General features: G+C 41.1%; 1 protein-coding gene across 1 annotated transcript; it reads left to right on the top strand.

The window, feature by feature from the left end:
* The first annotated feature begins 34103 nt into the window (after positions 1 to 34103).
* Positions 34104 to 61574, top strand: LOC125162406 (sulfotransferase 1C1-like). The gene is made up of 7 exons (XM_047853387.1): positions 34104 to 34275; positions 36481 to 36609; positions 55726 to 55823; positions 58680 to 58806; positions 59753 to 59847; positions 61048 to 61228; positions 61462 to 61574. Exons 1-7 carry the CDS (start codon positions 34104 to 34106, stop codon positions 61572 to 61574), a joined length of 915 nt encoding a protein of 304 aa, XP_047709343.1.
* Positions 61575 to 72089: the final 10515 nt, after the last annotated feature.

The following is a 72089-nucleotide window of genomic DNA, read 5'->3' as shown; positions in this document are numbered from 1 at the left end:
AATTGATTTAGATATTTAAAGGCTATAACTCATCATTTAACAAAACTTTAAGGTTTTAAGTTAACAAAAAGACTTGAGAAAGCTATTTTAAAATTTTACCCAAAACTTTTTATTTAATCTACTTGTTCTTGGGGTGCCTGGGTGGCTTAGTCAGTTAAGTGTGTAACTTTGGTTCAGGTCATGATCTTGCAGTTTGTCAGTTCCAGCCCTGCATCAGGCTCTGTGCTGACAGCTCAGAGCCTGGAGCTTGCTGCAGATTCTGTGTCTCCCCCTCTGCTCTCTGCCCCCCTCATGCCCTTGCTCCGTCTCTCTCTGAATTTCAATAATAAATAAAAGTTAAAAAAAAATTAATCTACTTGCTCTTAACACTTATGTTCTGATTACCTATAAAAACTTTATTAAACATTAGACAAAGTCAGTTATTATCCTAAGCCATTATTTTTTTGTTGACAGATCTAATAAGAGATAACATGAATTTAGTTGGCTAGTAAACTTAGGTAGAATAAAAGTTTTATATTTAGAGTTGCTAACTCTAAAGACATGTCTGTATTAATTAAACCATTAACCTTCAACTAGCTTTTATGACAAATATTTTTCCAGATCACATGAACTTGAAAAACATTTGGGTTAGTTTCTATCTGTCTCAATTTTAGAATACCCAGTCCTTACAAGCATTGGATGGAGCTTTTTTACAAATTAATTTTAGTAATATCATCCAGAGGTAGAAACACATTTACAACACACACACACACACACACACACATATGTATATTATATATATATATAACATATGTGTATATATATATATATTTACAACATATGTGTGTGTGTGTGTATATATATAGAGAGAGAGAGAGAAAGAGAGAGAGAGAGAGGGAGAGAGAGAGAGAGATGTGAACATACAGAGACATGCAGAGACCCTGTAGCTTCTGTTTTAAAATTACCACCATGCCTTAAAAAGAAAAAAGTACCACCATGTAATAAGTACAGAATTGACTAGTTATAAAAGTTGGATGTGAGTTTGTTTTCCTGGTAGATGGAATAAGTTAAGGTTATTTATCTGGATGGCTAAAACTTTCTTTTAATATTTGTGAGGAAGACACTTAACAATTTTATTTGTCCTTGACAAGTCAACTCCTAAATGAACTTCTGCCTAAAGTTTTTTTCTTGGTAAGATTATCTCCCTGGAATTTGCATTTTATTTTTTTAAGTTTTATTTATTTATTTCGAGGGGAGGGGGAGAAGGAGAGAGGACCAGAGTGGTAGAGAGAGAGGGAGAGAGAAAGAGAATAGCAAGCAGGTTTTGCACCATCAGTGCAGAGACAGGTGGGGTTCAAACTCACCAACGATGAGATCATAACCTGAGCCAAAACCAAGAATCAGACACTTAATCAACTCAGCCACCCAGGTGCCCCTGGAATTTGTGTTTTTGTTGGAGAAATGAATAAAGTACTTCACCAAAGATGGCCAAGGGGACTAAAACAAACTCTGGTCTCTAGCTTAGAGACTCCTCTTTTGGGTTCTTCTTGCCCTGTTTGCCATGCGCCCAAAAACCTGCCACAGATATGGAAGCGACAACTATAAATTACCCTTCCCACTTGCATTCAGGGCTCAGATCTTTAGAGAAAACGGTCTCCTCTAAGCCCACCGGTGTTAAATAAATCTCTAATCCACCAAGATCTCCGAGTGCTGCTTGGTTTTTCCGCCAGCATTCCAGCCTGGTTCCATAACATTTTAAAGAGATGGACTAGATAAGAAGTTTCTGGAGAAGACCAGGTAGAACACAATAAATTTATATTTCAAAGGCACAGGGGGAAAAAATGTAGGCACCTTCTAGAAAGACCTTTGTTCCCTTAAGACCAGATTTTTTTACAATACATATAAGCCTTTTGAGATAAATGGGGGAGTTTGGGAGGTTGGTAAAAATGATTGGTGGTCTGTGAATTGTTTCTGAACCTGTTTCTGAATTGTTTCTCTGGCCTGGTAAAAACTGGATTTGTTAAACAAGGATAGCTGTTTTTCATTTCTCAGAGAATTGGTTTGCAACCTAAATCATACCAAAGGATTGACACACCCATTCATCTATGGGAATGTCTTGTTTTCCTCTGGGTACATTTAGCTTAAGGGAGAAGGCCAAGAAAAATTCCTATCAGGCTCTGAATATCACCCTTCAATTTGGCCAAGTTTCTGATCGTAAATAAAGTTAGATACCCCCAATATGGAAACCTACTTTTCACTGAGGTTTTTTTTTGGTTTTTTTTGTTTTGTTTTGTTTTGTCCAAAATGGGGGTTTAAAGCAGACAGCATGGTTCTGGTATCAACTATAATTTGCCAAGGTTTTTTATTTTTTTTTTATTTTTTAAATATTTATTTATTTATTTATTTATTTACTTTTGGTTTTCCCCTGAGCTCTAAGGGAATTATTGATAGCGGTTTCCTGGAGAATCCTATAGAGTCCCATCAACTCTGGGAGGGACCTGTGTGTGAGCCCTCCCTTGAGGGGCACTCAAACTGAAGAATTTGCCTAAGGTCTTTGAGGACAAACTTTTTGCTAATGCTTCATTTTACTACAAATGAAACATCCATCTTAAGACCATGATTTTGATGGTGGACAGCTAGAAAGGTGAAATGTGGGAAGACCAGGTGTTACTTTAGGTCTCTGGCCTTGGAGCCATTGTAACTAGAAAGCCAACCATGTGGCAGGCTTTTGTTTACAATCTTTCCCCTAGGTCCTTTCAAAATACTCAGCTATATCAGTGAATTCGGTTAGGCCTGTGGCCTCTCATCATATTTTGTGCCTTTTTATTAACCCACTTACAAACAGGGCATCTGAGCAGATTTCCTCACCTCTTTTATTATATGGAATCTGGAACTCCGCAGGAAGAGCACCTCCAAGTGAGAACTAAAGTCTGACAACCACTCATCTTTCTTTTGTTTGCATATTTGAGTAATAGACCAATAGGTATGGGAAGGGAAGACCCTAGGAATGTCTTTTAAAAGATCAGCTGCTATTTTTCGAGCCTTCTCTGGTCCAATGTATGGGCATCTTGGAAGCCAAAAAGTCACAAAATATGGTGGGCATGGGTCAAGCATTTAAAAGTGAATGCTCACCTCAAGAAGACTCCCATGATAGGGTAAGTTGGTCATAGAATGGGTTAGATGGATACTAGGTCACCTGCCAGGCTCAAGAAAATGAGATATGCTGTATAACATACACAACCCCCAAACCCACAGCACATCCCCTTACAGTATTGGTTCAGCTCCAAGAAATCCAAAGACTTAGCTAATGAGATCCTTAAATTCTAGAGTCATGCATGACACTTCAGGCACACCTGTTTATTTTATGTCTAAGAACTACAGGCCTGGAAGTTGCAGATATCCTGCAAGATGGAAAAAAATTTACTAAAAATAACCTAGAATTACAGTGGCCATCATGGGGAACATTCCAGTTAGATAAGATTATTCATTTAAAAAGTGGACTTGTGGGGCGCCTGGGTGGCTTGGTCAGTTAAGCGTCCAACTTCGGCTCAGGTCATGATCTCATGGTCCGTGAGTTCGAGCCCCACGTTGGGCTCTGTGCTGACCACTCAGAGCCTGGAGCCTGTTTCAGATTCTGTGTCTCCCTCTCTCTCTGCCACTCCCCTGTTCATGCTCTGTCTCTCTCTGTCTCAAAAATAAATAAATGTAAAAAAATTTAAAAAAAAAGAAAAAGAAAAAAAAAGTGGACTTGAAAATAAGGGTTCCCAAATTAAACAAATAGAATGGGATGCATACTTTAATTGGTATGTAGAAGACTCCAAAAGTCAAGATTCTAAAATAGCCTCATTGAAAAACTCATTACAGGGGCGCCTGGGTGGCGCAGTCGGTTAAGCCTCCGACTTCAGCCAGGTCACGATCTCGCGGTCCGGGAGTTTGAGCCCCGCGTCAGGCTCTGGGCTGATGGCTCAGAGCCTGGAGCCTGTTTCTGATTCTGTGTCTCCCTCTCTCTCTGCCCCTCCCCCGTTCATGCTCTGTCTCTCTCTGTCCCAAAAATAAATAAACATTGAAAAAAAAATTAAAAAAAAAAAAGAAAAACTCATTACAGAAGGCCGGTGAAAAATTAAAAACCCAAGAGGTACTGTCACCAAACCAATGTGAGTTTACTCCTTGGTGCTTCACAGATACACCAGGTGCAGTCATTACACAAAGTAAACTTTATTTGCAGAAATTAGGACATCACAGGGAATAACTTCCAAACCTGTGACTCCATGAGCAAGGGTGAATGACTTTCTTTTATTTAGGGTTAGAGTTAGGATGAATATTTAGATAAGGAAGGCTTATGACTGTGTGTAGAGGCAACCAGAAGGCCATACATGTGCTTTAAAACATGGATATACATACACTGTATATTATGTAAATGAGGCTTGTGCTCCCCCTTGGGTGGAGAGTTTAGTATTATAATGAGGGGAAGGTAGTTGCCGGTCATTCTAGAAGACACTTCATGGTCCATTTGTACAGATGTGAATTGAGGGTTAGTCTTAAACTGATATGGGTGGTCTAGGCCACCAGTGCTTTTCTTCCAGACAATCACTATTACCTGATGGGTAGCTTTGGTTTCCGTCCTGGGATGTTATGCCTGTAGAGACCTTTGTCTGAATTAATAGATAAGCTGGATAGAGGAACTTAAGGGAAAAAATGTGGGACAAAAGTTGGCGGGTACAAGAAGCTTGTCAGGAAAGGTCAGGTCTTGGGGTCTAGTTGCTGACAGTACTTAAGACAAAAGATTACAGGACTGATGTGCCTCCTTCTCTTCTTTTTTACCTGAGTACTCATGGTCTACAATTTTTCGCTCTGAAGAGAAAATGAAGCAGTTACTTTTCAAACTAAAACTTCCTGAGGTTGTAGGGAGTCCTCCTCGGATATCTTGTACTCCTTGGTCAAAGACTGAACTAAGGGCCATAGTTAAAGAATTTCTTAAACCAGGGGAGGTTCCCCAATGGTTTTTTAAAGAGTTTAAATTCTTTATCAGGATCTATGACCCCAGACTAAACGATAACTTATCAGCTTGTGCACCTATTAGTAGGAGAGGAAGAATGGATGTTGGAAAAAGAATGATATAATCTCTAGGATGATATCTGAGATCCTCAGTCTCCAACATGGTCTTCTTTGGACCGGAGAAAGCTTGCAAAATAGCAGCTAATCTTTTAAAAACCATTCCTAGAGTCTTCCCTGCCCATACTGATTGGTCTAGTACTCAAACATGCAAACAAAAGAAAGATGAGTGGTTGGCGGACCTTAATGCTCACTTGGAGGTGCTCTTCCTGCAGTGTTCCAGATGGAAAAATTCCCACAAAAGCATCCAACACAACATAGGCCAGGGATTAGGGAAAAATGCCCTGTCTTCTTGGGCTTCTTGGGGCTTAACTCAGGAACTTAAACCAGGCCCTAAACTTTTGGCCCTCTAGGAAGAGATGAAGAGCAGTGTTTTTATCCTTCTGAGTCAGATTAACTAACTAGACCAACGACTAGAGATCTAATTCTTACTAATGTTCAGAATTCTCAGGATATTAGGGATTTTTATAGGAGAACTGAGAAATTCAGGGAAGTTTTATTTCCCCAACATCCACATCATAGGATGTTATTCAGCCACTGAAAAGAATGAGTTTGGGCTGTTTTTAATCAACAAGGTTAGCAGTATTCACATGGCAATTAAACATAGAGTAATGCATAAAATGGGATCTCATTTAAAAAAGTAAACAATAAGCATGCAAAGGTACACATTATATAAAAGTGTTTAAGCATGAAGAAAAGACACATATCAGGTTTTAAATTCATTAAGAGGTATGGTATATAATAGAAGAATAAAGCACACACACACACACACACACACACACACACAACTGCATTTTTAAGGGGCACCTGGGTGGCTCATTCGGTTAAGCATCCGATTTCAGCTCAGGTCATGATCTCAAGGTTCATGGGTTAAAGCCTTGCATCAGGCTCTGTGCTGACAGCCCAGAGCCTGGAGCCTGCTTCACAGTCTGTGTCTCCCTCTCTCTCTCTGCCTCTCCCCACTCACACTCTGTCTCTCCCTCTCAGAAAATAAACATTTAAAAAAATTTTTAACTGCATTTTTAAAAGGATGCCTATATAAAACTTTATATCATGTATATGTAAAGAAATATATATGCATATGTAAATATAAATGTGGATAGATACATTATATATATGTAATTATAGATACAGAATACTTACATTTGATTGTACATAAAGATATGGAAATGTATGAAGGTGGTGTTATTTTGAGTGATTACCATTTCTTCCTTATGTCATAATATACTACAAATTTTTGAGACAACTACAAACATATATTATTTACTTGCTCAGAAAAACAATCTATTTTTCTCCTTAAAAAAAAAGTATTTTTTACTTTGAATGCCTTGAGATTGTATACAGACTCTGCACTTCACAACAGGCCCTACTATATCCATTCCCCTCCCCAAATAAATTTACCACCCTGTGCTTGAAGAACCCAAGTTTATTCTTGCTATATACTTTTGTTTATTTTTATCTATGTGATTTCCCAAATTCAGAGAAAGATGTGATCAATTCTACCATGAGACAGAAAATTTCTTAATTTTCACTTTGTAGAATTTAATGCAATGATTTTTAATATTATAAATATTCATGACTGGTGTAATTTGTATTAAATATCTCTAGACATTAAATAAGATTGAAATAATGTTTAAAGCACACCATGCTCTTGGATAGAAAGACTCAATTTTGAAATCTGTCTGTCAATTCTCCATAAATTAACCAAAAGTTTGATGCAGTTTTACAATTTTAAATATTATCGCAATTTCTTTTGGGGAGGATTCCTTTTCCTTTACATTTCCCTTTTTTTCTGAGAATTTGACCAAAAAAAATATTAATAAACCTTTAAGAATATCTTGGGAAATGCTAAAACATAAAAGTGATAAGAAAGAGCTAGGTCTAATGAAATAAAATATATCATGATAATATTTAAAAAAGTTTCTTCTACAATAAAGAAGAAATATACCTTTTAGAATAAAATAGAAAATTCCAAATTCATGTTGAAATTTAGATAATGATAAAGGTAGCATTTTAAACCAGTGGAGAAAAGATACATTTTTCAATAACTATATTCAAATCAGGGGCTCACCCTTGAACCAAATAAAGCTAACATCCTACCACAGTCTTCTTATTAAAGTGAACCAATTCCTAATGATTCCTAATGAGTAAATGACTTAAACATTTAAAAAAAATCAAGGAATTGAAGACTTAATCTATTTAGAATCTCAGAATAAAGAAGATCTTGCAAAGCATGGCACACAAAACCCAGAAGCCATAAAGGAAAATATTGACAAATTTAAATATATAAATATTTATATATTTTACTTTCAGTAGAGAAATGTCACAGCTAAAAGACAAATGACAAACTGGGGAAACAATATTGAAATTTATGTGCAGGATATTTGCTCTTTCTTGGATATAAAAGGCTTCTATTCAAATGAGGTATGTTTCTCCTCACGGATTGATAAATATCACAAAGTTAGAGAATACCAAGTGCCAGAAGGGATATGGGGAAGGAGACACATGCTCATCCTAGTCCTGTTTTGGGAGGAAATTTGTGTCTATCAAAAATTTAAATGTACATTCCCCTGCCCTACAATTTGCAGTGCAGATCTGATCATGAAAATTTTCAAAACATATATCCAAAAAAGTCCTCTATAGCCTAGGGAACTGCTTAAATAAACTACGCATCTGTGCAATGGAATAAAGAGTATTTGTGCAAAATAATGGATGGGAATAAATATTCGTAAGCACTCATATCAAAAGATATATGAACTGTATTAAGTTTTTAAAAGGCAAGGTACTAAGCAGTGTTTTTAAGATGATCTTTTCTGGATAAACCAAATAAAACAGAGAAATGATAGATCATATAGAGATGATAGATGATAGAGAGATAGATGTAGACAGACTTACAGACATACATGCATAACTTTTTAATGGACAGATGCACTAGAAACCATTGACAATTGTTTACCTTCTGAGAAAAGAGCTGAGAGTAGAAACAAAAGGGAGAAAGGCTACTTTCCATCCTATATTGCCTTTGTGCTTTTAAATTTTTTCTTCCTTTTTTTTTTTGAACTGCAGGGAAAAGTTTATTAGAGTATGAAATTAAAAAAGAAGTAGGACACCTGGGTGGCTCAGTGGGTCCAGTGTCCCACTTAGGCTCAGGTCATGATCTCACAATTCGCGAGTTTGATCCCCACATCCGACTCACTGCTGTCAGCCTGTCAGTGCAGAGCCTGCTTCAGATCCTCTGTCCCCATTCTCTGCCATTCCCCCCTGCTTGCACTCTCCCAAAAATAAATATTAAAAAACAAAAAGTAAGAATGGTAGGAAATCTCTCTTTACAGAGAGGGAACATTCAAAAGTGAATGCCCATTTTTTTTTTCTTGCTTTCAATTTTCAATTAATGTTAACAAATTTACCAATGTGCCAGCCACTGTTCCAGTGACTGACACAGAGTCAGCAAGTCACAATCCAGCTCTTGAGAAGCTTATTGTCCTATTGGTGAGGGAGAGATAGATGTTCATTAGGAGACTTACTGACAGCATGCTTCATAGATGAAATCACAAAGTGTCATGGGGGCATGGAGGAGGGAGAGATGACCCCATATCTTCCATTTGCCCAGTAAATAACAAGTTTAAATCTACTTGTCCTGTGAGAGTTGCTAAAAGTAGCTCCTTTCACTCCTTTAGGTGATAAATTATACAGTCACCTGAGGAGAGAGGCACAAAACAGACTAAATCAGGAAACACAGGTCAAGGAAGACTACCAAAGAAAGGGAAGCTTCAGCTGGGTCTTAAAGAATGTCTATAGCTTTCTAGGGCTGGCATACAAAATACCATAGACTGAGTGGCTCAAACAACAGAAATTTATTGTCCCACAGTTCTAGAGCTTAGAAATTCAAGATCAAGGTGTCACCAGGTTTGGTTTCTACTGAGGCCTCTCTCCTTGGCTTGCAGATGGCCTCCATCTTGCTGTGTCCTCACATGGTTTTTCCTCTGTGTGTGCCTCCACCCTAATCTCCTCTTCTTTAAGGACACAAGTCAGATTGGAGTAGAGTCTACCCTAATGACTTCATTTTAACTAAAGGCCCCATTTCCAAATACAGTCACATTCTGAAGTACTGAAAGTTAGGACTTCAACATGTGAATTTAGGGGGGCACAATTCAACCCATATCAAGATCCTGGCCAGAAACTAAGTTGGGGGTGGTCCGGACAGATGCAACAGTATCTTGCTAAAGATTGCAATAGAAGCATTGTTTTCTCTTCACCTTTAACAAATGTGTCTGAATTTATTTCTATACTCTCTTTTGAGCTGAGTGGTTCTCAGATGCGCACACCAAGAGCTGAAGGCCAGGCACTTCTAAGCCACCCAGGAGAGACATTGAGCTCATTTGCCTGCCTGGTTAGGAGAGAGTCCTAACTATAGCATTCCTGGGAAATGTCTCCATGTCGAGACTATGAGTGTCTAACCAGCCAAGGCCGTTTTGGTTCCAGTTCAACTCTGGAGCCATATCCAGGTGCTTTTGCCCAACCCAGCCTCTGAACTTGGCAATCATGAGTCCCCCCTTGAAGGGAAATGAACCTTTTCTAAAATCCCAAGTTTTCTTTAGAACACCTCTAGGATCCACCTCTGCTAACTCCCTCTCTTATACACTGTCCTATAACCTCCTCTCCAAACTAGAACAAATAATAGGTACTGGGGAAGTGCAGATGGGACATAGCCCTGATCTCAGAAGTTCAGTAATTACAGAAGAATCTATTTAGGAAATCCAAGTTGGGGTAACAAGTTTCCTGGGAATGCAACTCCATCTCTCAGAAAAGTTTACTTTTCTCCTCTAGAAAGTTTTTTGGTTTGTTTTGTTTTGTTTTCAAATACAAACTTACTAAAATTACTGTCCTCTCCCTTTCTGAGAGATGAGTTTTACTCAACTATGTTTTTCCTCTTTACCACTAAGGAAAAATAAAGTCAGCAGGCAGCCCCTGCAGCCCACTCCCTATAGCCTGTGTATCTGTTCACAGGCTCACTTCCACATGCCCTCTACTTCTTCATGATCAGGTAAACAATTTTTTAATCCTTTTGTGGTCACACACAATTGAGCTTATTTTCACCAATGATGAAATCGTGTGAAGTCCCGCACGTGTAACCGAGTAGTGAGTCTGGCTTTCCTTGAAAATACTTCTATTGTGGAGAGAAAGAAATGATCCCTGCAGGTATCCAAATGGTAAGTCAATACTCCCAACAGGTGTATCCACTGAAAAGGGGCCAACAGGTAAGGCAGCTGGGATCTGTGACTGGTTCACTCCCCCATGGACACCACAGGTCTGTAACAGCATTAGCCAGAGTACATTGTTGAACCTTGGACTCTAGAACAAGCCTATAAAACTAATGCCTTTGTAGCATTACTCCAAGGCTGAACAAATTCCAGTAAGTAATTATTTGACTGCAGAACAGTTTCTGAGATGCTCTTGCTGTTGGCGTGCCTGTCCCCTACCAACTATTTTCCAACAGCAGCCAGGGTAAATCAAAGCCTGTCTGGTGTAAATCAGAGCCCTGATTTTAAGCAAGGGAGTCAAGCCCTTCAAAAGGCCATCTTAATTTAGAATAAAACCCATACTCACTTTAGGTCTCAAAGCCTACTTAAGCTGATCCCACCTACCTTTCTGATCTTGCTCCCGGTCAGCACACTTGGAGGCTCAGGCCTTCTATTGGCTCCAAGGACAGATAAAGCCCTGAGTCTTAGAACCCACAGTTCTGTCTGTCTGGCATTCTCCTGTCAAGGTTTTTCACTGACTTGACCCCTTCAGGCCTGAATTCCAACTCAGAGAGCATCTGTTATAACTCTTGGCTTCTTGGCCATGACCTTTTTGCTTTCCATCACTAACTCTCCTTATTTCTTCATAGCATACCACCTGCTACAATTTTACTCATCATGTTGCTGTTATGTGTCTCCCTGCACCAGATGAGAAACTTCATCCCACCACACCAACACTCAGGAAGTGCCTGGCACACGGAAGGTGCTCCGTAACTATCTGCTGGACGATGGATGGATGCATGCATGGACAGATAAAGATCATCTATCTACCTATAGAGTTCAGACAAAAAACTCCATAGTACCCCCCTCTCTCTCTGCCCCTCCCCTACTCACACTCTCTCTCTCAAAAATAAACATTAAAAAAAGTTATGTTTACTACTCTAATTTCATAATCTAAAGTCATTCTTTCAAAATGTGGAGAATTGGGGTTGCCTGGGTGCATCATTCGGTTAAGCATTTGACTCTTAATTTTGGCTCAGTCATGATCGTAGGGTCATGAGATAGAGCCCCAAGTTGGGCTCTGAGCTGGGTGTGGAGCCTGCTTGAGATTCTCTTTCCCTCTCCTTCTGCCCCACCCCCACTTGCTTGCTCACTCGTGTGCAGGTGTGTGCATGTGCACATTCTCTCTCTCTCTCTCTCTCTCTCTCTCTCTCTCTCTCTCTCTCTTTTTCTCTCTCTCTCTCCCTCAAAATAAAAATAAAAATAAAAACAAAAGTATGGGGAATCCAATAGATCTAATATATCTGTTTCTGTCTATTCAAAGTGAGTATTCTGGCACTGAACTACACTAATCTCCTTTAGAGCTGCAACCTCTCTTTCCTCTGTGGAAAGAACGGTATTGTGGTTAAGAGGCTTCCAACCTTGGCTGACAGGAAATCCCTGACCAACAATGTGACTTTGGGAGGTTATTTAAGCTCTCTAGGACTTAGATTCCTTGTGGGTTCAGCTTTTGTCTTTGACCAGCAAAGCTGAGGATGGCAGAAAGGATTACTCAAGACTCCATTCAAGACAAGAGAGGTGAGAGGGAGGCTAAGGGAAGTTTCCCCAAGCTTCTCTCAAGCTCCCATATTCATTAAGTATACATTTAGGGAAACAATAAGTCAGTGGTCTATGTGCAAATAAGAACATATTGAAAGCGTGCAGAAAAAAGTTAAAACAAGATAAAATATTCCATGCGATAACATGGTCTAAGGAATTTATGAGCATAGGCAGGACCTAAATCCTCAATACACATTAACTAGAGAAGTGAAGCATGGCCACTGTTTTCAGCAAGGCCAGAAAGCAGTGTTCTGCTTTGCAATGTGTTCCCTATAATCTCCTAACCCAGGACATAACTCTTTGATTTCCCACATATCCCCCTTTTTTTGGTTGAAGAATATTCTTGTTCATGGGAGCTGAGGAGGGCAATAAGTTGTTGTTGATGACATCTTAAGGAGGCCACTACAGTGTAGATCATTCAAAGGGCTATGAGAAATTTAAAAAAAGATTAACAAGCAGAGAGCTCCAAAAATCCAAATACATAAATTGAGGCCATGGAACCAGTTGGTTGGATTCAACCATTCCACATTTTCAGATAACTCCTGTTCAACTTGTATCTGTGCTTTCTGTTGAATATCTAATAGTTGTTGGTGCAGCTGGGAAGACAGAGCATTCATCTCAGACTGTAAATTGGTGGAAAAAGATCCTTGTAGGTGTTTTTTTTTACTAAATCCCAGGAGTATAAGACGTATTATATTATAAGGAAGTGACACAAATTTTGTCGTGTTGCTGGTCACATTGTATATTTTGTTCAACAAGTGTCTGTTGGTGGTCCCCCATCCGCTCGAGTGCTGTTCTTGCAGCTTGCAGTTTCTGCATGATACTGTTATCAATCTGTGTTTGAGTAATCATTGCTTTGGTGATATTAGTCATTAGTGATTGACTACTTTAGCAGTATGGATAGACTGTCAGGGAGACCACTGCAACAGAGGCTGTGGCTAAGATGACAACCAATGAGATAAGGAAGGCAATGAGCCATCCAACAAATCTTTTAGGTCTCCACTTAGAAATGGCTTGGGCTAATTCAGTGAAGCCATTGGAAACTTCCCGGGGCCTTGTTAAATTTACTGGCAGCCAAATTTGAGGATGTCTTATTAAGATACACATATGTGAGACAGGAAGTTTGGTATTATAATGGCTGATACAGGCTGTGTACCAAGCCAGAGGAGGTATTTCAAAAACATAATATGGGTTGGCAAATGTTATATTAACAAGCTTAGTGGAAATTATGAAAACATAGGGATGAGATATACAGATCATGATGCTGAGACATTCTGTGTGAAATTCATATAGTAGGTACTGTTATTATTAGCATAATGCCTATGGGAGAGATTGTATTAAAAAAGCGGGGGGGGGAGGCTAAGACACCATAAGTTGTCTTATGCATTGGGCTATGTGAAACTTTGTTTTCAATTCTTAATATTGGCCTTAAAGTCTGCCATCAGTCCAAAGGATGGAAGATTTGCTAGGTTCTGAAAACCTAATAGGTTTGCCTGCTGAGGTTAAGTGTCCTTTAGGACCCCAGTTAATGAGAGTAAGATTTTGAAAAAATTCCTTTTTATTGGCAAGGGAGGTCTGGCAGGGGCTGCCAGATAACTGAAGAACTACTAAGGGACCATATCTTGTTTATCTGGCAATGATCAATGGGGGGTGGGCAGGTGGATAAGAATAATTGGTGGAGGTGTATGTAGCAAAAGAAGCTACTGAAATGAATGTCAAATTTGTTTTATAGTTTTTGTTTAGGCATGTAATGAAGATATATCTGTGCTGTGATTTTTAAACATTCAGAATTGTTCATAGTGGTTACACAAATAGGAGGGAAAGGTGACACAAAAGGAACAGAAGTATTCAGCTTTAAGCAATCTCTCCATTCAGTAAGAGGGCCTTTTGGTGGAAGCCAGATGTCTCCAGTCCAAAAAGAATCATTAATGGTTAGTGGTGGGATGCAGAGCCACAACTAACCAGTAATGTAACCAACTTAAAGAAAGGGGGGGGGGGGTCTATGATATTAGCCCAATGAAATGATGAAAAAGCAATAGAGGTCTGGATAAAGAGAAACATTAAGAAAAACATTACCTTAGCCAAGTTTTGAGAAACCACAGCTAAATATGCTAAAAACCTGTTTTCTGGGGTTGGTGGTGCTCCAACATGGTGCATGACTTCAGTGGCATTTTGATCAAGCTTCTTAAGTTGTCCCCAGGTGACATCATTTGCCTTGGTCGTTCGAAGGCATGGTCTCCTCTATTGTCCTTGTAAGGATAAATTAGCCATTGGAGAAAGAGAGGTGAAGGGCTGATCCTTCCAACTCATGATATGGTTATAATCAGATGGGCAGGCACCCTGTGTGGTCCTGACGGGAGAAGAACATGTGCATATTGCCTTCCCCGTGTTATCAGTTCATAAGGTTCTTTCCAAGAATTATTGCCTTGTATGTCTTTGAGTAAAACCTTGGTTCATGGAGTCGAGCCAGGAGATGGTTTAAAATGCTGTTTGGCAGCTGTGAGTCCTTGGAAAACACAATTCTAAAAAATTAGAGTGTATAAGGCTTTACGTAGTGAATTCCAAGGGGAGGAATTATGTGGGTTTCCCCTTTTTTGTTTATGAAGCATTTCTTTTAAACTGGCATGTGTACATTCTATAATAGCTTGTCCAGTAAGGTCATTTAGTTGTTAGCAAAATTTAGCTCCTTCAACACTGAGAAGTTTTAAATAAGTCATCAAAGACCTGAAAAACTACAAAACATAAGCTTTGGTTTTCCTGGCAGACAAAAAAAGGAAAAAAGAAAACACCTTGTTTACATTTTCTTATTAAGAGCAGATCACAGTCCAAGAAAACTTTGTAATTTGAATAGAGGGGAAAGCAGAATTCCAATTTTATACCAGTGTACTTTTAAAATTCATTCATTCCAACCTTGGTCCATCCTGACCACACATAAAATTTATTTTCAAAGATTTCCTTTCATGAACCTTCAATAACTTTCTTTGCATTCAGATTTTGCCCCACGTCATTTCTCTCCAAACAACCAGTCTCATTTAGGACAAAATTACATTCTTTTACCTTTAGTAAAAAATGTATTTCATTCCTTATATCTTTCTTACATACCTCCTACTTTCCTACATACAGAGTTGCTTTCCTTATTTCCATCAGTCTTAAGTACACTTAGCAGAATTTTAACTCTTAGAAACCTTAGCCTCCAATGAAAACTTAGTAACCAATTGAGAACCGTTACAACAGTTTTTAGATGGTAAATTTATCAAGTAAGCACAAAGAAGGTTTTCCATAGTAAAATCTTAAAAAAGCATGAAACATGTTTACCAGACCCAAATAGACTTGGTTGTTCTGCAATAAGCACAAACCTACATCTACTAATCAGTGCCTTAGCTTTTTATCTTATTAGATATCCAAAGAATTCAATCCCATTTATGGTGCAAATAAAACTTTAAAGTTTCAGGTTACCAAAGACTTTGAAAGCTATCTCAATTACCCATGAAAAATTTGAGACAGAATTAACTATTATTCTAAGTCATCCTTTTGCTAACAAATTACAACAGAGATAACATGAGATTATTTGACCTTTAGCAAACCAAGATAGAATAAAAAGTTTTTTATTTAATGCTGGTAAACAGGTCTATATCAAACCAACAAACTTAGATTAGCTTAAACATCCAATACATTCTGTATCCACTAAAAAGTTAATTTGTTAGGGGCACCTGGGTGGCTCAGTTGGTTAAGCATCAGACTTCGGCCTAGGTCATGATCTCATCAGTCCCAAGTTTGAGCCCTGTGTTGGGCTATGTGCTGACAGCTCAGAGCCTGAAGCCTGCTTCAGATTATGTGCCTCTCTCTCTTTGCTCTTCCCCCACTCACACTCTGTCTCTTTCTCTCAAAAATAAAATAACACATTAAAAGATAATTTCTTGTTCCCATTGTAAGTTTTTACCTGGGACACCAGTGGGGGAATCTGAAGTAGGTGGTCCAAGGGGGTGCTCTTTGCTTCATGACATTGAGGATAGGAGGAGGAACATATGGTGTCTGAGGCACTGAGGAGCCAGTATGCAGGGAGCACCCCAGGTGGTACAGAAACAGGAGGAGGGGGAGGGGAAGGCAGAAGATGTGGGGTGCTAATAGAAGGCAGAGAAAGAGGACTCCTGGTTCTAAACCTTGTAAGCTCAGACAGAGGAGCAGGCACCAGGTTTTTGTTTTGTTTGTTTTCCACCAACTAGTGGAATTAGGCAGTCCATGTCAGGCTAGAGAAGACAGGGAATTTCCTGAAACAAAGGGAGTTTCACCAGCTGCTTGGGAATATTCTTTAAAGTTGCCATCCTGAGGTAGACTAACCACAGTTGGCTCCAATTATAGCCATTAACCTGGGAAATGAATGAGAGACAGGCCCTCACCTTTATTAAAAACAGTAGGAGAAAGTCAGCATCCCCTTCATTATGGATGGCCTGTGTTTCCTCCAGCAACTGGGTTCTATTAGGAGGTGGCATATTTAGATAATTATTATCCAATATATCAGGAGGGAGTTTACTGGCCTTGTTCCTGACCAAACACACTCTGCAAGAGGCCCATGGGTCCAGGTCCTGATTTAGAGCCATGAAGGCCTAGACCTAGGGTACCTCTGTCCATTTGCCCTGTTTAATAAGGTCATGTAGTGTTACAGGAGATCATTTCCTTCCCAAATTTTTCAGTCTGAATTGTTTCCAGTGGGTTAAAAAGGCATCCCAAGGGAGAGTCCTTGGAGACTGAAGACAAGCTTCCATATTCCTCCTCGAGAGAGGCCTTGCTGAGAAGGCCAAGAAGAAACTGCCGTTTCAACCCATGGAAAACACTGGAAAAGCTTTGCAAGGGGGAATTACCCAATTTTGTAATGTAGGTAGTTGGTAGGGGACATTGATAGAAAACAATAAAGACAGAAATCCATCATGATCTAAGTGACATTCCAACACATATAGAAAAGTGAGGTGAGAGCCCCTTGGATATACATTAACTAGGTAAGGAAAGCATAGTCTGCTGTTTTCAGCAAGGCCAGAAAGCAGTGTTCTGCTTTGCAATGTGTTCCCTATGGTTTCCTAACCCAGGACATAGCTGTTTGATTCCCCAAAATTCCTTATCTGTAATATAGGAAAAAAATGATACTATCTCTCTGGCATGGCTATGGTAAGAACTTTAAAATTATAGTAACACAAGTAAAGCACTTAGAAATTGAGCCCAATATATTTGAGCCTTTAATAAGTGTTAGCTGCTTATTGTTTGACTTAATTCATTTGGGGGTCCATGGTTTCCTTGCATGGTAATTTCCATAAGAGGGCAAATATTAACATGTAAGCCTTGAAAATATCAGAGAAAGAAAAAATGCAGGTTAAACTGTGAGTAGCAGTGCTCGCTTCGGCAGCACATAGACTAAACTGTGAGTAGCATAAACTCATAAGCAAATGTAGCTATCACTTTGTGAAATAAATTAAAACAAACAGATTTTGAAAATGTGCAAGATAACCATGTGTAAGGACATTTTATGATAATAGAATTGTGTAAGGCACCCAGGTAGTTCAATTAAACAAACAAAACAAAACAAAAAAATGTTTACTTTGCAATTACCAATAAATGGAATCCTAAACAAATTTTAAAGATCCATTGCATTTTTAACCTTTGACTTATATTCTATCAGAGCATTATGAACATCATAAACCAGGAATGGCAAAAGGTTTCATCTTTTAGCCAACTGTTATCAATTGGAACTCTTTGAAAAATGTTAAGAAGGATTCTGAGAACACATTTCGGTTCATCGGAAAGAGTTTCCTGATCAATTATTAGCACACACTACAGATATACAGGGAAAGTGATGCTGCACATGCCATAGAATTACTCTTCCTTGTAATTCCAAATTTGTAATTCCAAGATAGTTTACCAGTGCCAGAAAATAGACAGCCATATAGCAAACAGTTTGGAACCAAAGGTCTGTCTGTGTTGTCAGTGAGATCTGCTGGAGATAATGACCAGGGCTTTCATTGGCTACTTCTTTCACCTCCTCTTTCCATTGTTAAGCACTTAGTTGTAGCCTGATGCTCGACTTACCTTAGTGGGTCCTATATCAAGGGAACCGAGGGACAGGATCAGTGTACATCCTGTCCTTGTTTGTGGCACACATCTGAGGCTTCAGAATCACAAAGAATCCTGCAAGAAAAGCCTAAAATAAGCAGAGTCATCGAGTGTCAACAAATAGAAAGCAACGATCAAGGTCTCATAAAACCACTTGCCTGGAATCTTGTGAGTATTACCCAAAAGTCCTTATATGGAATCACCAGATTAGTTTCCTTCAAGGAGAATATAAAGCAAGGTCAGGAAGATGGAATGAAAGCCGATTACTTTCTACAGCTCATAAAGGAAAAATCTGTTTTTCAAAGATCTGAAGGAGAAAAAAGATACTTTTCTGCCCCTAGTCCCAAATTTCCCAAGGCCTCTGTCCATTGGTCCTGTGGTGGCCTTACTGGATTAAAAGTATAACTCTTTCCTCAAAATTAACTTAAATTCTCTCTGAGCACACTATTGCCAGGTCTTTCCCCTCCCTGCAGGTGGGAGATACTGCTGGTCTACCTCCACAGAGTAAGGCTCCCAATCTGTGTCAAATAACGGAGACCATCCTAAAACAGGGTTCAGATGAACCAAGACACTTAGGTCTCAGGTTCTCTGCCAAGGGTGTCATGACTGAGCCAGAATTCCCTGCCTGTTCAATGGACGTTGTTTTGAAAAAGTTGAAGGGCACAGTGGCAGCAGATTCAGGAGCCCAGGCAAGCAGCCTACAGGGATGACCATAGGCCTTCTTTGCCTTTATGTGGCTACAGAAAGAATTCTCTCCTCCTAACTTACTATCTTCAGAAAAGGTTCAGGCTAGGCAACCATGGACATTTAGTTCTGGGAGTGGAAGGACAATGCGCAGGCTCTCTGGAGCCTCAGGCCAGGGAGCTGTGACATTGAGTTGTGACATTCCAAAGCCACAGGAGAAACAGGAGCCTGAGGTAGTGCAGGGCATCTTGCATAACCCACATCTTGCATAAGTGAGGCTCAGAGGTTCTCTGAAACCCCCACCCCCTTCCCGAGTAACTCCCGTTACTGAAACCCCCACCCCTTCCCGAGATGCCAGAACTTGGGTGGTGGAGACAGTCCCTGTGTGGCCAGCATGATCAAGTGAGTGAACTGCATCAGGTCAATTCTGTGACATTCCAGAGCTGAAGTTCTCCCCTCAGGTGGGCACTAGTAGTGTTAACTACTACCCCCAGTAACCTCCTGAAAGCTGCTCTACAGGGCAGTGTGGGCTCCTGGGCCCTTCACCTTGCCTTGGAGCCCAACAAAGTTGTGTCAGAATGCAGTAAATAGGTGGATGGGGAAGCAAGATACATCCCTGGCCCAAAGGGACACATTCACATTCCACCAAGACAGGGGACTGGAACTAGGGGCCTGCAGGGCGGCACTCATGGGCTAGTGTCCTGGGCAAGTCCTATCTCATGCATGCCTCCACTGGCTTAGCTGTGATTGAGGTTGGACCCAGAGGGCTTGAAATCAGGAGGAAACTCCCACCTTCACAGTGCACAGGAGAGCTGACCACATGCCAATTCCATTTTCCCACAACGAAATACACAGGCTGGGGCTTTGTCTGTAAGTAGTAGCAATGACGATATGCTGTTGGGGTTAAGGTCGCACAGAAGGCAAGCTGTGATTCAGAAAGAAAAAGATGTGTCTTCCTATTTGATGGGTAGATAAGCACATTTAAAGTCAGTTAATGACAATAACAAAAATCAGGATCCCACTCTGTGCCAGTTATCAAACCAGCACTGTGGAGGCCCTGAGATAAATGGAATGTGGTTCCTGAGATCAAGAAGCTGAAACTAGTTTGTTTATAGATTTCCAGGGCACCACTATTTTCCTGTGTCATGGAAATTGTTTTCACCAAACTTATTATGTTTAGATGATCTTTTAAGAAAGAATTTGGTTTTTAAATAAATGTTATTTAATTTTTCAATCAATGTAAGAAGTTTTAAAAGTTTAAAACCCAGGGGAGTCCTTTCTGCTGGTGTACAGAATAATAGTTTCTTCCCTTAAGCCAAAAATAATAGATTAATGAACTGGTTCCAATAACAAAACAAACAAAATTGCTTGAAAATCCTGACAATGCAAAGAAATTCTATTACATACAACAAGCATACTTTTGGGCCAGGGATGTATCTTGCTTCCCCATCCACCTAAATGTGAAGCTGAGCATGGAGGAAGAAAAAAGGACATTTAAAGGTACCCAGGGGAAAAAAGGCTTGGTGTAGCAGGGCACCGACCACTGCTGGGTGTGGTGGGGAAAATGCTCACCTCCTCGCCTGTGAAGGTCAGAAGCGGGGACCTGAGGGAACTGAAGATAAACAGCCCTGTCGTGAACTTGGATTCTTTAAAATATTCTAAAAAAAATAGTGTTCTGAAGAAAACTTGTCTCTCTGTACCAGGAGACAGTGAGGAAGCTTGACTATGTTTTCATGGGTTATGGATGGAAAAAAAGTGTCCCCTAAAGATTTGTAAGCTTGAGTCTGTGCTACAGATCAAATTCTACAACCCACTGGGCACAGCAACCCCAAAACAATAAATTAACATAAAAATAAGTCACAAATTAGAAATAGCTCTGGTCTACCTCACAGGGGCACATCCAAACCTCGGATAGACAAGCCCGCAACCAGACCACATAGAACTCTGACATGTGTCCCCACAGAAAACAAACTCACAACTCCAAAATTAAAACCTCATTTATAAAGAACCAGCAGAAAGGGCAAACAGCATATGAAGACTTCTTAGAACTTTAGGTAATATGACTATGAAGCCATCAATATTTTAAAGTTTATATTAGGCATAGCCAGAGACAGAATTGTATGTTTAGAGAAGCAAATACCCTGAACAAGCCGATAGTTATAGAACGTCCTTTTAAAAAACTAGACAAAATATTTTTCAAATATATCTTGTATTTGATGTGGTACTGGAACCCATGTGAGGCTGGAACCCACCAACCTTGAGATCACAACCTGAGCCAAAATCAAGGGTCGGATGCTCAACCAACTGAACAACCCAGGTGCCCCTACATGAATTTTTGTTTAAATAGTGTGAAGAACACCTATAAACATTCTCCTAGATTCAACAAGGAATAAGATTTTGCTGCACCTATTCCCCACCCTTTCCCTCTATTTACAAATAAATGTATAATATTTTAAAGGAACATCAGAATGTAAATTGAGGTCACTGTGACACTTCACCTCCTACATACTGCAGTTGATATTTTCTAAAAGTAAGGACATTCTCTTCTCTTATTAGAACACCACTAGGCGGGCAATCTATGTTCAGACTTCCCCAACTTGCCCAATAATGTCCTGTAAAGCTGCTTTTTTTCCTGTTAAGAACTCAGTAAACATCCTTGCGTTGCCTTTTGTTATGTCTCTTTTGTCTCTTAGAAATCTGGATCAGTACCCCCGGCCCAAACCATTTTGTTCTCTTTTGTTGTCTATTTCCCTGATATTGATTCTTTTGAAAAATTCAAGCCAGTTATTTCACAGAACAGTCCACATTCTGGTTGCATCCAATTAGTTCTTGATGATGAAATTCAGGTTAGACATTGTTACTAGAAAATGCCCCAGGTGATACCTCTGATATCTGGCTGCATCGCAGCTGGCACACAATCCAGGTCATTCTGCTATCAGGAATGCTAATTTACACTTGGTGGAGGTCATCGCCTCCCCATCTCTTCATTAGAAAGTACATTTTCCCCTCTATAATCTGCTGTGAGTGGATACTTTGTGTGAATATCCTATTTCTCTCAACACTGTATCTAGTGGTGGTTAGCATCCACTGGTGCTGTTTTTATATCTACCACTCCTTTTACATTTATTAGCTGTATTCATCCACAAAGAAGATCAGCTGAAATGCTTTAAAAGCAGTCACAGAGCCCAGCAGAGCAAACAAAAATGTTGTCTGGAGGATCCTACCTTCAAAATATAACTAAAGAAGTTCCACATATCAAGTGTTCCTGACCATAAATTGTGCTGAGAAGCCAGAGCAAATGTGCTGAAGTATGAATATGCAGGACTGACCTGCTGAATGAAGAGGCACGAGCTCAGGGGCAACAGGTAGCTCTCTCAACATCTGACCTCCCAGTCTGGGGCCATGAAAACCCTGGAGTCATTTTGATTGAAGATGCAATTTCAGTATACCCACATAAACGAAGTACAGCCACAAGATTTATTATTTAGAGATCCCAGAGGGGAGGTGATGCAATGAGCCCAGGGAAGGGCTGTCTTCAGTCCCAGGTCACCAGCAAGCAGGAGATCAAGAGCGGGGTAGCAAGCATCTCTTACAAGGTGATCAGGATGGTCGTCACTGACTTTTCGTGGGCCTAACCCTAAGTGGTTATTTTAGAAGGTGCCCTGGTAAAAGTCAAGCAGGAACTTATGGTGGGCATCCTAAAATGAATTTCAGACCCTGGGTGTGAGCAAGTTGTCATACTGTGAAATCCCTGGGCAGCAACTCAAAATAGCTGTTTTCACATCACAAGTGACCCCTCAATGCCTAGACTTTAGTCTTTAGGGAAACTCATGGGCACTGTCCAGACAACAGAGATAATGAAAGCTGCTGATATGGATTGGTCACCCAGCACGTGAAACATATGAGCAAAGCATAAATGCCAAACAATATAATTCAACGAACAACAGTTCAAAATCCTGTCAAATCTTTCCCCTCATTTGTTGCGGTCCAGCCAAGAAAATAAATCAAAGCCCTTGGATAAGATAGTTGTACCTGTTGGGCTGTCTGAACTTGTCCAGAATTATTAATACATATGCATCAGGGGGTGGCCTTTATTTTTTTTTTTTAAATTTTTTTTTCAACGTTTATTTATTTTTGGGACAGAGAGAGACAGAGCATGAACGGGGGAGGGGCAGAGAGAGAGGGAGACACAGAATCGGAAACAGGCTCCAGGCTCTGAGCCATCAGCCCAGAGCCCGACGCGGGGCTCGAACTCACGGACCGCAAGATCGTGACCTGGCTGAAGTCGGACGCTTAACCGACTGCGCCACCCAGGCGCCCCAAAGGGGGTGGCCTTTATAGGACATACACCTCCTTGCTGGGCCAATAAGTAATCTAAAGCCACATGGTTATCTAAAACCATCTGTATTAAGAAATCACTAAGAAATGCACTAACAAACAAGACTAGTAGAGAGCTTAACAGGGAGATTATGGAGCCCTGAGCAGTGACTATGGGGAAGGGTGGTGTGGGAAGGTGACCCTGCGGCTTTGTTCTTGAAGTGGGGAGTGCTATGCCAGGTGCACCTCTAGCCAGGGAAGGGTCCTCTCAACAGAAATTAAAATCACTAACTCCTAGTAGGATGCATGATATGGACCAATCTAACAGGTGTGATGACAGCAAGCAATTGAGTGATGTGTTAAAAGGGCCCCACAAAGTGGTAAGACTGGACACATACCTTGGCTTCCCAAAGCTTAAAGGCACAGCAGAGAGCAGCCTGCCTCACAGTCAAGTAGCAAGCAAGGGGGCCTGGGATAAACATAGCTAACTATGCCAAATGGGGATCAACAGCAGGGGATTCTGATAAATAAATTCTGTTCAGTTCACAACCAAGTCCTGAGGAGTATTCACCATCATCAACTGCCATGTGTTCCTGGATGTCATCTCTGCTACAGGAGAAGGTCACAGAGATACCATTCAGGATGAGGCTGTGTCCTGGGGTGTCATGGGCTAGGGTTCTATCATGTCCAGAATCCTCAAGTCCCATACTGTTGGTATGGTCATGTCTCAGATTTCATGCCATTGTGGACAATGGGCATTGCCATCTCCAGCACAGCCACAGTCAAAGGGAGCCATGCTATAGTAGAGTGGCTCTCCCAGGGAGCCACTTAGGAGGGGGACTGAGGGGCCAAGAGGTCTAACAGGGTCTCATGGATTTAAAACGCCCTGATTAAGGTTTGCTTGCCCTGCCAGAATTTATCACAAATTCTCAATAAATTTTGGGGGTCCTCAGAGATGCACCTCACAAATGATTGGGTGGTGCTCTCCTCCAAGGCGTGAGTCTCCATCATTGAACAGAACAGCTGGAGGCACACGTATAGCCGTGGTTTTAAGAAAATTTAGTGATATGCGCTTGGCAGTTTGATGTTTGGCCTTCTCTTGCCAGAGATTGGTGTGAACTGCATACACCTATCAGTCAATTAGCATTGAAATTAGGGCAATGTAATGGCCTGTTCCCAGAGGTGAGGACGCTGGTGATCATTTGGGCAGGGCTGGTGGCCTTTAAGCATTTGTGCCATTGGTCCCATTTAAGAGAGAGGGCTTGAATTGCCGGCTAGTATCCACATGTGGCGTCCTTTCAGGTGTAGCCCCTCCAGAACTGACTTCCAACACTAGCCTTCCCCTGACTCTGGGTGCAATTGCAGGCGAGTGGCCAGGCAGTTTCAGCAACTCTCTAGTGTTGCCTCTCTGGGATCCAGGCGAAGCCCCATGACCCAGATGGCATGGCACATGAGGAACAGAGTAAGACCAGCAGCAGCAAACATCTGTATGCTATAATTTCATGCCTGTGCACTGACTGCTCCTCGTAGTGATTTACTATGGGACCATTGTGGGTCAGCTGCTTGCTGGTATCCCAAAGTGGGATAGGACAAAGTGTTGTGACTGTCACAACACACCATCATCTAACATTTCTGGTGTCAGGCATCCTGAGCTCCTTATCGGCTTTTAGGGTCTCACTTCTTGTGGGGAGGTGTGGTTAGGAAAAATGAGCTATCCACTGAAGCCACTAAACTTTGGAATTTCAGCTGGAATTTGCATATCAAGTGGGTAAGTGTGGCCCAGCAGCAGTAGAGGGGGTCTTTGTTTTTCTAACGGGCCAGGACTACCTACAACCAGGGGATCATCACTAACCACCTGTCCCCCATTGGGTCACCAGTGAATATTGGAAAGCAAGATGTTTGACGTTTGAAATCAGGAAGGGGACTCAAAAATGTCGGAAAACATGTAAATAATATCTCCCATAAGGTGAAGGCATTAGATTCGTGTGATAAGAATCAGGCAGCAGGGCCAGACAAGCCCATTGGTGTGAGGAGAGTGGTGGCCATATGGCCAAGAGTTTAAAGTGTCCCTGCAGCCACGAAGTTCATTTAGGAGTCCGTGTGTTGCCCTGTCACTTAAGGAGCAAAGACTTTAAAAGACCACTGTGACATTCAATAATGCCAGAGGACTGTGGTGGTATGGGATGTGAAATTTCCATTGGATGTCCTGCAGTAGGGCCCAGGGCAGTAAAATGAGATCCTTGAACTGAGTCAGTGGTATCAAGAGGGCTGAATGGGGGCAGGACATACTTAGAAAAGAAATATTATCTGCTCTATGAAAATGTTCCTTGGGGGTGTAGCAAACAGTAGGCTGGTAAAAGTATCCACACAGGTAATAGTGAAGTGGGTAGTGCCCACTAACAGAGGAAGTGGTCCTATGAAATCAAACTGCCAGTGGCTGAAAAGGCAGTCCCCTCCCTGAACTGAAGCATGACCTCAAAATTTCCAGTGTTTGGCTTGAGAGTATAGTTTGCAATTCAGAACAATGCATTTTGCAAGGGCTGTCAACTGCCCTACAGTGGGCCCAGACCAGTGTGGCAGCAGCTCCCCCACGACCTGAAGAGACACAGGAAGAGTAAGTAGTGAGGGAGATGTAACTAAGAAAGGCCAAAATGGTGGAGGTGAGACCTAGAGAATGACGGGGGCGTGGGGGTGGGAGCTTTGGTTTTATGATGGAAAGTGGAGCCTGTAGAGTTGTTGGTAGAGTCAAAAGTTGAAAGCCCCAAATGGCTGGTGACCATTATTAGGGGAGAGGCATCCACCTTGTGGTTAAGTACAGCCTCTGGTATGGTCATTTGTATGTGCTGAAATGGTAGTAATCTTAACTGTGACTGGTTCAGAAAATGGAAATAAGTCCAGTATGGGTACAGCACAGGCATGGTGGAGAGGAAGATGATAGTAGATGAAAAGGGATTTCCATCAGGGACCAGATTCTCTCTTCCTTGAAGCTGTCTTTGGAATCACTGGTAGAATCATATTTCTCTACATTTGGAAAAAATGTCATTTTTTAAATATCTCATACTTCTACCCAAACCTAGAACAATTTCTAAAAGAACTCAGGCAAAACATACATCCCATTTAGGAAGAAGAGGTAGCACCAACAGGTATGGCGGGCAACACCTGCCAAAGTTGGCTTCACTGGCCTGTCAGGATTTTCTACAATTAGAGTCACTTCTTAAAGTTATGACTATGTCTCCATGGCCCTATTAAAGCCATCCTGCCAGACTGGTAACCTGTTAATTTTGTTTTTAAATAGCATCTACGAATCTACAAATGCTAAAGAAAATATGTGTAGTGGCTCTGGGTGTGCATGAAACAGACTACATATCTCTGAAGCATCAAGTTTACTTGAACATTCCGGGTGGAGACAAAATATTGTTATATGAAACATTAATAGAGGGGCGCCTGGGTGGCGCAGTCGGTTAAGCGTCCGACTTCAGCCAGGTCATGATCTCGCGGTCCGTGAGTTCGAGCCCCGCGTCAGGCTCTGGGCTGATGGCTCAGAGCCTGGAGCCTGTTTCCGATTCTGTGTCTCCCTCTCTCTGCCCCTCCCCCGTTCATGCTCTGTCTCTCTCTGTCCCAAAAATAAATAAACGTTGAAAAAAAAATTAAAAAAAAAAACATTAATAGATATATCACAAGGAAGAATGGAAAACTCATTTTAATTTTTTATAGGAATTTATTTTCTAAAGTGATTTTAGGTTCACAGAAAAATTGAGAGGATGGTATAGAGATTCTTCGTATATCCCCTCCCAATGTATGCCTAGCTTCCCCATCATGGATATTTCCCACCAAAGACTGAATTCCAGTTCAAGATTACGATGTAGGAAGATCCTGAACTCAACCTCCTCTCACAAACTCACTAAGTCTATAGCCACATATGGAACAATTTCCTGAATAAAAAACCTAAAGGCTGACTGAGCAACAGCTATGGATTGGGCAAATGGGAAGACCACATTGAAGTAGGTAGAGAGACTGGGACAAAATCTCACCAAAAATCCTACCTTTGGTGCTGCAACTCACAGCTGGGAGGAAAATCAAAAGCCACAGTTTCTCCCTGAAGAGCCCACATCGAGCACCCCAACTTTTAAGGCATACACCTGAGAAATGGGTCTCTAAAACATCTAACTTTGAAAACCAAGGAAGCTCATGTCCCAAGACCCATAAGACTATATATAGCAAACTGAGAAACAGCTCTTAAGGGGCTCATGTGCTCAGACTCCCCCACCCCAGGGCTCAACACAGAGGCAGCTGACCACTCCCAGACTTAAAGTGAAGGAGACTCACCTGTTTAATGACACCAAATAGCAAGTGATGGTGAGGATTGTGCACTGTTGATGGGAAGGTAAATTGGTGCAGCCATTATGAAAACAGTATGGAAATTTCTCACAATATTAAAAATCCATCTACTATATGATCCAACAATTCTACTTTTGTGTACTTAATGAAGAACATGAAAACACTAATTAAAAAAAAATACATGCACCCCCATGTTCACTGCAGCATTATTTACAATAGCCAAGATATGGAAACAACCTAAGTGTTCCTCAATGAATAAATTGACAAGGGATTTGTGGTGTACATATACAATGGAATATTATTCAGCCATTAAAAAAAGGGGGGGGGGCCTGGGCAGCTCAGTAGGTTTAACATCTGACTTTGGCTCAGGTCAAGATCTAATGGTTCATGAGTTCCAGTCCCACATCGGGCTCACTGCTGTCAGTGTGGAGCCTGCTTCAGATCCTATGTCCCCCTCTCTGCCCTTCCCCCTCTCACACACATGTGCCCACACATATGTGTTGTCTCTCTCTCTCCCTCTGTGTCAAAAATAATAAACATTAAAAACAAAACATAAAAAAAGAATAAGGGGCACCTGTCTGGCTCAGTTGGTAGAGCATGTGACTCTTGATCACGAGGTTAGGAGTTCAAGCCCCACATTGGGTGTCGAGATTACTTAAAAAAATATGGGGCGCCTGGGTGGCGCAGTAGGTTAAGCGTCTGACTTCAGCCAGGTCACGATCTCGCGGTCCGGGAGTTCGAGCCCCGCGTCAGGCTCTGGGCTGATGGCTCGGAGCCTGGAGCCTGTTTCTGATTCTGTGTCTCCTCTTTCTCTGCCCCTCCCCCGTTCATGCTCTGTCTCTCTCTGTCCCAAAATAAATAAAAACGTTGAAAAAATTTAAAAAAAAATAATGAAATATTGCCATTTGCAACCATATGGATGGACCTCAAAGGCATTATTCTAACTGAAATAAATCTGACAGAGAAAGACAAATACTGTATGATCTCTCTTCTATGTGAAATCCAGAAAAAAATATACATGTATTTTTTGAAGTAAGCTCATAGGTACAGAAAACAGATTGGTGGTTGTCAGAGGTGAGGAGAGGTGAGGAGAAAGTGTTATGAGAAATGAATGAACTGTTTTGGTTACATAAAATACATTTTTAAAAAATATCCTCCCCCCAAAAAGAAATAAAATAAAACAGCTATTTTAAAAATACTTCATATCTTCAAAAAGGTAGAGGAAAGTGTGATCATGGTGGCAGAGATATGTAAGATATATAAAAGACCCAATTAAACTTTCAGAGATGAAAAAAAGAAACAACATCAAATATGGACAACACTATGAACAGGATAAGCAACAGACTGGACAGTGCTAAAGAAAAGATTAGTAAACTTGGAGGTGTAACAAAATAGAAATTATTCAAAATGAAACGCAGAAGATTAGGGGAAAAATAGAATGAAGCATCATTAAACTATGGGACATTGTGGGGGTGCCTGAGTGGCTCAGTCAGTTAAGCATATGACTTCGGCTCAGGTCATGATCTCACAGCTCATGAGTTCAAGCTCCGCATCAGGCTCTGTGCTGACAGCACAGAGCCTGGAGCCTTTTTCAGATTCTGTGTCTCCCTACCTCTCTGCCCTTCCCCCACTCACACTCTGTCTCTCCTTCAAAAATAAATAAACATTTAAAAATAAAAATTAAAAATTAAAAAACTGTGGGACATTGTGCAGTCTAACAAATGTGTAGTGTGAGTCTCAAAATGGGAGGAGAAAGATGAGGAATGGAATAAACTTGAAGTAATGACCAAAATTTTCATAATTGGATGAAAAGTATAAACTCACAGATCCAAGAAGCCCAAATAAATCTCAAGCAAAAGAAACATGAGATAAAACACATGAATGCACAATAAAATGAAATTGCTGAGGGCCAGAAACAAAAAGAACATATTAAGAGCCATCCAAGAAACAAGATGCAGTACAGAGAAACAGAGATGAGCCAGAGTACATGGAACAACATCCTGAAAGTACTGAAAGACAAAAACGTGCACCTACAATTCCAGACCCAGCAAAAAGCTTCCAAAAATGAAGTCAAAATAAAAACACTTGTTGACATAGAAAAGCTGAGAGAATTACCAGCAGACCAGTCGAAGAAATGGAGAAACAGAAAAGGAAGTTCTTCTGGTAAACGATAACCGGTCAGAAATGTAGGTCTATACAAAGAATGAGGAGCACTAGAAATGGTAAATATGTGGGTAAATATAAAAGGCATTTCTCATAATTTAAAAAATATTTAAAATAAAGATGTCTGTTGAAAGCAAAAGATAACAACAAGGTATTGTAGAGTCTATAATGTACGTGGAGGTAAATATGAATGGCAACCAAGCACAAAGGCTGAGTGGAAACAAAAGGAAGTATGTGCTATTACCATCTTTATACTATATATGAATTAGTATAATGTTACATAGGGTAGAATGTGATGAATTAAAACATGTATACTGTGAACTCCAGAGCAATCATTTAAAAACAAAAACAACTATATATCACTAATAAGCAGATAAAGAAGATAAAATAAAATTATAAAAAGTATTGTAATTAATCCAAAAGAGGGTAAGACAAGAAAAACAGCAAAGAACAGATGAGACAAATAGAAAACACATAGAAAATTGGTACATTTAAACTCAACCATATTAATAATCACAGCAAATGAAAATGATCTAAACACACAATTTAAAGGCATAAATAGTCAAAGGCAAGCATTAACCTAACACCAAAACCAGATGAAGACATTTCAATTAAAGAATAACAACTACAGTCTACACACCAATATTCCTTGCAAACATGGATTCAAAAATTCTACCAAATCCAACCCAACAATTGACAAAAATGGTAATATGTCATGACCAAGTCAGGTTTATCCCAAGGATGCAAAGTTGGTTTAACATTTGAAAATCAAACAATGGGGTGCCTGGGTGGCGCAGTCGGTTAAGCGTCCGACTTCAGCCAGGTCACGATCTCACGGTCTGTGAGTTCGAGCCCCGCGTCAGGCTCTGGGCTGATGGCTTGGAGCCTGGAGCCTGTTTCCGATTCTGTGTCTCCCTCTCTCTCTGCCCCTCCCCCGTTCATGCTCTGTCTCTCTCTGTCCAAAAAATAAATAAACGTTGAAAAAAAAAAAAATTTAAAAAAAAAAAAATAAAAAAAAAAAATAAAAAAAAAAAAAAAAAGAAAATCAAACAATGTAGTTCACAATTTTTATAGACTTAAAAAGAAAAATTTGTGTAATGGTCTCAGTAAATACAGAATAATAATTTGACAAAATTCTATACCCATTTATGCTAAAACTCTCATCAAACTAGGAATAGAAGGGAACTTCATTTTACTAATAAAGGGCATTACAGAAAACCTATAGCTAATGTCATACTTGAAGATGAGAGATGGAATTGTTTACTCCCAAAATTGGGAACAAGACCAGGAGGTTTGTTTTTAACCACTTCTGTTCAACATTTTACTGGAAGTCATAGCTAATGCAATAAGGCAATGGGAAGAAAGGAAGTAATATTGTTTTTCTGAAGGAACCAATAAGTAACCTTGTAGAACTAATTAAGTGAATTTAGCAGGATTGCAGAATACAGATCAATACACAAAAATCAGTTGTATTTCTATATACCAGGAACAATCAGAAATTGAATTTTTTAAAATACCACTCATGAATAACACTAAAAAATTTTTTTGAAAAATCCTCCACCAGAGTGTCACATTTGTTACTATTGATGAACCTGCATCAGTACGTCATAATCATCCCAAATTCATAGTTTACATTAGGTTTCTCTCTTGGTGCCGTCTGATCTATGGGTTTGGACAAATGTATAATGACATGTGTCCATCATTATAGTATTATACAGAGTATCTAAAGACAGTCTCTGCTGCACTTATTCTTCCCTCCCTCCCCCCAACCCCTGGCAACCACTGATCTTTTTGCTGTCTCCATGGTTTTACCTTTTCCAGAATGGTAGGTGGTTGTAATCATACAGTAATAAAGTCTTTTCAGATTGACTTCTTTCACTTAGTAGTATGCACTTAAGTTTCTGCCATGTCTTTTCATGGCTTAATAGCTCACATCTTTTTAGTTCTGAACAATATTCCACTGCAACTCATTTAATCATTAAGAGAAAAGAAAGTTCTCCAAAATTGTTTCATTTGCTTCAGTATGCTTTAGGGTACACTTCCACCTGTCTCTATTCCTCCACCCCCAATATTCATCTCCTCTGACTATAGGGACATTAATTCCTGGAAAAGTACTATAATTGTTGCTTTAGAAGTGGAGAGCAGTGTCCTAAAAAGGTGGTTGTCACACTTGTTCTAGGCATCCCAGAGCCCTTTCTTCAAAACAAAATGTATCTGGAAACCCAAAATAGAAGATAGGTAAATGCAAACCTGCCCCATCCAAATGGAAGAACAAGACCCAGAGCCCATCTGCTGGAGAACCACAAGCTCCCAAGCCTCCCCTGCAGTCACAGAGGCATCCCAAGTGATCCAGAAGCATCTATTGCTGCCTGAAAATAGCTAGGAGAGAGATGGAGGAGGGACAGACCAGTTGGAATGACAGACCTGGATGTGGTGTGCCATGCCTGCATGAAGACCCCCAAGGTGGAGGACAGGTGAAGGGAAATGCCACAGTCAAGCTCTGTCAAGAGCACAATTGCATATTCTGCTTGATCACTTTAAATTTTAGGATTGAGGGAAGAGATCTCAGGAAGCAAAAACCTCCTTGTGAATGGAGTGGTCATGATTTTATCTGACTTTCAGCTAAAGAAAATGTTAAATTAGATATGCAGTTAAGTCAGAGCAACTTGGAGTTATAGCCTGATCCCCTCATGCTACAGATGAGAAAGAAAAACTGAGAATTAAGATTAAAACAGTAGATCACAGAATATCAAGGGCATATGTGTAAATGTTTTCCACTTACAAAGGCTTCTTCAACCTAGTTAATAAGATTCCACTAAATATTTTAAATTACATTTATTCTTTTTAAGTTCTTTGGTTGTCTGACAATAACAAAATAGGAAGAAATCCTAATTACTTCATTAAATCTCACAAATCTAGCAAAATTAAGCTTTGAATTGACTCTTAAATTCTCTTAAACATTTCTCATAAACAAAGTAAAATTGCCTAAACTTTCAGCCTAAAATCCCAAGTCTAAACATTAAAATAATAACATATTAACTTCTTTTTTTTTTAATTTTTTTTTTCAACGTTTATTTATTTTTGGGACAGAGAGAGACAGAGCATGAACGGGGGAGGGGCAGAGAGAGAGGGAGACACAGAATCGGAAACAGGCTCCAGGCTCTGAGCCATCAGCCCAGAGCCCGACGCGGGGCTCGAACTCACGGACCGCAAGATCGTGACCTGGCTGAAGTCGGACGCTTAACCGACTGCGCCACCCAGGCGCCCCTTAACTTCTTTTTTAAATTTTTTTAACATTTTATTTATTTGTGAGAGAGAGAGAGAGTGCAAGCAGAGAGACAGGAAGACACAGAATCCAAAGCAGGCTCAAGGCTCTGAGCTGTCAGCACAGAGCCCAACACACGGGGCTCGAACTCACAAACTGTGAGATCATGACCTGAGCCGAAGCTGGACACTTAACCGACTGAGCCACCCAGGCACCCCAATAACATTTTAACTTCTAATTGCAAGGCTTATCTGTTGGATATTCCAGTATGTCAAAGTTTCTTCTACATAATAAGCACTTACTAAGTGTGCCAAGTTTATTCTTAAACTTAAAACTAGTAATGCTGTGGTTTGATTTAGTGTGCTACATTTCTATAATAGATGTAGGATTTCAAGAAACTGAAATAAGTTATCTGCAAAGGGAACAGCTGTGGCATCCCAAGCCAGTGGGGGTTACTCCCCCAAGCAAACTGAGGTTACCTTCTCAGCTGGCAAATGTTGCTCTTCAGCCAGAGATTTGGGGCAGGGTGTGATACCTGGAGCTGTAGACCTGCAGGGAAACTTTCGTGTAATGCAGACCTGACACACTGAGATCCCTTTCTGCCCCACCCGCTCTATGACTCTGGTCAGATCTAGAGCTGTCTAGGTCATACGTGATTTCAACGACCCAGTTAGCCCAAGTCCTGATTCTGTTCTTGCCCTCTCTTGTTGCTCAAACTTGACAAGGGCTTGTGAACCCAGTGGCCTTCTGCCCTGGTCCCCTCTTGTCACTCAGGCCTCAGACAAGCCATCTCTGATGAGCTCCTTGAAACCCATGCAGTCTAGCTGATTTCCCAGTGTGCTTTCCTCTGAAATATGTTCCTGTCTTCACCATCCTGATGCTCTAAAACAAAGCTATTTAAAATGCTTTCTGGCTCCACCATGACTTCTCTTACTTAAGTTAACATTAAGCATAGTAATGAATGCCCACCATGTCTCTCCTTTCTTTCTTTCTTTTTTTTACGTTTATTTTACTTTTGAGATAGAGAGAGAAAGAGTACAAGTGGGTAGGGGCAGAGAGAGAGGGAGACACAGAATCTGAAGCAGGCTCCAGGCTCTGAGCTGTCAGCACAGAGCCCGATGGGGGCTCAAACTCACAAACCGAGAGGTTATGAACTGAGCCAAAGTCAGACCCTTAACTGACTGAGGCACCCAAGTGCCCTTCTCCTAACTTTCTCAGAGAATATTTTCTTGACAGGAATGACTGTTCTAAGCTGACACAAGCACACTTTTCTTTTATGCATCTGTCTCATAAGTCTATGTAGAAAGATGTCCCTGGAGGAAATGAAAGATCTTCAGCTGGTGGGAAAATACATACAACCAGAAACCAAGGAAGTGAATGGAATCCTTGTGACCAAGATGATGAGTGAAAATTGGGACAACATCTGGAATTTCCAAGCAAGACCTGATGATCTCCTCATTGCATCCTATGCCAAGGCAGGTAGGTTTGGGAAACTGGAAGTGGGGAGGCCAGCTATAGAGGAGCAGGGGCCTCCTGATTTTAAAAAATGCGGATTTTCTCCAGGCCTGGCCCCAGGAAAAATGAAACCAGACTTGTTTCTGGGCTCCAATCCCCTAGGATCCAAGGTTCTCCTGTTTTCTTAGGTCTCTGATGGAGAAAGAGATTGCCAGAATCCCAAATCTTCAAAGGACTGAATGAATTATTTAAAAGCAGAGTCTGAGAAATTGTGCAGAAGTTATCACAGTCATCTTGCCAACCCAGCCACTCTTGGTTCCCATCCACGAGGAAATCCTGGAGTGACAGCACCCCTTGCCCATAAAAAACATCTCTTAGTGGGGGACACTGATGTGGAAATGAGGGCTTTCACCCCAATATGAAATGTTCTGATAGTACTGGGTCCAAAGCACAGTGGGAAGAATCTGGAGGAGGGGAGATGATACTTACCAGGACCTCATAAAATGAAGAGGAGGTTGTGACAAAAGTGAAAGTCTGAAAAGGCAAGGGTTCCCAGGCTTGTACAGGGTTGGGAGAATCCTAACTGGGGAAGCTCCAGGAATGATTGATGATCCCCCTGCATTACCTGTGCTTATAATGTCAAGTGACTGAGTGAGGCATGGAAGTTGAAGCTGTAGCCAGTTTGGGAAAGTCCCAGTGACCATTTGACTCACCAAGAGGGACTCTAGGTATTCATAACCAGAAAGAACTCAGAAAACAGTCTGGTCACTACAGTTCTTCAAACCTTCATTAGACTGTTCCTGTCCTCTCTGGCTGGGAATTCCCTCCTTAATCTCACTCTGTTCTCATGATTCAGCATTACTTAAACTAGAGAAGGGTTTTCCTGTCATCAGGGTTCAGTTGTTTCAAGAATCTCCTTCTCTGTCTGATTTGCACAGGACATTTCTCCTGCCCAGAACTGAATTTGAATTTGCATTGCACCTCAGAGCAGAAATGTTTTTCAGCTCACCTTTGAAATTATGCAGTCAGTCCCAAAGCCCCTCATAAGACAGTCCCCAAGTCTCCAGCCTTATTCCCTCACCTTCCCTACCACCTCCTACCCACTGTGAGCCTGCTTTTACTTCCCAGTGAGGAAATGTGACTCTTTATCCTGCTCCTGAGGCTCCCTGCCTGGGATGCCCTGGCTTCTTAATATGAATGCACATTCAGTCCTGCTTGACTCTACACTCCAAAGCCATCTCAGCTGAGCCTTACTGACCTCTTCCACAGCAAGTTGGATCTCCTCCTCTGTAGACCAGTCCTCTAGCCCTTTGCACATCCTTTCTGGCTTTTACTATATACTGTTCATCTTCTAGTTATCTGTGTATATGTCATATGTATCAGTAAGGAGCAGGTTTTGCTAAAAGCCAGAAAGACACAAATACTTCTGATGTAAAGAGGAAAATGGGTATCTGATGGACAATGAGCACAGTCTACCTTTTTGCCTATCTATATGTCTATGTCCATTCCTCTTCTGTGTCTGTTTGGATTCAATTTGGCCAGAAGTGTCAAAAACCCAAAATAACACAAAAGAAAAAGCAGTCTGGAGAATTAGTAGTCAGTTATGAAATGGTGGCTGCCTTGATCATCAAGGACCTGGGCTTTTTCTAACTTTCTGCTGCACCATCTCCAGGTGTAGCTTTTGGTTTTATTGTCCAATCTGACTCCTGGAGCTCTAGCTATCACATGCACATTCCAAAAAGCAGCAAGAAGGTAGGAAGGGAGGAGTAAGTTCATGTCCCTTCCCTTTAAAGACAACTTCCCAAAATGACATGGCCACATCATGCAAGAAAAATATTACCTTTGAGGCAAGTAGCTATATGCCCAGCTAAAAATTAAGGATCTATTAACTTGAGAAAGAAAGGAAGAATGGATATAAGCTAGGCAAAAAGCAGTCACTGTCTTATCTTATCTCCTCCAAAAAGATTGTAAATGTCATAGGACAGGGAGGGTGGCTAATTCATCTCTGTATGTCCCTACATTCACTTGATTCAGTATTCATTCACTCAGACTACATTTACCAGTTTCAAAGCCCTATGCAAGGCACTGGGAATTAAAGAGAATAAGGTAAGTAAGCTGATTCTGTTTAACACTCAGCAAATGTAAATTTTACTGAATACATAAATAATCAAGGAAATGAATTGAACTGTGCAGTGAGTGGATGGAATTGACAATCAGTATTGCCTCTAGGCACCACCTGGACACAGGAGATTGTGGACATGATCCAAAATGACGGAGATGTGCAGAAGTGCCAACGGGCCAACACCTTTGACCGGCATCCTTTCATTGAGTGGACTCTACCCCCACCCTTCAACTCAGGTAAGTGCCCAAATAAGGCCTATGATGTTGTAGCTAAGACCCATGACTAGTGTGTTAGGTGAGTTTGCATCTGAGAATAGAATTATTTCTACAATCAACCTTCTGGAAAATATTTCAAGGTTACTGGGGAAAAGGTTACGATCAAAGTACTCCAATTGGGAAATAATACTCTTAAATTCTTCTTCTAAAATATATGATTGGGGAGGAGCCAAGATGGCAGAACAGCATGGAAGTTTTATTTTGCACCTCATGTCCATGATACAGCCAGATCAACACTAAACCATCCTGAACACCTAGAAAACTTATTTGAGAATTAACACAACAATATGCACAACCTGAACCAGAGAACTCAGCAGGTATATGGTGTGGAGAGGTGAACTGGGGAGAGAGAAGCCATGGAGAGCAGGGAGCTCTTTTTGCTTGAGGAGAGAGGACATAAATGGGGGGAGAGTACAGGAAAGGCTCCCCCCACCAAGCAGCTGGAGAGAAAGTGGAAAAGTGGAAACAGCTACAGGAACTGAACTAAAAAGGGAGAAAGGAGAAAGGAGAGGGTTTAAATTCCATTGAGACTCTATAAACAGGGGGAGTGCAGGGTCTGAAACTCTGCAGCTCAATACCTGACAGGGCTTTGGTGGGAAGGGCAAATTCTCAGGAGCAGAGTGAGGTCTGGGGATCCTCAGGCCACATGAGGAAAAGTGGTTCCCCTGCTGGAAATCATTTGGTAGAGGCTGTGTGGCCACCTGGTCCCAGCAGACCCTAGAGAACAACCACATTTGCTGCTGCTGGAACAAGGTCATTAAGGGTGAAGCCTGGTGCCAGATGTGTGTTGTGACTTTCCATAATCCCTGAAATGCTGCTGCTACATGATCATGTGAACTTTTTCTGGGGAAGGCTGACACCCAGCCCCAGTCTCTGGGCACTGGCAGCAGCTCGGTCCCACAAAGCTGCCATTGCAGCAGCTCGGTCCCTCGTTCCTGGGTGCAGCCAGCACCCGGCCATTGCTTGGTGAGACCCTCCTCCAGAGGGTCAAAGCTGCAGTCCCTCAGAAGCGAGGGGTCAGGAAACACAGCCACATCTGAGATAGAACTCAGGAGAGAGGTGCCACATGGCAACCTGAGGGTGTGGTCACAGACAGTGTAAAAGCAGGCAGTAGATGGAAGCCAGAGACAAAGGATGGGTGTACAATTGCTGATTGGGGAGAACAGAGTACTGATACTAGAGACTAGGTAACTGGGTGGCATCATTTTCACCCCTCCCGTGCATGCGTGTACACATCTACAAGTGCCACAACAATCCACCCCAGTAAGCTAAGCAGCACCACCTACTGGAGAATGGAGCCATTACTAAGCCTAGCCCAATTGGGCCAATCTCGCTCTTCAGGAACACCACAACTCTCTCTGCCTGCTTAGTTTACAGACTATAAAGTGCTTCATAGTTTGACATCTAGGAGAAAATGATGTAATTTCAGTCGTATTTCAGTTGTTCACTGGTCCATCTATTCAATTTTCTTTTTTTTTTTCCTTTTTCCTTTCTTTTCTTTTTCTTGTAAACAGAAAGAGAAAAAAATTATTTTTATTTTCCATTTTTATTAAAAATATTTTTCTTTAACTTTTTTCTACTATATATTTTTATTTTTTTGTAAAATTTTTCAAATTCTATTCCATCATTTCATTTTATTTCATTCTACTCATTTTTTCAAATTTTCAAATATTTTTCTTTTTTTTCCCCCGCTCTTTTCTCTAATCTATCAAGCTTCTTTCAACAACCAGACCAAACACACCTAGGGCCTAACATCATTTATTTGATTTGTGTGTCTGTGTGTGTGTGTGTGTGTGTGTGTTGTTTTTAATTTTTTTAACTAAAAAAATTTTTACCTTATTAATTCCTTTTCTTCCTTCAAAACGATGAAATGAGGGAATTCACCCCAAAAGAAAGAGCAGGAAGAAATGACAGCCAGGAATTTAATCAACACAGATACAAGCAAGATGTCTGAACCAGAATTTAGAATCATGATAATAAGAGTACTAGCTGGGGTCAAAAATAGATTAGAATCCCTTTCTGTGGAGATAAAAGAAGTAAAAGCTAGTCAAGATGAAATAAAATGCTATAACTGAGCTGCAATGTTGAATGGATGCCACGGTGGCAAGAATGGGTAAGGCAGAACAGTGAATCAGTGATATAGAGGACAAACATGGAGAATAATGAAGCAGAAAAAAAGAGGGAGACTAAGGCAAAAGGTCACGATTTAAGAATTAGAGAAATCAGTGACTCATTAAAAAGGAAAAACATCAGAATCATAGTCCCAGAAGATGAAGAGCCAGAAAAAGGGGTAGAAGGGTTATGTGAGCAAATCATAGCAAAAAAAAACTTTTCAAAAAAAAAGAAAAACTTTCCTAACCCGGGAAAGACACAGACATCAAAATCCAGGAAGCACAGAGGACTCCCATAAGATTCAAAAAGAATGAAATCCATTTGCAACTAAATGGATGGAACTAGAGGGTATAATGCTAAGCAAAATTAGTCAGAGAAAGATAAAGATCATATGACTTCACTAATGTGAGGACTTTAAGATACAAAACAGATAAACATAAGGGAAGGGAAGCAAAAATAATATAAAAACAGGGAGGGGGACAAAACATAAGAGACTCTTAAATGTGGAGAACAAACAGAGGGTTACCAGATGGGAGGGAGATTGGGCTAAATGGGTAAAGGGCATTAAAGAATCTACTCCTGAGATCATTGATGCACTATATGCTAACTAACTTGGATGTAAATTTTTAAAAAGAAATTAAAAAAAAAGAAATTTTGTTAACAGAAAATCTAAAAATAAAATAAAATAAAATAAAATAAAATAAAATATGCAATTGGGTAACATCAGACAGCTTACTTCCTACTGGTGATTGGGAATTCAAGAGTGATCATTAATGTATAACACAGAGAAGGCAGGGTGAGGACTCCTAGCATCCAGTGATTAAGAACCATATTCCTCTGTGATTGTGCTCCTTTGGCATAGAGGATTATCTTCAAATATATTTCATCTATAACCAGTCAACCACAGAATCCAACAAAATTATATATAGCATCATTATCATTAACAAACAATTACACTTCACACCAAAGATACTAAGAAACAGCACACATACACAGATATCAAATGTAGGATTTAAGAAACAAAACAGATGAACATAGGGGAAGGGAAAAAAAGAAAGGGAAACAAACCATATGAGACTCAACCATAAAGAACAAACTGAGGGTTGATGGAGGTGAGGTGGGTGGGAGATGGGCTAAATGGATGATGGATATTAAAGAGGGCACTTGCTGTGTTGAGCACTGGGTGTTATATGTAAGTGATAAATCACTAAATTCCACTCCCGAAACCATTATTACTCTATATGTTAACTAACTAGAATGTAAGTAAAAGTTTGAAAAAAAACACAAAATTAAACTTAAAAATTAAAAAAAAAAAAAGGAAACAGCACACAGTCACAGACAGCACCCTTGAAGAGCTTGAAATCAGTTAAGAATAAAGGACATGTTTTTATAAAGTAAATAGTGGCAAATACTAGCTTTTGTAATAGATGACAACCCAATGATGAAAAGCCATAGACTTTGGAATCAAATAATCCAGCTTCAAATGTTTATCTGGGTGACATTGAGCAAATTATTAGCTCTCAAGCCCAAGTTATTTTTTTATTTTTAAAATAGTACCTATTGAAAACCCATTATTGATTGGGTCAACTATTTTAGCACCATTAGTTGAAAAAAATATATCTTTTTTTTCCCATTGAATAACCTTGGCCTCTTTTCCAAAATCAACTAACCATATATATATAGGTATATTCTAGATTTTCTATTCTGTTCCTCTCCATTTTGTGTCTATCTCTATGCCAACACTACACCTTCTGCTTGCTGTAGCTTTATAAGCTTTAAAATTAGGTATTATAAATTCAGATTTCTTCTTTTTCAAAGTTGCTTTAGCCATTTTAGGATCTTTATAAATTCTAGAATCAGGCTGTTAGTTTCTAGGAAAAAAATATATTCCAATATTTGGTTGGGATTGCATTGAATCTATTGATCTGTTTGGGAAGAAGTATTACCCTAACAAAATCAGGATTTCTGATCTGGGAATGTGGTTCATCTCAATTATTTAGGCTTTGTTTAATTTCCCTTGCTGGTGTCTGGTACCTTCTATCACTTAATCTGGCACATCTTCAATCAAATTTAACCTTAAAAATGTTTATTTAATGCTATTATAAATGGCATCTTCTATTTTAATCTTTATTTGTTGCTGGTATACTGAAATATAATTGCTATTTGTATTGAACCTTGTATCCTGCATCCTAGCTTATTGACTCTAGTAACTTTTTTGTATATTCTATTGGGTTTTCTACATGAACCATCATGTGTTCTGTGAATAATGAATATTTTTCTTCTTCCTTTCCAGTCTGGATATCTGTTATTTTCTTGTCCTTGCTTTATTGCATTCCCTGGAGCCTCCAGTGCAATGTCAAACAGAAATTATGAAAACAAACATCCTTGTCTTCTTCCTTATCTTAAGGGAAAAGCATCCAGGTCTTACCATCAAGTATGATGCTAGCTAAAGCTTTTTTGTAGATATTCTTTATCAGGGCAAAGAAGCTCCCTTCAATTCTTTATTTTCTCAGAGTCTTTAATCATAAATCACTGTTGAATTTTGTCAGTGTTCTTTGAGCTGGGGATTTAATCCATTCATTTTCAGCCATTCTCTGTTTATGACTATACATTTTTCTCAATTGCTATTTTAAATATATTTGGTTTTGATATGTAGTGTTTTCTTTACATTTCATTTTACCACATTTTTCAGAATTCCCGTAATTTTACACCAGAGACATTTAGTAGATGTTTTTAATTTCCAGATGGAAGGGTGTTTTTTTTTGGGGGGGGGGGTGCTTTGTATTTAATTACTAGTTTTATTGCACTTGTGATCAAAGAGTGTTGTTTGTAGTATTCCACCTTTTTGAAAATTATTCATTTGTACTATATTATCAATTTTTATAAACATTCTGTGTGCACTTGAGAAAATACATTCTCTATTATCCAGATCTAATATATTCTGTATGTTGCTTAAATCTTATATATGCTTTTTCTTTTTGTCCACTTGACTTGTCATGTACTAAGAATTAAACATCCTATTATTAGTGTATTTCTATTTTTCCTTACATCTACTGTGGTTTCTGTTTTATATAAGTGGTTATTCTGTTATTTGGTACATAAATATTCATGATTTTTCTATTGTATTATTATAATGGAGACTTTAGCATTATAAAGTTCTTTTTTTTTTTAAGTTTATTTATTTATGCTGAGACAGAGAGAGAGCACACACAAGTACATGCACAAGGAAGGGCAGAGAGAGAGGGACAGAGAGAATCCCAAGGAGGCTCTGCACTGTTAACACAGAGCTTGATGCAGGGCTCAATCCCATGAACCACGAGATCATGACCTAAGCCAAAATTAAGAGTCAGACCCTTAACTGACCAAGCCACCCAGGCACCTCTAGAGTTCCTTTCTTCTCTTATATAATGCTTTTGGGGTTGATACTACTTTATCTGATAATATCATAATCCTTGCTTTTTTGTAGTTTCCATTTGCATTTTGTATATCTATCTACCCTTTTATTTTTACTCTTTCTTGTGTTTTAGGTGTGTCTTCTATGCTGCATATGATTGGGTTTTCTCCTATGAGCCAATTTGAACCTATTTTTATTCACTTAAGTAATCTCTATATCCAACATGGGGCTCAAACTCACAACCCCAAGATCAAGAGTCATGTGCTGTTCCAACTGAGCCAGCCAAGCACCCCTTGAATCATCTATTTATAATAGATGATTTAATCCCACTCACATTTATTGATATGACTGATATGTTTGTTCACAATTATGTCATATATCATATGTCATATGTCAAACTAACATGAGTTTACTCCTTAGTGAGTCACAGATAAAAACTACACCAGGTAGAGCTGTCACACAAAGGAAACTTTATTTGCAGCAAATAAGGAGATCATGGGGAACAATTTCCAAAGCCATGACTCTCACAACAAGGGTAAATGGGTTCATTTTATTTAGGGTTAGGATAAATATTCAGAAAGGGGAGTTTTGTCATGTATGTTAAGGGGGAGGCATAACGTCATGCATGCGCCTTAAGGAAACATGCCTATATATACATTGCATGTTATGTTAATGAGGCCTGTGCTCCTCCTTGGGTGGAGATTTTAATATTATAATGAAGTAAAGGTAACTGTTGGTCACTCCACAGGTCACTCCATGGTCCATCTGCACAGATGTGAGTTGAATGTTGAGCTCAAACTGGTCTGGGTGGTCTGGGCCAGTTGGAGCTCATCATCAGGGCAGTCGTTATTGCTTGAGGGATAGTTTTGGTTTCCATCACAGGATGCCATGACCATTGGGTCTTTTGCCCGAGTTAAGAGATAAGCTGAAAAGAAGAGCTTGATGGAAAATGTGAGACAAATGGTGGTGGTTACAAGCAGGTGGGTAAGATCAGGTCTTGGTGTCTAGCTTGTGACAATATTGTCATGTGCAATAAGAAATATTTAGTTTCTTTCCCTATTTGTTATATCCTTTTTGTTTTTCTTTTTTTTTTTAATGTGTGGGAGTTTTTATTTTTTTAAGTTTTTTATTTTAATTCCAATTATAGTAAACATACAGTGCTATATTAGTTCAGGTATACAATACAGTGATTCAACAATTCTATATGTTACTCTGTGCTCATCACAATAAGTGTATTTATAATCTCTTTCACCTATTTGACCCATCTCCTCATCTAGTTCCCCTCTGGTAACCATCCAATTGTTCTCCATAGTTAAGAGTCTTTTCTTGATTTGTCTCTCTCTTTTTTTTTAATTTTTCTTCTGTTCATCTGTTTTGTTTCCTAAATTCCACATATGAGTGAAATTATATGGTATTTGTCTTTCTCTGACTGACTTATGTCACTTAGCATAATACACTCTAGCTCCATCCATGTCATTAACTCATTGCAAATGGCAAGAGTTCATTATTTTCTATGGCTCAGTAATACTGCATCTTCTTTATCCATTCATCTATTGATGGACACTTGGCTTCTTCCATATTTTGGCTATTGTAAATAATGATGTAATAAATATAGGGGTCCATATATCCTTTCGAATTAATGTTTTTATATTCTTTGGGTAAATGCCCAGTACTGTGATTACTATATTGTAGAGTAGTTCTGTTTTTAATTTTTTGAGGAAGCTCTATAGTGTTTTCCACAGTGATTGTACCAGTTTGTATTCCCACCAACAGTGCAAAAGGGTTCCTTTTTCTCCACATCCTCACCAACACTTGTTATTTCTTGTGTTTTTGATTTTAGCTATTCTGACAGGTGTGAGGTGATATCTCATATTTTTTTAAATATATACATATATTTTTTAAGTTTATTTTTGAGAGAGAGAGAGAGAAAGAGACAGGGAGAGCATGAAAAGGGGGCAGAGAGAGATTGGGAGACACAGAATACAAAGCAGGCTCCAGGCTCTGAGCTATGAAGGTTTCAAGCCCATGCACTGCAAGATCATGACCTGAGCCAAAGTCCAACACTCAATCGACTGAGCCGCTCAGGCACCCATTATTGTAGTTTTGATTTACATTTCCCTGATGATGAGTGATGTTGAACATCTTTTCATGTGTCTGTTGGCCATCTGTAAGTCTTCCTGGAGAAATGTCTATTCATGTCTTCTGCCCACTTTAGTGGCAAAACTGCCCACTTTAGTGGCAAATGCCCTTGGTTTTTGTGGTATTGAATTATATATGTTCTTTATATACTTTAGATACTAACCCTTTATCAGATATATAATTTGCAAATATCTTCTCCCATTAAGTAAGGTGTCTTTTTAGTTTTGCTAATTGTTTCCTTTTCTGAGCAGAAGATTTTTATTTTGATGTGGTTCCAATAGTTTATTTTTGCTTTTATTTCCTTTGTTTCAGGAGTAATGTCTAGAAAAATGTTGCTATGGCCAATGTCAGAGAAATTACTGCCTGTGCTCTCTTCTAGGATTTTTATGGTTTCAGGTCTCACATTTAGGTCTTTCATCCATTTTTTAAGTTTTATTTATTTTTGAGAAAGAGAACAAAAACAGGGGAGGAACAGAGAGAGAGGAGGACAGAGGATCTGAAGGAGCTGACAGCAGCGAGCCTGATGTGGAGCTCAAACTCACAAACTGCAAGATCATAAGCTAAGCTGAAGTCAAATGCTCAACTGACTGAGTCACCCAGGTGCCTTTTTCATCTAGTTTGAAGTGATATTTGTGTATGGTGTAAGAAAGTGATCCAGCTTCATTCTTCTGCATGTAGCTGTCCAAATTTCCCAACACTACTTGTTGAAGAATGAGTCTTTTTCTCATTGGATATTCTTTCCTGCTTGTTGAAGATTAACTGATCACATAATTTTGGGTTTGTTTCTGGGCTTTCTATCCTGGTCTATCGCTCTATGTGTCTATGTTTGTGTCAGTACCATAGTGTTTTATTGCTACAACTTTGTAGTATAACTTGAAGTCCAGAATTGTGATACCTCCAGCTTTGTTTTTCTTCTTCAAGATTGTTCTATTTGGGGTCTTTTGTGGTTTTATACAAATTTTAGGATTATTTGTTGAGAATAAGTGCTGTTGGTATTTTGATAGGGATTGCATTAAATGTGTAGATTACTTTGGGTAGTATGAACATTTTAACAATATTTGTTCTTCCAATCCATGAGCATGGAATGTCTTTCCATTTTTTGTGTGTCATCTTCAATTTATGTCATCAATGTTTTATAGTTTTCAGAGTACAGATCTTTCACTTCCTTGGATAACTGTATTCCTAGGTATATTATTATTTTTGATGCAATTATAAATGGGGTCACTTTCTCAATTCCTCTTTCTGGTGCTTAGTTATTATTGTATACAAATGCAATAGATTTCGGTACATTAATTTTGTATCCTGTGACTCTGATGAATTTATTTATCAGTTCTAATAGTTTCTTGGTGGAGTTTTTAGGGGTTTTTTATATATAGTATCATGTCATCTGCAAATAGTTAAAGGTTTACTTCTTCCTTACCAATTTGGATGGCTTTGTGTGGGAGTTTTTCATTTTTTTTTCTTTAGAAAATTCTTAAGTTTTTTCTAGCAATTGGTTGCTTATGTATTATTATCACCTTTTATAAGTACTTAATCCTCTTTTTTCTTACTTAAGCTTTTACTACCTGATCTGCCAGTTTCAAAGGAATTTTTTATTCCCCCTGTTACTTATACAATCACCAGTAATCCTACTCTAAATTTTAAGTTGCATTCTTTCTACTTTATTACAGCCTATAAGGTTTACATATTGTTCTTCCACCTATCCCTTCATCCCTTTTAAGTTTTAGTTCTAGTATTAAATAATGTGAAATTCTCACTATCAATCCTTGTACTAATTTTTTCCTTTTGGTTAAATCAAACTTACCCTAGTGAATTGTTCAGGAAAATACATATATATTGTATTCTGTGTGTGTTCTTGAATGTTTTAAACTGTTTTCTATAGTGTTGATACTTGAAGCACAACTTGCCTGGATATATCTTTCATTCACACTTTCTTTCCTTAAGTTTCTTGAAAATGTTCTACTGTTTACTTGCTTTGTGTGCTGTTTTTGATAAGTCTGATGCCAGTTTAATTCTCTTGACTTTATGAATTATTTCATCTTTTACCTGGAGTAAGAATTTTTTTCTTTATCTTAAAATATAATAATTTTAGTTTGGTATGTTTCAGAGTTGATCAATAATAATCAACTTTTTATGATATGCATGGTTAAGAAAGTTTTGCAAAGAAGTGTTATATTTTGGCTAGCGTGGTTAAGAATACATTTTTTGGCTTGCCACAAAGGTAAAATGATGTCTACCACCACCAGGCAGTCAACAGAGGTTTTGCAATTGTTTTGATGGAGGCAAGTTTCTCCAGAGAAGCAGATAGCTCTTTCAGAAAAGTAGAATCTATGAGGTCTTCAGGTTCCATCAAGTGGAGGCATTTTTACAAATAGAGGCCTCTGTGCTGACAGTTACCACAGTCATTTCCTTCCTGGGGCAGAGGTGATCTCAAGGTGGGAATCCCAAGGTCAAGTAAGGTTGAAGTACATTGTCTCTCATCTTTCCCTTGGGTTGTGGCTTTGCTGTCTGTAAGGCAGTCACAACTCTAACGGCAGCAAGAGCTCTTGGGCTGGGGCAGTGTCATCTGAGGCATTGCTGTGCTTGGGGATGGTGAGGCCAGGAGAGGGTGGTTTCCCAGGTGAAGATCCATGAAGGGTAGAAGTGGCTGCTGGTGTTAAATACCAAGTACATGTCCTAGAGGCCTGGCTCGGGGTGGGACTACAAGTGTGGACTCTACTACTAGATGGGCAGACCTCATTGGGCTCCATTAGATCATCAGGGTGCACTTTGCAAAGGAGCATGCAATATCCATGACTGAACTTTATGGGGACCACATCCATAATGCGTATAGATTCTGGATACATTGATAGGCTCACAGTAGGGATATTTTGTGGATGGCAGATGTACAATCCAGAGATAACCCCATGAAAACTATGATAGGGTGGTTAGAGCACAAACCTGCCAGCCAAGATGGGTCTGATTTGGTTATGACAGTAGGGCCATTTGGCCTGGGGTAAATATAATTTGAAGCATGGTGTAAGGATGGAATGACTCTTTTAAGCATCACTTCCATTGGCACCATTTAATGTAGAAGAGATGAACTCTGGGTCAGAATTTGTGCCTGCTGAATTGACCCCTGCTACATAGAGCCTGCAACACTTGGTGCTCAGCCATCATTCAGTACAGTTGTATACCTGGCTAATTTTGTTCCAGCTCATCTCCTGAGATAGAGTTAGGCTGGAGGGATCTACCAACAACCCTATTATCCAAGGTAGCCACAGTAAAAGAGAGCATTTGCATTTGACTAGCTTGTGGGGTGTCCTTCAGGGAAAGCAATCTGGATAGCAACAAAAGGAGGAGCATGTTTGCTTAGGAACAAGAGGTCATTTACCTCTTCATCTAAGGTGGGGTAGAGACCTGGCCTGCATCCACTGAGAGCCACCATTGGATTCTATGGTTCTTTGGGGGCTTCATTTCTTAATGTGACTGGCATCCACTGGCAGAATACCTTTTTCTTCTCTCTGAGACCCACAATCCCACTAGTTGACCCTGAAGCCATAATTTCAATCTCCCACAAAACTTTCTATGAAATTGCTTTAATTAACCTGCCTTAAAACCAGAATATTGAGCAAGGCCAGTGTCCTTACCTTTGTGGCTAATACTGGACCATCATCCATGCCAAAGAAATTGGTATAATCATGATCTCTAAGCAATTTGGTAGGGTTTGTTCCATTGAGCTCTCTATTAGAAGAGGGTCATATTGTACAATCCACCCCTGATGAGGTTGCCAGCATATGGAAGACAGTGAGACAATGGAAAGACCACAATGGTGAGGGAAGCATTCATCCAGTGAACAGAAGTGAATGACATCCTCCTTGATGTCAGAGGAGTCAGGGTTCCCTGTCAGTACCAGAAGGGGGTTTTTGGAGAAGATGTATTTGGTGTGGGGGTAGGAAGAGCTGAGAGCCAGGAATCAAGCAGTATTAGAGCCACGAGGAAAATTTCTGTCCACTTGGGGCCTCCCTTCTGTTTAAAATTTGAGAAGCATGTCTCTGAAGGCCATTGTTCCTCTCCATACGTCCACCTGCTTGGGGCCAGTGAGCTAGGCAGAAATTCCACAAGATTCCATGTTCCAGAGCCCATTATTGAACTGCTTGGGAGGTGGAAGGCTATCTTGATCTGAATCTGTAATGTCTGGTGGGTGTAAGGGGACAAGCACATATCTGGTTAAGGAGGATATTGAGCAATAGGAAGCAGTGTTTCTGGAGAGAACAGCCTGTAGGCATCCTGAGAAGGTATTGATGATGGTGTTTACATACCCACTAGCTCCAGCAGAGGGCAGCAGCAGTCTGATACAACAAATTTGCCATCACAAGTTGTCACACTGACCTGATAATCTTCCAGAGTTTTGTTTGGGGACAAAGAAGCAATCAATTATCTACCACCAGTTTGGATAGAGCAAGGGTGAAAAGGATTCCACGCCTGTTTCCCCAATCAGTGAGTGTTGTTGCTCCCCTGTGGCCTGAAATAGGGGTCTGCTCTTCTGGTGGGCATGGCATCTCTGGAGGAATAGTTATATGGAGGTTATGTCTGGAATGTTATTAGAATGTTGGAACAAGGAGTCTGCAATGTTATTAGAATGTGCTTCTGGTGTTTGTTGGCATTTTTACACAGACATGAGTGACTATAATTGGCATAAGTGAATTGGCTGTCCCTCTCCAAATGGAGACACCCAGAGACATTGAATTATCCTTTTGCCATTATCCAAACCAGACTGAGAACCCACTGGCTAAGAGCTCAGGAGTCAGTAAAAATATATGCCCTTGGGAGTCTCACTTTGTGGTCTGTTGTGGAACCAAGCACACTGCCACCAACCCTGCCATCCGGGCCAAGCGAGGAGCGGCCTTCTTGACTAGGGATGACTACTGCAGCCTGCTGATGGGCAGCACTGTGTATGATGGCAGCACTGCTGTATGTGAAGAACACTCACTCCCTTTCCATGCCAGACAACTGGTCCCAGGGAGCTTCTCAAAATGCTATAGGGGCCAACATTGGGGGTGCCACCATTTGCCTTCATTAATAGTAAGCAAGAAGCTGAGCTTTGAGGAGCCACACCCTCCTGTAATCTGGAAAGGCCCTTGACATCAGATTGAGCTTTTTTAAAGGTACCATTTTCACTTTAACAATGAGGTCTCAGGACCATGCTGAACCTTTGCTGGGTTGAATTGCTAACCCAATGAAGGATGGGGACTTTTTGCAAATCAGGGTGGGCTATGAATGCTTTTTTTCCCAAAAGGGCCCAGTGGACTGCCAAAATTTCATGCTCAAGTGGCATGTGCTAAGCCGCTGTCTGGGGCAGATCTTTGATCCAGGTCCCATGGACAGTCAGATAAAGCCATGCTTAGTCCCAAGACTCCACAAGGCCTAATCAAATATCTCCATTGATTCAACTCAAAAGCCTGAGCCCAGAGAGACTAAGGACAGGACCTGCTGTATGGCTTGCTGGGCCAGATGCAAGACAGTTTGGTGAGGTTCTCCCAAATGGAAAGAAGCTGGATTGCATCTAACAGCACAAATAGGTTTTAGTAAAATGGTAAATGTAGAATGTGTTTCCCCCAAAAAGTGAAGACACCTGATATGTGTTTTGCCTGCTATAATGTAACAGGAGGCTTAATTATAAGGAGTTGATGTTTTATAGTGAGAGAAACTTCACAGTCCTCAGCTGCCACATTATGTCTAGAAACTTGAAAGAAGTGTCTGGTCCTTGGATCTTATGCAAGGTAATGGCCCATCCTCTCTGCTATAAATACATTACTAAGTGTAAGTCTCCTGGATGGCATCCTCAAAAGGTTCCAAAGGGAGAATGTCACTTATATAATATCAAAGGCTACAGTGGGTTAATTGGAGTGAATTTAAATCTTTTCTGCAGGGGCGCCTGGGTGGCGCAGTCGGTTGGGCGTCCGACTTCAGCCAGGTCACGATCTCGCAGTCCGTGAGTTCGAGCCCCGCGTCAGGCTCTGGGCTGATGGCTCAGAGCCTGGAGCCTGTTTCCGATTCTGTGTCTCCCTCTCTCTCTGCCCCTCCCCCATTCATGCTCTGTCTCTCTCTGTCCCAAAAATAAATAAAAAAAATAAATAAATAAATAAATAAATCTTTTCTGCATTGGTTATATGCAAAAGCAGGGTGCTTAAATGTTTAAATAACCCATGGGCACCCAAGTAAAGGTTCAAAACGCCTTTGAAACGGAAAGCAAATTGAAGTTGTGAGTCTTCCATTATCAGGATCAAGTGAAACACGTTGGCTAGATCTAGGACATCAAAGTAAGGACCGCATGCTTTTTGGATGTCATCTACCATGTCTATAATACTGGGAATGGGAAACTTAATGATAGAAACCTGTGCATTTAAGTTTTGATAGTCAATTGTGTTTTTTTAAGTATTTCTTTTTTTTAAGTTTATTAATTTTGAGAGAGAAGGGGAGAGGTGAACAGGGGTCGGGGGGACAGAGATAGAGGGAGAAAGAGATTCCCAAGCGGGCTCCACACAGTCAGCACAGAGCCCAACGTGGGGCTCAGTCTTATGAACTATGAGATAATGACATGAGCTGAAACCAAGAGTCAGACACTTAACTGATTGAGCCACCCAGGCACCCCCCCACCTCCAATAATAGTCAATAGTTAATCTCCATTAACTGGTAGCCAGTTTTCACACTGACCAGACCAGGCTATTAAAGTGTGAGATGGGGGGCCTACTGACCCCAATTCAAGTATATCTCTAATGACAGACCTTAGGTCCTGTGTACTCAGTCAATAATGTGGTGTATTTAGTTTTTTTTCCTGGAGGAGGCAATTGGGCAGGTTACTGTCTGGCACCTTTTATGAGAAATCCAGGAATTTGAGTTTATTCTACTAGGCATGTCATGAAGTAAGTGCATGCAAACCTATAATAGGGAAAAAGAGAGCCAGGGAGGCCACCACCACTGGCAACTTGTTTGGAAAGCCATAGCCAGCTTTCCTTGTACTCCCTTTGTGGTTTTATTGGCTTTGACTTGTAGGCTGTAGGAGATTATTTGAGAAATTTAGGATTACCTGGGATTACTATGACTTGGGCTATGGTGTTTAACAAAGAAAAGAATGTCAGGTTACTGCCTTAGTCCCTGTGGACTACTGAGTCATGAATAGGCAATTATCCCCAGGAGGTGACAAGTTCCATGAGCCATTCAGTTCTAGGGTAATGCTCTGGGGGTTTGTCAGGCCCACAGGTCAGTGATGTTGTTTGGGGCAGAGGGAGCTTTGAAACCCCCTAAAGTCATCTGGGCCATTGAGATTGGGATCTTTTTCAAAATGAACATGAGTTTTTGAGAGAAGCTTGCACCATAACTGTCCAGATATGAGATCTGGACCCCCAGCTGGCAGAGTGTCTCCCTCATGAAGGAAGAACTGTCAAGTCTATTCCCAGCATGGCCTCCAGAATATTATGGGAGGTCCTCTTAAAATGAAGTTTGGTCCTGTCATTTGGTGGAGGCTCCCTGCAAGAAGAATTCTCTGGATTCATAATCAATTGGGACTTCCTCAGATTGGAGATGAAATCCAGGTCATCTGGATAGGTTGCTATATTCAAAGGAGTGATATACCCACAGGACCATATCAATCATACAGGAAAGGAGTTGGGCCTCATTGAATATCTTCCACTGGCTTTGAATCTTTGCAGTAATAACTATGATAAAAGGGTAGACTTCACAACAAACCTTGAAAATCCAAGTAAGCAGAGAGTGGAATTTGCCCTCTATATCTTTGGGGCTTGTGCCTTTGGGTTTGGATTCTCCCTTGTTATTAGAAATCCCAGTTAGGACATGGAGACAATCTGTGGCTGCAGTTTTTGCTTTAATTCTGGTTGAATTAGTCCTGGGGTAGTCTCTTGTGGGTTGGGGGTTGGGTCATCTGTGTCTGTCCAGAATTTGGACTTTTAAAAAGTTATCCATTTGGGGCTTCTTGTAAATACTGACTAGTTGACTCATGTCTGTGAGTTGAGTAATAATAGCTCAGAGTCAGTATTAAACACTCTCAACAGCCAGTCAGCCCCTTTTCCTTCCTCCTGCTCTACAGTCCTTTCAGATATTTTTAATCTTGAGGTGTGTAAAGCTTCAAATTTCAGTTTCTAATTCTCTATTACCCACCACTGATTTGACTTTCTGAATCCTCACTGGAAAAATCTGTGGTAGACGTCCCCAGTGGCCAATACCTGCTGCTTCCCTCTCCAGGGTGTCCCAATTGACTTCACTGGGTTTAGTGTTAGTCTCCATCAGACCAGCAGTGGCAGAATCATTAGGGCTGGCCCCAGGTCCCTAAAGTATAGAACCAGTCCCTTGGTCTGTTGGTACACCACAACACTGAGCAGTGCCCACAGCACCTCTATGAGTGTTTTCCATTTAGTACAGAGCTTGCTAATTTCCTCAGACAGTTTTAGTTGATGCAGGCACCAGGTGCTCAAGTCATTTGTACTTGGCTATTAGATTTTGTGCCCCTATACACCAGGAGTGGGACCCCTGATACCTCATAGGGTCAGGGGACAAACTGCCACAGCAGCAAGGTATGCAGTGACAGAGGGACCGTGGGACCCAGCCACTCTTGCCTTTTTGAGGGGCCATTACCTCCCCAGTGAGGACATCCCTATCATCCAAGTTATAACTTAGAGTCCTAGTACATCCCATAAGCACCGCCAATCAGAGACAGGGAGTGTCCCTCTCCTCTTAGGGGCACTGCACATTTATGTGGCCCTATATGTGAGCCGGGTGTGCAACTCACATATTCCCTTCTGTTAACTAAGGGCAAGAGGATATTGCTAAAATCTTAGCTAGTTGCCCCTAACAGTCAGCATCTGGGTCTGTACTACAAGCTGAGAAACATGCTCAAAGTCTAACAGCCACTGAGGGTAACCTTGGGCATTAATAAGTGGGAAATACATCCATGGCCCCTCAAACCAGCTCTGATTAACAATACTCTCAAGGTTTGGGAGAATTATCATTGCTTTTTTTGTAACGTGCACTTTTGGGATGGAAACTTGGGGCAGCTCTCTGAAAAGGCAGTATGCAGTAGGGCAAAGCAGTGCAACCAAATTCCAGTAGGCAGTGGATTCCTCCCCCATGGAATTATGCACATGATAAAGCCCGTCAGTAAGCCATTGAAACTAAAATGCATTTCTTATTATCAAAAGCAAGCTGATTTAGTCCATCCTACTTGTGAACCTAATTATGACTTTGTTAAATTAACATTTGGTGGTCTGGTGAGCCTCAGTTCAAGAAAAGACCATAAGGAATTGAAATAGCACTGTCCACTACTCCTTGGTCCTGGAGGAAGTACAGGGCATGCCTTGAGTGACCAAATGAGAGGTCAAGGCAGGATGCTGGTAGAGAGATGGGACTTGGGGCACATGCCCTTATTAAGGTACATAAGTAGAAAGCTTTGGGGCTTCTGGGCTAAGTCCAGAACAGTCAATCCAAACCAAAACGATCAGGGTTTTGGTAGGCTCTACAAGGGTCTTATCTAAAGGGGTGCTCCCAGGGAAGGCCTTGGGAGGTAACAGACACTGTTGATCTCAGGGCCATTGGGTAGTCTCTGCCGACTGTTATGCAGCTGGGGCGTGAACTGGCATGCTCAAGGCCCCTGTAGGCTGCTTGGCCACCCAGAATGGATTACGAGACAATATTATGGAATAGTTTAGCTAAAATCTCAACAAATTCAAGTCTTCTTTTCAAGAAAGTTTGTTCATATTATAAGTTTAAATATTAGTTCTATTCCACCATTTTCATTTTCTTTTCAGGAACTGCAGTTTATACCAACGTTAGAGCTGCCAGGCTTGTCTTCCAGATCAGACACTTTCTCTCTGACCCTTTTTACTTGTTTATTTACCTCATTGTCCATCTCTTGGTTACCTTCTTGCTTTTCTTCAACATCTTTTTTTAAATTTCCTTTCAAACCTATCCTTCATTGTCAACCTTATGATTTAATCTTCCCTTCTTATGTTATTGTGCTTTTTCTTTTCTCAGTTCCATAAAATCTTTTCTCATTTATCCCCTTTTCTTTTTTTATATATTTTATTTTATTTATTTTTATAAATAAATTTTGTCTATTTCATTTCCTAATTTTTATATTTCTGAGTTGTTTGTTCCTTTTCCCAAACGTTTGTTTTGGATATTTAATCAAGATTGGAGTATTGTATCACAACTTTGTTTAGGATTGTAGTTGGTTTTGGGGGGAGAATTTTCATCAGGTTAAAGGCTTCGGTTTGCCTTTTCTGTTTTTTATAGTAGTTTTGTATTCATGAGATCTGCTTTTTTATGTTTGTATTCATTTTATTGTCATAATTTCTAGTTTGAGAGCACCCTCTTCTGTCCATTCGGCCCTCTACTGTGCAGTTTTGTTCATGGACAGCATTGGTGGTTGGTGGGGAGGAAGAATTGGCATGCTGTTTCTTTCATTTCTGCAGGATCTTTATTTTTCTTTCTCTTACTTCCTTATTTCCCATCACTGCCAGGTCTCCAGGGGGTGCCTCCTCCTTCTGATTCGCCACTAGAAGCTGTGCTTCTCCAACCAAGGCTGCCTATCTGCCTCAGTGACAAGCCCCCTCCCTGAGACTGGTACTGTGTGTGGCCAAATCCCAGCCTATATTTGGTATTTTAACACTCAGGATTGGACATTCTGTTTCCAAGGAGGATTTGGTTGTGATTTATCTAATTGTTCCTTGCCTCTCTGGTGCTTTTCACGAAGTCTCTTGAGCCCCACCTCCCCCCACTCCATTGGCTTTCCACACCAAAGACTAACTGATTTCCAGCCCTGGCTGTCATAGTTACAAACTTGGAGAAATTACTGAAATTACTTGACTACTGTAAGGCTCAATTTTTCATCTGAAAATACATCCTAGCACAGAGACCAGTGTGGTGTTTGGATAGTGGCTGTTGCAGTTCTTGGCCTGGAAAGTAAAGGTTGGAAGAAAGATCAGTGGAATTGCTTGTGTTGTAGAGCTGGCCAGAAATTCACCTACATCAAGAGGGACACCAGCTCTTCTCCAGCTGCTTTAATCTACTCTCCATTGCAGTAATAGAAAACCCCAAAGGACAAAATATCCAAGTGCTTGTTGGGGTCATAGTTATCACCATCCTCAGACCTCCCAAAGCATCTTCATCTTCCCACACAAGTACAACCAATCCATCAAATAAGAAGAGTAATGTTGCCTCCCTTGGTGGTTTCCGGTATCTCATCAGTGATTTCCTCTACCTGAATGGATGGTAGAGGTGTCACCAGGAAGGAAGCATTTAGACATGTAAAACCATAATTTTAGGCAAAGACAACTATTTGGTAAATCTCATTCTAGATATTTAACAAACAATAATATTTAATTCAGGGGGCTGATGATGAAAAATGTTCAAGCAAATGGTGTGGCCTTCTTTCCCAGGTCTAGATCTGGCCGAAAAAATGCCTTCTCCTAGAACTATGAAGACTCACCTTCCTGTTCAGTTGCTGCCACCTTCCTTCTGGAAAGAAAATTCAAAGGTAGGAAAATTCAACTCTTCAATCCCAGTTTTGTTCATATGGACAAACACTATCTCTGTCTAAGTGGAAACAATCAAAGATGTTGAAAGATAAAAAACCAATGAAGGTATAAAGCAGATGGTGTCCTTACCTCCACATTCCCACATACTCCATCCTGGATCCAACTTTCTTCAAAATATTATTTCTGGGTATATACTAGGAAGTTTTCATACAAAATCATTCTGATTAGCTGCCAGTGAACCCACATCCAAAAACAACAAGTTGTGAAACAAAGCACATATTTCCTGAAGAAGGCTTTTATCTTAGTTTGAATCATCTAAGAAGCAAAAGCCAAGGTATAAAAGTGATTTATTTAGGGAAAACTTGTGAAGGGAAAGGTAGAGCAATACAAAGAAAGATGAACAACCATAAGACCATGATACTACATTGACCACCCTTACAGAATATCTTGTGGAGCAAGCTCCCAGGAACTGTTATAACACTATGTCCTCCGTTTTCAAAAATTTTCATTTATTTTGACCTTCCAAATTCAGGATCAATGTGTAATGTAAAGCAAAATGCTAGTGTTGCTTTTTGATATATGCTTCATCAGTGAGTCTTAAAGTCAATGAAATATGGAATATAAGCAAAATACGGACTTATAAATTTGCAGTGAAAAGTGTAGCCATCCAGCAGAATCAAAATGTTTGTATCAACTAGACCAGAACATCTTCTCCTTGCAGGCAAGCTACTTTAGAAACCCATACTGAACCCTTACCAAGAAAACCATAAGGGTCAAGTCTATTTAGTCAAGACAATTTCCCCTATGTGTGGTGCTCAGATACACAGGGCAAGTGATTGCTTTTGACTCTTTTTTTTTTTCTGGGCTTCCATGAGTCATCAGCTCCTCATCTTGCCCATCTCCCATCTCCAAACAAGGTACAATACAATTGAATAAGATTCCACATTCCAATATGCTATCCCATTCATTACCTGCTTCTCTGAGATTACACCAAGGTCATTTTGATTTGTGAAAACTTCCTGCTTTGTTCCCACAGGTAGATAACTCATGTGACTCTTGATGCTCAACAAGCAATATTATTTCCAAATGGTATTATAGATTCAGTGTGAGAAGACACAATAGCATTTTGTTAGTCATCATACTAGCACCTTCTTTTTATAAAAATCAGCCTTCTAAAAATGTAAAAATCTCAATGATGGCACCTCCTTTTATCTGTTTAGAATTGTGGATTATTTGAGCAGGAAGTGACATTAGAGAGTTTAGGCCAAGATTTTCATTTTATGATGCAGTGGTAAGCTAAATAGCCATCCCCTAAAGATATCCATGTCCTAATCAACAGAACCTGTGAATGCTACCTTATATGGTAAAATGAGATTTGCAGATTTGATTAAATTGGGGATCTTGAGATGAGAAGATTATCCTAGATTAATAGGTGGGCCCTAAATATCATCAAAAGGATTCTTAGAAGAGGGAGACAAAAAGATCAAAGTAAAAAGTAGGAGATGTGAAAAGTGAAGCCAGGGATTGGGTCAAGAGCCAAGGAATGCAAGTGGCCTTTGGGGGCTAGCAACAGCAAGTGAAGGGATTCTCCCTTACTGCCACCAAAGGGACCAGCCCTGCCAACAGCTTGACCCGAGCCCAGTGAAATCTAGCCTCTAGAACCATAAGAGAATAAATCTCTTATTGTTTAAGCCAGTACACTTTTTACAGCAGCCATGAGGGATTCACACAGATAAGTCAGCAGGCTCTCAGAAAATGTCCTGGACATTAGGTCATATCCAGTCATCAGACTCCTGCCACAAGCACACTGGATATGTTCCCCGTCTAGCACAGACTGCCCCTTCACAATTACTCAAGTTTACAAAAAGGCAGTAACCAACACCAGCATTAAGAAATGTATTTACATTATAAGATGGGGCAGCTGTGTCACACTTTTTGGTTCCCTACATGCTTTCACAAATATCAGAGAAAAATCAAGCAGTAGGAAAAGAGGCAGAGAAACATGTTGGGTCTGTGCTCCTCTAAGACAGCAGTGGGGGAAAGGCAGCTGGGAAAGCAAGAGCCTGGGGAGATTGGCTGAGAGAGAAATACCACTGGGTGAATGGTTGTGTTGGACACAGAAATTCTGTTCAGTAAGTGAGACATGGGAAAATGCTTGTGACACCATTAATGTGCTCCTCCTCTCTGGCTCTGCTGAGAATGCACACAGCAGCACAGGTGGGCATTAGAGCCTGGACAGTGAGTGGGAAAAAGGGAACCACAGGACACAAAGCAAAGAGGTGACATCTCCCCGGCCAGACCACACCCCTGCTTTTCCAATGAAAAGAATCATCACAAGCAGCTCCAAAGGGAGACTTAGCACTGCCGTCAAAAGTCCTGCAATCTTACCACAAATGAAAAGTAGGAGTGATATCAGTAATCTATAAAGCTGCAGTTCATCATGTGCAGATGAGACCAAATGGCTGACTGCATTAGCTACCCCCATAAAATAACCTAGAGTCCTCACTTAGTGCAAGCCAAGGAGGACCTACCTTACACACTGGAAAAAAACACAGGGGCCTCTTTAGCCTCCAGGAATATCATAGTTAGGGTGACCATAGTATTTATCAGGCAAACCAGGGTACTTTTAAGAAAAGGAGGGATGCTCCTAATCATTATCTGAAACCACAGATATATGTTGGAACTCTGGATAAACCGGAAAATGTGGTCATCCCGATCACAGAAAAGGCACACACGTTCAGATACTCAAATGGGATAGTCTAAGATTCTTCTAATACTAAGGTCCTCTGCATCGAGCAATAATATTTCTGTGTTTTGTTTTCTCTCTGTCTCAATCACTTGCTGGCTGATTTCAGATTATCTATGTGGCTAGAAATGCAAAAGACACTGTGGTGTCCTACTACCATTTCTCAAGAATGGCTGCACTACTACCTAACCCTGGTACATGGGAGGAGTTTGTTGAGGCATTCAAAGCTGGTAAAGGTAAGTGAAAGGAAATTGTGGGTGCATGTGTCCTTATTCATTCATGTTTCCTTGTTCACTACTGACTTCAGAAAGGATGGGTTTTCAGTGAATGATTGTAGTCATCAAGGTCATGGGAGGGTGTGATGGCACATTCAAGCTGGATCATTTGGGGAGAATTTAACCAAGAGACTATTTAGAAAGCTACGGGGCAGAGTTTAAAGAAACAAACAGGTGATAATACAGTGTTCTTGGGTGGGTACGAGCAGGGAGCCATTGCCCCCTGGAAAAAGGACAGGGCCCCTTAACAGGAGCTGAAGCCTTCATTAAGGGAAACAGACCACAACAGTGAGCCAACAGGAAGAGCATCAGGGAAATAAACATACCTTCCCTACTCTCCTTTACCCGCAAAAGCCTCTGAGTACCTTTTCCTGGCAAAGCCCAGGTGGAAGTCTGAGCACAAAGGAGGCATCGACGCAGTCCCTAGAGGTCAACCTCACAGGGTGGAGGAGGGTGCAGAGTGGATTTGGCAGGGCCAACAGAAGACACCCAGTGCACCTCTCTTCCTCTCATTCACCATTACAGAGAGTAAAGGTGCCCAAATATCTGGTAATTATAGATTTTCCAGAATGAAAATCAGCCTAGTAGGATACAATGTTTATTGTGTAACACTAATCTAGGCATCATGTAGTGATGCAAAAGAAAGAAAGATTATGACTCCTGGCAACTACACAGTATCTAATGTGCTATTAAGTTCCAGAGAAGAAATATAAAACCAAGGAATCCAGAATACTTCTTATCATCTCCCTAAATATTAAAAAAAAAACTGTCTTCTGCAAATAAGAATTCTGTCCAGGGTCTTTGTCTTCTTTGCCTTTTTCCCTTTTATTTGAGACATCCATGCTCATTGTATAAGTTTCAAGTTGATATTGATGCCCCCCCCACACTTCTCTCTTGTTCCCTCCAGTGCTATGGGGCTCCTGGTATGACCATGTGAAGGGATGGTGGGATGCAAAAGACCAGCACCGTATTCTCTACATCTTCTATGAGGACATGAAGGAGGTGAGGGGCAGTGCAGTCTACAATATTCTCCAGGGCAGCAAACCACAGTCGTGATCCTGTTTGTGGGCTTGCCCACAGGAGAGCCTTCAGTGCAAGTCCTTTCTCTCCATGACACTCTTCTTGACTCAGTTTTACCCTGGAAAGTTCTAACTACTTTTCTGCTCTTCTCAATTTTCTTTGCTTCAGTTCAAAGTTTCTGGAAGATCCTTCCTCCTCCGGAAATATCACATGTCTTTATAGTTGAATTAATTCTGACACTCATGAACCATGTCTTCACCTACAAAGTGGGTATCATCTCATTTTGTATCTCATGAAATTATTATAAGGATTTATAAGATCACATATGCAAAGTGCCTAGTTGTGTTCAGTGAACGTGGAGGGACAGTTTCCTTCTCCCTCTTCCACACCCCAGGCCCACATCACAAACTGAAGTTTAATCATTGGCAGGATTAGTCTCACATATTGGGACAGAGGACGGATTTTTCCATTTCAAATCATTGTGTATGAGAGGCATGACAAAATCACTCTCAGGACCCCAGGGTTAGTGTCCTAGAATTAAACTACCTCTTGTGCCAATGGTGAGAAATCTAATCAAAAGCTATAGCTCCTTTTCTGCAACTCTTTGATCAAAGAACCAGTGCACAAGAACTCACATTTCTGTAGCAACTTGAGATTCCTTTGTATTCATCCCCTTACTGACCTTCTATTAAATTCACAGACTTTTTGTCATCTTTTATAGCTCAAATACTAAATTTGGTCATACCATGACTCACCTGCAACATTTTTTCTCCTTTATACAACTTTTCCTCATCTCTACCAGGAAACATAATTGCTGCTTTCAACAAATCTCATGGATCTCTCTCTCTCTCAATCTCTCTCTCTCTCTCTCTCTCTCTCTCTCTCTCTGTGTGTGTGTGTGTGTGTGTGTGTGTACAGCATGTTTTCTGGGCCAGTTCTTACAGTTAGTTATGTCTACATTCATCTCCCTATTGCAGCATGAGCCTCCTGAGGGCAGGAACAGCTCTCATTTTTGTGTCTTGGCAGCACCTTTGCACATAGTCGTCACCTGAGGGATGTTTATTGAATATATTTGAACTGATCCCTTAACTCATTTCTCCCCAAACACTGTTTGTCCACACAGAATGTCATCCTTAATGGAAAACTCAAATTATTTGCTTTGTATAACTATTCTACATACAGGACCCAAAGCGGGAAATTCAGAAGATTTTGAAGTTCTTGGAGAAAGAAATACCAGAGGAAATTCTGAATAAAATCATCTATCACACATCCTTTGATGTAATGAAGCACAACCCAATGGCCAACTACACCACTTTGCCTATCAGCTTCCTGGACCACTCTATCTCCCCTTTTATGAGGAAAGGTACGTTAAGACTCATATTCTCAGATGCCAGATTGGACTCTGTGGTCCCCATACTCTGCTTAGATTTTCCAGTAATGTTTCTTGCCCCATTATGAATTCTTGTCAGTGACACTACATAATTTTTCAGAGGCAAACTTCCTTTTTTTTCCCACTCTTATCCTGGTTCCAAGGGTGTGTGCTCACTCCACCCTGTACTCTTGTGTGGTAATCACTGAGACTTTGCTCCATTTCAGGGATGCCTGGGGACTGGAAGAGCCATTTCACTGTGACCCAGAATGAAGAATTTGACAAGGACTACCAGAAGAAGATGGCAGGGAGCACCCTGACCTTCCGCACAGAGATCTGAGGGCAACAGGGGAGCCCATCAGTCAAGGACCTCCTTCCTAGATTTTAGACACCTGAGGCTCATAATCAAGAATACTTAAACTTTAATCCTGAGCTTTCCTACACTCTCAGAAATTCTATGCCACTGTGATATACTTCATCCAAATGCAACCAAATCTTGGGTAGAAATTTAAAATTAAATTACATGATCATTCACATAGACACCCACCATGTGATGGTGTGCTTATCTGCAAACCCGTGATATAACCCAATCACTATCTCACAATAGCCTGGCTTTCTGGATGCAAAATTCATTAAAAGAGAGAAATAGAGAAGAGTAGAACTTCAACATAAGATAAAGTGAGTGAGAAGCAGAGAAGGAGAAGGTGAACACTATGGAGAATGTGAAAAGGGAACCAGGTTTTATCCTTAACCATCAACAACGAGACACAGAGGATGGCCCAGCTCTTGGAAGTATTAGGTTATGAGGTGCAGAAGGTAAAAAGAAGGGAAGCCAGTGAAATATGCCTGACTCAGGAGGTCTCAAGCTGGACATGAAGAAAGGCCAGAAAGGAATGGGTGATAAGCAGCACAAGAAACAGAAACAGATGCAGTTCACTTTTGAGACCAACACAAGGCAGACAGGCAGAAAACAATATATGTTTCAGATGGGCTTTTTAGAGAGAAATGGAGGGAAAATCTTCAAATTAGCCCCCCTCCCTCAAAGAAAATAAGATACCAGCACCACATGCACTTTAAGAAAATCTTGAGTATCACATCTCTGGAAGGATCATCTTTCATGCTTCTTAAAAAGAGGCTCTAAGCAAAATGGTCAATATTGATAAATTATTCAGCTACACATGTAATTATGTTCTGCCTCTTTTTTTCATTAAAATCTGTCTCAAGAAAGTGTCTAGCATCATTTACACAAGTAGTGTGAATATCAATGTATTATTTTAAAAGGATGTCAGGAAAGTACAGTTTGTGGGAGTACTGCATTCCTATGCCACTAAATCATAATATACAGAATATTATCAACTCTGTGCAGGAACAAAAGAAGCCCCATTTGCATTCTTTCATCGTCATACTTTCTAAGCATGAAAATCATTAACCACATGGCAAATAATCCAGTACAGTATTTGTGCAGTGCCAAGCTGCTCTGAGAAAATACATGGTGAAGTGAACCAGCATGATTGAATAGTAAATACATTTTTTTATCAGTGAACACCCACACCACATTCACAGCTCACATTCTAAGAGCTACCTAAAAATATAGACAGCAGACTGCTAAAACTCCCTTTCTGTACACAGTATGACCTGGGCAAATAAAGGGAATATCTGTAATGCGTCTGGAGTTCACAAATTGGGAAAATGTGCAGCTATTCTTTTATGAATTGTAAGATTCTTTTTACTTTTATTATAAAAATAAATTCCATTCTTGTATTCTCCATCAGTTTCAGTTGCAGAGTATTCATGGATTTCTCTCTCACAATGTTCTGATATATGCTTTAAAACAATACTTGGAGTACTAACAAGAAGTAATGGCTTCATTCAATTTTAGTTAGCTACCTGGTTAGTTATTTTGAGAGGGGGGCAGGGAGGGCAGAGAGAGAGGGAGAGATAGAATCTGAAGCAGGCTCCATGCTGTCAGCAGAGCCCAAAGTGGGGCTCTATCTCATGAATCACATCTGAAATCAAGAGTCTGAGGCTTAACTGACTGAGCCACTCAGGTGTCCCAGGCTTCATTCAATTTTAAGTCTTTAGTCCCAGCTCTATAAAATCATGATGATGGAGAAGGTGACTATCCACGTATCCAGGGCAATATAATATCCTTCTAATCACATATTACATATTTACACACACACACACACACACACACACACACACACACATTCCTCTATATACTGTGGTCATGTAAGATGATATTGTAAATATTCATGGTTAAGGGATTTGGAGCCATGCAATTAGAAGGAGAGAAAAACAGAGTAATGGGAAATGGAACTGAGCTTGGAATCCTGAAACCAGAATAAGAAGTTGAGGAATGAGGTCACACTGCCCAAAGACTTCACTGGTGATGAGATGACTAAGAATCAACAGGTGGGACCCAGCAGAGCTAAGTGAACTCATGCCCCTGCTCCCGGCCAGGCCCATTTTTTAGCACACTCCTGGAGCTGGAGCATATTCCCTGCACCTCCTCCAGGCTGTAATTCGGTTCATCTGGGCACTCAGAACACTGTCATCACAACCTGGGGTTCCGGGGATCCTTTCTGATTATCTAACAAATACCAAAACCTTCCTAACTGGCATGTTTAGAAAAAGAAAACCAAGGCTTAGTGGAAATATGGTTAGAAAGGCAGTTTTTCCCTAGTAGAACGCTGGGATCAGAGTGTCTTTGTCATGGAAAAGTCTGTGAGTGTGAGGTAGCCCTGAGCAGAAGCTCCCCTTTCCCAAAATAGTGTAGCCTTCTTGGTCCCTCCGTCCTTCCAAGCCATCTGTTGTCCCAGGCTCCTGGGCCCTTCTTTTGCTCTTTGGTATTCTATGGGTTTCCCATCCTAACATACCCAAGCCCATTGCCTACCCTTGGGGAAGAGGATCTCATTCCCCACCCTGCATCCACCAGTCTTCTGTCCCTTACCCATCTCACTTATAATAAACCTGTGTGGGGTTTGCTGGTAATGAAACTTCAAAACATCCATCTGCGTCAAACTTAGTCCACATAATCTGGAATATTCTGAATTCAAGTATGTGAAATGGTAATAACAAATGATGGAGAGGGGTACCTGGGTGGCTCAATCTGTTAAGTGTCTGACTCTTCATACCAGCTCAGGTCAGGACCTCATGGTTTATGGGTTCAAGCCCTGCACTGACAGTGTGGAGCCTCCTTGGGATTCTTTCTCTCACTCTCTCTCCCTGCCCTTCCTCTGTACTCTCTCTCTCCCTTTCTCAAAATAAATAAATAAACTTTAAAAACTGATGGAGAAAGGAAGGCAAGGCATGGGAATAAAAACTCTTAAATCTTTCTAGGTATCCACTCTTTTTTTTTTTTTTTTTTAGCTTGAAGAAATTAGAGTTTATACTAGTGAAATCTGATGACCAGCTTTCTTCTGAGTTTACTTTTCAGTGGCAAACCATCCACCCTCCTTCAACATCACTGCCCTGCCCTTCTCTCTCCCTACTCTGTTGTTGGTCTAGGGGTCACAAGGGCTGGAAAACTATGGCTCCTGGGCCAAATTCATTTCATTTGGTATGCATGGGAGCTAAGAGGATTTTTCTATTTTAAAAAGGTTGTTGCAAAAACACCAGAAACAAAGAAGAAGGGATCCTTAAAGCCTGAAATATCATCTACTATCCTGTCTCAGACCTGAGTTTCTGGATCTGCTTTATCTGGGCCAGGACTTGGTGTGAATGAGTCTAGAGGCATCCTGAAGGTCCATATTTGTGAAGACTCAGACTCCCACATTTGGAATGCAAGAGCAGAAGTCCTGGATGGGATCAAACTGAAGCCCCAGAAATCTAGATCTTGCCAGAGCTTCTCCCTCTGCTTCCCAAAGAACACCTCCAGCAGGCACCTGGGCAGCACCTCCCAGCACCTCCAGCAACAAAAGTATGTGTACCTAGGAGAGGCCTGCCTCCTTCTGAGGCTTTTGGGGGCAGTACTTCCAGCCAAGTAGGCCCAGACAGGGCCCAGGGCAGCAGAGATTCCCAGCTCCTAAGGTGGGGTCTGCCCCACCACCCTCATCTGGATGCAACTCCGAGAAGCAGCACACATATTTTGGGTTCTAGGAGCAAGCAGGTGAGCATATCCAGGACCCAAGGTGGGTGTGGACCAGGCTAGCAGGGATTATAAAGTAAGTACAGGGTGTGGCTATCATGCAGTAGTGGGAACAAGGTCCCCAGCCAGGAGAAGATGAGGACCAGGAAGGGCTGCAAGTGGCTAATGGACATCTCTCTGTGTATTAGGTCACCCCGGTGAACCCCTGTATTGCCAAGGTCTGTGGGTAATCAGTCCCCCAGGAGCAGTCATTGGTGGAGTCAGGCTCAAGTCCAAAGTTTGGCAGGAAAAGCAGGACTGAATGGCTAGGGCTTGGTCCACACTATGCTTAAAATTCCACAGTCCATCATAGCCTTAACCAGAAGACCACTGACTGCCTCCCTGAGTTCCCGGGAGCTGGAGAACATCCCCGACCACCACCAGGATCAACAATGTGGAGTAGGGAACTGTCAGGGTATGCAGAGAGGCAGGCCAGGCAAGCTTCCTACATGAGGCTCTTTTTACCGAGTTGGCTGTGACACCCAAATATAAGCTCAGCTATCCTTGCCAGCACCATGTGCTCTGAACACGGGACACTAGCACAGAGCATGTCCCAGCTCTGCCGCCTCAGGTCCTAGGGAGATGGGATTTGGTGGAATGGCAGGTCACTACCCTGCTTCTAGAAGCAGCAGGAAGCTGCAATTGGCCACAGGTTGCCCCCAAGGCAGAGAGTTCTCAGGGCTCTCCAGAAGCCCGTGGCATTCCCTGTTTGCGATTGGTTTCCAGAAACAGACCTTGGAATGAAGATTCCAAGTAACTTATTTTATTTTATTGTTTTTTAATGTTTATTTATTTTCGAGAAAGAGAGGGAGAGAGACACAGTGTGAGTAGGGGAGGGGCAGAAAGAAAGGGAGGCACAGAATCCAAAGCAGGCTCCAGACTCTGAGCTGTGAGCACAGAGCCCAATGCAGGGGCTCGAACTCACGAGCCATGAAGTCATGACCTGAGCTGAAGTCGGACGTTCAACCTACTGAGCCACTCAGACACCTCTGCAAGTAACCTATTTTAAAAGTGTTCCCATGAGAACCTTCTTGCACTGTTGGTGGGAATGCAAACTGGTGCAGCCACTTGGAAAGCAGTGTGGAGGTTCCTCAGAAAATTAAAAATAGACCTACCCTATGACCCAGCAATAGCACTGCTAGGAATTTACCCAAGGGATACAGGAGTACTGATGCATAGGGGCACTTGTACCCCAATGTTTATAGCAGCACTCTCAACAATAGCCAAATTATGGAAAGAGCCTAAATGTCCATCAACTGATGAATGGATAAAGAAATAGTGGTTTATATACACAATGGAGTACTACATGGCAATGAGAAAGAGCGAAACATGGCCCTTTGTAGCAACGTGGATGGAACTGGAGAGTGTGATGCTAAGTGAAATAAGCCATACAGAGAAAGACAGATACCATATGTTTTCACTCTTATGTGGATCCTGAGAAACTTAACAGAAACCCATGGAGGAGGGGAAGGAAAAAAAAAAGAGAGATTAGAGTGGGAGAGAGCCAAAGCATAAGAGACTCTTAAAAACTGAGAACAAACTGAGGGTTGATGGGTGGTGGGAGGGGAGGGTGGGTGATGGGTATTGAGGAGGGCACCTTTTGGGATGAGCACTGGGTGTTGTATGGAAACCAATTTGACAATAAATTTCATATATTGAAAAAATAAAAATAAATAAAATAAAATAAAAAATAAAAGTGTTCCCATGAGAGAATAATCAGAGAATGGGAAATAGGAAGGGGAGGGATTCTGCACAGTCCCAGCCTCAGTCTCATTCTCTAGGGAGTCCCTCATTCCTGGGAGAGTCCTTCCTACAGGCAGGGCAGGGAGCTGGGCTTTCCTTTCCTGCCCTCAGTCCCTCCATGTGGCTGCCCCAGGGGGATGTCAGCTCCCAGATTCCTGTGCTGTCAGAGCTTCTGGGAAAAGACATTCAGTGCCAAAGGGCAGACTTCCTTCTCTGAAGGAAGCAGGCCAGGGCCTGTAAGAAGGAAGCACATTCCTGGGGCATGAGATGGAGGCTGGGGGTGCCAATCCACGGGAATCTGGGCAGGGCACCAGTAGTGCTGCCCCATTCCAGAGCTTTTAAAGAGGAACCCAACCCTGAGTCCCATGTGAAAAGCACACCGCTGTGGTAGTGTCACCAAGAACCATGAGTTCTGCATAATTAGAATGCTTTATTCTGAGGCCAGGCCCTGTGTAGTCAGACCACAGGGTGAGGATGGGGACTGTCAAGGGAGAGGAATGGCAGTGTGGGAGCACGTGGGATAGGCCTGCCAGCTCAAGTCCCCCTTCCTATCCCACCACACCCTGTTCCCTGACACATGGTGTGTAGCCACTCAGGTGGGAACCACCTGGAACCTTAGGCGCATACCCTAATCCCCTCCCATGGAGCAGAAAGTAGGAGGTCCCAGCCAGCAGGGGTACCAGAGAGCATGTCCCCTATCACACAAGTCCTACTGTGATCAAGAGAGCAGAGTCAAGAATTAAGTCTGAAATGGGGGGCTGAGAGACAAGGTGGCCAGAGAAGATGGCCTGGAGAGGGCCTGAGCATGTGTCAGGACTGAGACACAAAGCTGAAGGACAAAGGGATGGGAAAGAGGACAAGATGGGTGGGGAAAGTGAGCATCAGAAAGGATTTGGGGGTAAATACTGGACTCTTGAAGTCAGATGATGGCAAAATTCCTAACCAGGTGAGCACCACTTCACTAAAAGGGACAAAATGCTGCTTTATTTTCTGGATATAAATATTTATTAAATACTTAGTTTCTGAGAGAAAGTTGAAAATTTGAAAACTTTTATACTTTCCAGCTTGACATTGAATTTTACAACAAAATCTCTTATTGAGATACATACATAGATAGATGATAGACCTAGAGAAAAAAAATTGAAGCTGTTTTAAAGTGCATTTGATTTTGTGCACATGTCTTAATGCCTGGCACAATAATGTTTGCCTGGCACATCAACCCCAGCAAGATGAAAGATTTGTCTTTTCAGACAGTCTTTAGGAATTCAAGCTGGTATTGTATTACGTCAAAGAAGATCTAGGGGCACCTGGGTGACTCAGTTGGTTAAGCATCCAGCTTCAGCTCAGGTCATGGTATCTCATGGCTCATGAGTGTGAGCCCCACATCCGACTTGTTGCTGTCAGCACAGAGCCCACTTAGGACCTTCTGTCCCCTTCTCTCTGCCCCTTCCCTGCTTGCACTCTCTCTCAAAAATAAATAAATCTAAAAAAATAAAAGATCTAAAGCTGAAAAAAATACTTTGAAATCATAAAGCAATCTGCATACAAAGCTTCATACAGCAAGCCTGTCAAGGTGAGTGATAAAAGACCTTGGAGTTCAGCTTCTTTCTGGAATGTTGTGAAAAATGTTAAGTCGTTCATCAACAGAAGTGGAAGTCCTCCATTCCTCAGGAACCTGACTCATCTTCTCACTCAAATAGGAAAGCATGCTTGCACCTCTGTCAACTAATCCAAGGGCATTTCATAGTACATATATTTCTTATTAGGAGATTGGGGGTTCATTGTAAGAAAGAGACTGAAGACTACATGCTTCCCTTTGGGTTGGAGGTGGAAACAAGAGAATCATCTAAGTTTCCTTTAAGTCTAGCATCTATGAATTTGAAATACAGATCTGAATATATTCTGCCCCTTTCAAAAACTCCAAATGGTGCTTCTGTGTGATTCACTCGCACATTGAAATATCCAGTCTCAAACCCTCGCCACAATTGTTATATTTTCAACTGCCTCATAGATATTCCCACCTACAGTACCTGTGGCACTTCAGTCTCAGAAATGTTTAAAACCTAACTCATTCTCCTTCTCTTCCCCTGTTCCCTCTCCCTCATAAACAATTGCTCCTGATTTCCAGTTGCTATTTATAGGAGCACTATTTTCTTGGGAATTTTTCTCCTTGATGTTCTACAGCTTAAATACTATGATGTTATGAAGTAAATACTTAAATAACATGATGTAAAGTCAGTACATAAACACAAACGTATTCATAACAAAATAAGGAGGACATTCTCATAGTAGTTACTGTTCTCATTAATGTAACTGGTAATGTGGTCGTAGCTGGTATTCATAATTAGCTTCTTCTATTCCATATTCCCTTTGCCTTCAGTAAGCACCTCAGCAGGTTGTGGTTCTTTACCTGGTGGGGGTACCCAAATATTCATTCCTGAAGCATCTGGACCATTAGTATCCTGACTGGATTGGGTTGTTGTAGTTTTTCAGTGATCTTAATCACAGGGCATGGTAATACTAAATGATGCCCTACAGGATTTTCTGTATTCCAGACATACTCTTCCTCACCTCCATTGTGGAGTATAGTCCCCTTGGTAGCAAACAACTACTTTCTTTACCTGTTGATTCAGAGGCATGAGGAGCCCAAAATGGCCTGGCAGCAATCTTAATTTCCAGTTCAATGAGTCTCCTGCTGGAATCATCCTGCCGTTTGGAACTAAGGCCTCTTGATCAGTAGAGCAGAAGCTTACAGGAACAGGAAGCAAAACTTTTGCTGGTGGGTCTCTGGGTGTTGATAGCAATTGGTGCCATTATTCCTATTTCCACACCCTCATTCCTGGACTCATGAATCCTGGCTATGGGAGGAACAACACCATACATTGAATGTTGATTCAGAGACTATAGAGCCTCCTAACATATCTTACCACCCCACCTGCACTGTAACTGAGTCTTCAAAAGGACATTCCACAGTTCTATCAAGCCAGCTGTTTTAGGACAGTGGAAATGGTAAGACCAGTGAACTGATTCTGTGAGCACAAGCCCCTTGGCTCACTTCACTTACCATGAAATGATTCCTTGATCAGAAACAAGGCTGTTTACGATACCTTGGTGCTGGATAAAGCATTCTGTAAGACCATGGATAATAGTTTTGGCAGAAGCATTGCATCCAAGGAAGGCAAATTGTATTGTAACAGCACTCCAACAGGTCTTAAATGTTAACTTGCTTCAAGGTAGGCACTCTTTGCTTGCTGACATAAACCCCATAGTTTATAGCAGAATTAACCTACTTCCCTTCAGAGCCTGCAGACCCCTGGCCTTGAGGAAGGAAGGACTAGACTTTCTGGAAGATAAGGCCTTACCGCACTCAAAAACAGCCACCACTGACCATGGTATCCTCAGTAAGAGACAACCTGGGTGTCTTGATTCCTAGTACAGGCAGTGGGAATCTGGACTTCCTTGCCAGGACATGGCTTGCTAGCTGCAGGGGCATCCTTTACTGAGAGACACCTGGGAGCCTTGATTACTGGCAGAACAGAGGATTCTGGAGGCCTTGCAAGGACAAATGATTAACCCCTGAGCATCAGTTTTTCCTGCATGTAACCCCCTCCCCCAATTTTCTCTCTTTTCCACTGGTTCCTCTGGATAGGGAAGACAGTCTTGGGACATGAGTCCACCATCTTCCCAGGTTGCCAGCTTCCTGAATAAAGCAACTTTTCCTTTCTCATCATCACCTGTCTCTTGAGTATTGACTTTGGAGCAGCAAGCAGGCCAAACTTGATTTCAGAACTGGTCCTTTGTCCTGCAACAATATCCGGAGTAAGTGTCTGTTCCAGTGGGAACAAAATGCTGCCCCTTTCATGGTGGAAGTGGCCTAATGCAATTAACCTATACCTGATTCATCACCCTGGGGAATGGTGCAGATCTAGGACTCTGGGCTGGTCTCTGCTGCTGGCAGATAGGACACTCAGCAGTGGCTATAGCCAGACTTGGGAAATGAAAGCCCATATTGGTGATCCCACACATAACCTCCACCCTGCTACCACAGCCACTTTGTTCACAAACCTACTGGGCAATGCCAAGGGTGGCTGGGGAGAAAGGCTGACTGACATCCACAGAACAAGTCATCCTACTCACTTGATTATCACTGAGGTCACTGAGCATTCTCACAAGATACAAATATCTTCACATTATTTGCCCATTGAGAAAGGCCTATCCACATATACCATGCCCAAATTTCTTTGTCACCAATTTTCCAACATATTCCTTCCAAGTCCTTGACCATCAGCCAAACCATTGGCCATAGCCTACAAATCAGTATATAATTACACATCTGGTCATTTCTGCATCAAAGTAAACAATGAGGTTCATTGCTTGAAGTCATACTTCAAAGATGCCCCATAAAGGGGCTATAGCATGTAACTGTCTATGTTCACGTGGACCCTGCATATCCTGCAGAAGCATCTATAAAGCAGGCCTGAGTCTTCTCTTCCTCTGTTGACTGATCGTAGAAACTCCCTATGAGGCCACAAGTGTAGGCTGGGAGAGAGAAGGCCATGTAGCAGGAGCCAGACCATGGGTATTGGTGCCACTTCATGTAACTTACTTGTGCCTAAGGGCCTGCTTGGGCCTGATCATGTATATACCACCTCCATCTGATTATGGAGTGCTGCTGTGCATACCCAGCTTTATAATTTGGTGAGTCAGGTAACACCCAATTCCTGATGGGCAGCTCAGGCCACACGACAACTTGGCGGCTCAGGGTTAAGTGTTCAGTCTCTACTAAGACCCAGTAATAGGCCAAGAGTTGTTTCTTAAGATGAGTAGTTATTTGAAGATCTTGGCAAGGCTTTACTCCAAAATCCTAAGGGCTGTATTTCACCTGTAGGAGCCCATCAGATGCTCTGAACAGCATCCTTCTCTGCCACTGCCATTCCAAGCACTGTTGGATCTACTGGGTCACATGGCCCAAGTGGCAGAGCA

This window comes from Prionailurus viverrinus, chromosome A3, assembly GCF_022837055.1.
Source record: "Prionailurus viverrinus isolate Anna chromosome A3, UM_Priviv_1.0, whole genome shotgun sequence".
NCBI lineage: Eukaryota > Metazoa > Chordata > Mammalia > Carnivora > Felidae > Prionailurus > Prionailurus viverrinus.
The sequence above is the reverse complement of the archived record's forward strand: the minus strand, read 5'-3'. Positions and strand labels throughout refer to the sequence as shown.

What these genes read in the sequence shown, in the direction of transcription:
- LOC125162406 (XM_047853387.1), top strand. Translation starts at nt 34,104, where the DNA reads ATGTCCCTGGAGGAAATGAAAGATCTTCAGCTGGTGGGAAAATACATA. An exon ending in TCTGGAAAGAAAATTCAAAG is followed by an intron (nt 55,824 to 58,679) that starts GTAGGAAAATTC and finishes GGCTGATTTCAG; the next exon opens with ATTATCTATGTGGCTAGAAA. An exon ending in TCTATGAGGACATGAAGGAG is followed by an intron (nt 59,848 to 61,047) that starts GTGAGGGGCAGT and finishes TTCTACATACAG; the next exon opens with GACCCAAAGCGGGAAATTCA.